Genomic DNA, 72,089 nt, shown 5'->3' with positions numbered 1-72,089 from the left:
CTCCCTTCCTCCTTTACTCCCCCGCCCTCCCTCTTCTCCTTCTTCCTCTCCCCCTCCCACTCTCTCCTATATAACAATAGTCCCCCATTTCTCCCCATGTACCGTCCCCCAACAAGCCCCCCAACAAGCCCCCGAGAGCTCTACTTCACCCCGGCTGGCACCACAGGCCCCAAAGAGTTGAGACCAACATACACGTATCTATCTAACCAAGGCCCTTTATCTAATACCCCTCCCCTCAACATGTACTAACTGGCTTTCATTTAGTCTTTGCTGTGGTTTACATGTAAAGGACAGCAATGTGCTACTTTTCACTCACAGCAAAGCACGCAGAGTGTAGGGTCCAAAAGACACTGTGAGTTTTCCCCAAGGCACAGGGGTACAAACAAGAGCTTTGCACACTGAGAGATTCCGGGAGCCTACCTTCCAGAGGGGCTAGGCCAAGGCACCAATGGCCGTGGCACTCATAGAAAATGCTGGTCCTTTTGTTCCCTCAGAGCTCCATAGACTTTAAAAAGGGGGGGTCGGGAGGGTGGCAAGGCCAAAGGCTAGGAGGCACACTGAGTAAAGACGACTGTGTCGTATTAATCCACTTGATTAATCCAGCATGCTAAGGAAGATTCTTTACAGAATCCAAACTTGTGTGGTTTTGATCCAAGGAGATTAGAAAACACGGTTGCTTTCATTTGCCAGTGTCTCCTTGGCTCTGTGCTAGAGTTGTATTCTGCAGAGTCCAGTAGGAACGAAGGAGAAAGTTCATTTATGTGAGGATGGGGGAGCACAGGCACTTGGACACACATCCTCCTTCCCCTCCGCTTCTGGGAGACGCTTCCTGAATTCCCAAAGAACTAAACCCCGGGTTTGTGTTTGCATCATTTCCCTCCAAAAGCCAAACAACTGGAAATTGTCCCCCTGCCCCCCAGTGCAGATTTCTGTCAACCCATGAAAAGTGGTTTTCACTGAGGCCTGGGTGGATGGCAGATCCCACCCCAAGCTCTTTGCAAGAAAGTAGCGAGAACAGCACAGAAGCATTTAAGGTTCCAATGGGAACCACCATTCCTTCACGAGGGTAAGTAACTTGAAAGAGTCCTGTCAGAATCCAAGAGTCTTCTCACAAGTTTTAGTGGGAAAGGAATGAGAGTCTTTGGAAATGGCAAAGAAAAGAGCAAGAAAGCCTCAGAGAAATAGGAAGTCATCCAGGCCCCATCAGGCTTCACCCGCCTTCAGTTGGCTGTAAGGTAATTGTGAAAACCGACATGAGGTATGTCTGAGCAAACTAAGATGTTTTGAAGCCATTTCATCTCTTCTAACTGTACCTGGGAGGAGCAAAGTGAGTCTCCTCCAGGAAGCCTCTGGGGTCTACACTCCAGGGGTCTCCGACCTTGGTGAGACTTTTCCAGCCAGTGTATTGTGCTGAGGCTGTGCCAGTGCCAGCAGAACTGTGGTGAGGGGTAGCAATCACGGAAACCTTCCCGGGGCACGTTTACGGACCGGGGAAGCAGTTGACTCTCAGTTCTAGAAAGAGAGAACTGTGGCTTGCAAGTGAAGTTGGGTGAGTGCAGGAGAACAAGATCCCAGCTCTCCCTCTTGCCTTCCAGGCCCATCTCATAGTTCTCCAGGCCATGATCCCTAACCCTACTGCAAAGACCGAGGTCGGCAGAGGGAGACCTCCCAAGGTGAATGCCAAGGTCACTGGGGCGCTCTCGGTCACTGCAGTTCATAAAGAAGCTGAAAGTTTACGAGGCCTTCCTGTTAGAAATAATTTGACACTCCCCTGACTTTTCTTACTGCTGTCCCCAGTCCTCAGTGCAGTGCTTGGTGCAGAGCTGGCATTTAATAAATATTTGTTGAACTGTGTCACAGAACTCATTACCTACCTTGTCCTTTGATAAATTTCCAATCCCTCTATGAACTTATAATATCTTTAAGGACAATCACATTGACAGATTTGTCTGTGTGTCCCCCCAATACCTAGAAGAACACCCAGAACATGGTAGGTTTTTAGCAAGTGGTGGGTGAATCTGCGGTCTGTGGCACCATCTGCTTATGTGCAGTCTTGTCATAGGGGCCTCTGGACAGCATGACTCGTGTTTGCGTGTGTATGTGGGTGTGCACATGTACATACACATATTCTTGTCTGCATTTACATCTGTACTGGTATATGTCTCTGGCTCTGAAAGGAACAGCACCGAGGAAAATGAGAAGTGGGAGGCCATAAATTTTGGCTGGTCATCAACCCTCCTATCTGAAAAAATAAAAAAAGAAAATCATTTCTATAACATTCTGCTGATTGACCCTCCAGGTTCTCATGGGTTGACTGAAAGATATTTAAAAATAGAGAATAGATCATCCAGTCTCCTCCTTCTCTTGCTTTATAGCTCAGGAGACTGATCCAGAGAGGTTAAGCAGCTTGTCTAAAGTCACACAGCAGATGATGGAGCCAGGGCCTCACATCCTCTTACCTCCTTGAGTCTCTGCAGCCTAGTTTGAGCTCTATGACTCTTGAAAAACTACTTTTGCTAATGTTACCAAATCATCCTAGTTGTTAAATCAAATGAGCATTCTTGTTTCTCTTTCTTATTTTGTCTTTCTTTACTATTTTATGCCAACGAGACTCTCCCTCCTTTTAAAACCCATGACCTCCTTTGAATGTTGCTAACAGGAATGCTAATGGCTATTGGCCATTTGATGGGGGACAGGCACCACTCCAAGAACTTTATTTTGTGACACTTATTCCCCACAATGAACTCTAGGAGTTAGACATGTGATTGTCCCCATTTTAACTTAGGAAAACGAAAAAGAAGAGAGGGTGAGTAGCTTGGCTAAGGTCACACCACTCGTCGATGGTTAGCTTGGAATTCAGACTCAAAAATCTGCCTGCAGACTGCGCACTTCTCACCACAGTTGTCAGCTCCTGCCTCTTTCTCCCCTTTCTAGTTCACGTGCCTTCTCAGTTTCCCTCCCTTTCATGCCCCTTAAATAGTATTCCTGGGACTTCCCTTATGGCGCAGTGGATAAGACTCCACACTCCCAATGCAGGGGGGCCGGGTTCAATCCCTGGTCACTGAACTGGATCCCACATGCATGCCACCACTAAGAGTTTGCGTGCCACAACTAATGAGCCCGCGAGCTTCAACTAAGGAGCCCACCTGTCACAACTAAGACCTGGTGCAACTAAATAAATAAATATTTTAAAAATACATATATATACCCATTAAAAAAATAGTTTTCCTTTGAGTTCCAGTCTCAACCCTCATTTCTCTTCTCCTCTCTTGCTCATCTCATCCACTCCCAAGACTTCCTTACAACCCCCGAATGACTCCATAACCTTTTCCTCAAGCTCAAACCTCTATTCTAAAACCTCTATTCTAAGTCACAAACAAATAAAACCTCTCTATACACACCCACTTCAATGTCTGTATCTGCTCAGGTCCATTGCACAGATGGTCTGCTTTGCTAACCTCTGCTCAGCTGATAAGAAATTTGGTTTAGCTTTATAATATTCCAGTTTCTCTTCTCCTCATGCCACTTGAGTTTGGTTTATTTAAAGCAAAAATAGCAAACTAATCCCTCCTTGTTAGTTTAACTAAAGGTATATTTGTTGCTTTTAACTGAAGGGTTAGGCATGTTGCAAGAGGAACATTTCACCTGTCTGCTGAAGGCAACAGCCCAGTTGCTCAGGTGGCCAGTCGAGACTCCAAAAGCTCCTTCTTTGACCACTGCCATCATACTGGGCCTGGCATCTGACCACATGATTATAGTCAGAAATGAAAAATCAAAGGCTGATGCTCCACTGATAATGGAGCAATATGGAGTCAATCATGACCAAAAACTCCAGCAAGTTTCTTTCTTTTGTGAATCAGCTTCAACCTCTTTCACTGGCCAGTTTGGCTAGGTGCTGTATTTATTCCACAATCCATTTGCAGATAAGATCAGGTGATCTTATCCATGGATTAAACTTAGACAGAAGTAAGTCTGAGATTGCTAACCACCCCTAAAATTTTGGATCATGGATCAGTTAGCTTTTGCTGTATAATAAACAATTCCAAAACTTACCGGCTTGCAAAAACGTATATTATTTCCCATGGTTCTGTGGGTCACCTGGGCAATTCTTCCAGACTGAGCCAGCTCAGCTCGAGCTGGATACTTTAAAATGACCGCACTCACATGTCTAACAATTGGCAGACTAGTTAGTCTAGAGGGGTCTCACTCACATGTCTGCTGTCAGCTGGCGTGACAATCTCATGTTTCTCATCATCCATTAGGATAGCCTGGGCTCATTCATAGCATGAAGAGTTTCTTGCAGTGAGAGAGGGCAAGCCCTATGCACGAGCACTTTTCCATTCTCTACTTACGTCATATTTTCTAATGTCCCAGTGGCCAAAACAAGTCATGTGGCCGAGCACAGATTCACGGAGTGGAGAAATAAACTCTACTTCTTGATAGGAGGATTGAAAATACACATTTCAAAGGGGTTACCTCCAAAGATGCAATGAATTATTGTGGCCATTTTTGCAATTTTATGGTATTTTTCTCAGTCAAGACATAAGAATAGAAACTAGAAAGATCCTAGGGATGTGAGATTGCTAGACTTATTCAAGAAACAGTGGGTCAAGAGGCAGCATTTGGGAGAAGCCATTTCAAGGATGAGAGCAACTGGTCTAGCCTGACCAAGATGGCAATCTTTAAAAGCTCCCAAGCTTTGTGACTGAGTCCATTGGGGAAATAGAGTCTTATTCTACTCTTGACTTTCCTCTCTGAAACCAGTCCTCTCTGAATAATTCCCCAACCCGCTAAATGGCAGTATCATCATCCAGTTGGTTCAAGCCCAAAACCAAGAATCATCCTGGATTCCTATCTTTCCCTTATCCCCATACAATAACCATTAGCAAGGCATATTGGTTTTATCCACCTAAAGTTTCTTTCTAACTTCCACCCACTCATTTCCGTCTTTACTGTCATTACTATCAGCCGGTTATTTTTCATCTTTCACTTGGACTATTCTGTAGTCTCTTAATTGGTCTCTCTGCTTCCTCACTTGTTCCCTCTACAATTAAGTATCCAAACGACAACACAGTGGTCCTTCATAAAAGTAAATCAGAAGATGGTATAGCACCACCTAAAACCTCTGATGGCCTCCCACTGCATTTAAGATAAAATCCAAACCTCTCTGTTGTGACCTAGAAGGCTCTCCATAATCTAGACCCTGCTTGCCTCTTAATCTCAATTCACACCACTCTCTTATTTATTAATGATATTCTGGCCACACTGGTCTACACATATGCAAAGGCATCTTCCCCGACCTCCATATCAAATAGCCTCCAACCCTCTGCCATCCCTGGATAACTCTCATCCATTAATCCATTATTTTTCTTGTCTTTTTCTTATTTTTAAAATTTTTGGATATAAGCTTTTTTAGTGTCAGGTTTATTGAGGTATAACTTATACTGAATAAAATGCAAGCTTTTTAGTGTCCAGCTATATGAGTTTTCTCAAACACATACAGATTTGCAACCACTATCACAATTGAGTATGTGACATTTTAGAAAAGGCAGAAATATAGAGGCATCAAACAAACCAGTGATTGTCCGGGGCTGGGGTGGAGGCGCAGCTGACGATGAAGGGGCACATGGCAATCCAGCCACATAGTTTCTCATAGGTTTTATTAAAATCCATAATAATCTGGTTTATTTCTTTCTTTGCTTATTAACTGTTGCCTCCCTCAAAAGGGACACCCCAAGAGAGCAGGAACCCTGTCTGTCTTGTTCACTTTTGTGTCTCCAGAGACTAGCCTAGTGCCAGTCACTAAATGGGTGCTCAAGCATCCTTCGTTGAATGACAGTGCAGCGGTCCCCAACCTTTTTGGAACCGGGGACTGGTTTCGTGGAAGACAATTTTTCCACGGACTTGGGGGGATGGCGGGGGGAGGGATGGTTCAGGCGGTAATGACAGTGATGGGGGTGGCAGATGAAGCTCCACGCTCTCGCCACTCACCTCCTGCTGAGCAGCCCGGTTCCTAACAGGCCGCGGACCGGTAGCAGTCCGCAGCCCGGGGACCCCTGACTTAGTGCACCCATGAATTCTCTTCAACTTGGCTCTCTCCCTCAGTCCTCACCTGTACCTCAGGACCACATCTTAGGGATGCTACCTCTCAACTACCTCCTTCCGCTCTCCTCTAACTCCTCTGCCATGTTTCCGCCCTTAATTGTTTTCTACTTCGATGTAATGGCCTCAAAAGTGGTTTCCCTATTAGCGGTCTTGCCCCCTCAGTCACTGTCTCTGACTGCTGCTAGGTACAAGTGAATTACATCGCTCCATAAATAAATAAATAAATAGGCAAGTGTTCCTGTTGCTTAGCAACCAAACCAAACTACCAAACTAGTGTCTAACCCTAGCCACCCCACTTCTTGCTACTGACAGGGCTCCGTTCCTATCCAGACATGACTCCCAGAACCAAAATGCTGCTGTTCCTCTGTCCTACCTACAGAAAGTGAGCCCCTCATCTCTGGACAGGCCCCGCTGCCTTCACATCCCCACACGTCCACGCCCCCTCAATCCCAGCACGCCTAAGGGCTTTGTGTTCCCAAGTTTAAGAAAAATATCCACATGACAAGGAATTTAGAGCTATCAGAGCAATCCACGTACTAATAAACCATGACACTTTTCAAAGTTAAACCCGCACTCTCACCTCTCAAGGCCCTGGTATACTGAATCTTGAAGCCATACATTTTACAGATGCTGATAGTGGCAATTATTTTCTCTGTTCCTCCATTGTAGTTTGAAAAGAATTAAGAGGTTGGCATTTACTTTTATTGAATTACATCAGTTGACTGGAACTAAGCCTAGATTACTCTTTTTCTATTAAACTGACAAAAGTGAACTGGGTCAAATTTTTAAACTATTTTTAGTAGGAGCATCCAAAGCTCTAAACTGTGAAATTCTACCTATTTCATTGATTCTTTTTGAGGAGTCACTAGTATCCATTAAAGGAAACTGGCTGGGACTTCCCCAGCGGTCCAGTGGTTAAGACTTCACCTTCCAAAGCAGGGGGTGAAGGTTCGATTCCTGGTGGGGGAGCTAGGAACCCACATGCCTTGTGGCCAAAAAATGAAAACATAAAATGGGGGGCTTCCCTGGTGGCGCAATGGTTAAGAATCCACCTGCCAATGCAGGGGACACGGGTTCAATCCCTGGTCCAGGAAGATCCCACATGCTGCAGAGCAACTAAGCCTGTGCGCCACAACTACTGAGTCTGCGCTCTAGGGCCCGCAAGCCACAACTACTGAAGCCCGCGTGCCTAGAGCCCATGCTCCGCAACAAAAGAAGCCACAGCAATGAGAAGCCCACGCACCGCAACGAAGAGTAGCCGTCGCTCGCCGCAATGAAAGTCCGTGTGCAGCAATGAAGACCCAATGCAGCCAAAAATAAATAAATTAAATAAATTAATTTAAAAAAGAACACAAAATGGAAGCAATATTGTAACAAATTCAATAAAGACTTTAAAAATGGTCCACATCAAAAAAAAAGTTCTCATCACACAGAAAAAATTTTAAAATAAATAAAGGAAACTGGCTAAATAAATTAAGCTATATCCATAAAATATATTACTCTGAACTCGTAAGAAAAATGAATGAGGAAGCTCTCCATGTAATGCTATGGTCAGAGCTCCAAGTCACGGCACTAAGTGAAGACGGCAAAGTGTGGAATGCTTCTGCTCACCTGCACATTTATATTCGTTCATATACATACTTGGATCTGCTCAGAAAAAATGTGGAAGCATTCCCACGAAACCAGAAAAAGTGCTTTCCTGTGGGAACAAGGGGAATGAGGCGGACTGGGGCAGAGGTGGGAACAAGACCTTCCACTGTATACCTCTTTACATTTTAGGGTTTTGAATCAGGTGAATGTATTACCCCCTCTTCGTTTCTTAATTTTTGTAAAGAAAGAAGAGTTTGAGTGGGTACCGCAATGTGGTTCTCAAAAAGCCGCATTAAAATTGCATTAACCCGGGGCTTTGAAACTATCATAAAACCAACATAACCTTTCAACGGTTCTGATATCTACATATGTGACAAGCTTTATTAAAATACAAGTAAATAAATAAATACATTCTAAAATAATAAATCATCCAAACAAAAGTGTAGTGGTTATCTGCTTTACCAATTATCCTAAAAACTTTATTTTCTCTTAGGTAGAAAATTAGACATTCATTTACCTTTTCAGGTCAGGGAAATTATCCGAGGTTGTCATCATAATCTATGGTGCCAGCATTGTATAAAATATAACTATTGCTACCACACATCATTTTGGCTTGACACAAGTGATACTTTTTGCTTGCTCTATATCAACTTGTTTTGGGAATCCATCCCTCCTATCCTCCCCCACCACATACACACACACACACACACACACACACAGATACACACGTACACACACAGATACACATATACACACACAAACAAATATTCTGTGAAATTTAAATGCAGCTGTCAGGGTTAAAGGCAGGGGTTGACTGGTATGCTTTGTTCTCCCAGACATCCTGATTGTTTCAGGAATGAACAGGAGACTCAGGTTTGGCCAGAGTAATAGGATAGGAGGTGGAGACTGTTACAAATGCAGAGCAAGAGAGGGTTTTTTTAACTTTGGCGATTACAAGGTCTAAAAATCATATAGCAGGGAATGCCCTGGCAGTCCAGTGGTTAGGACTCCGCACTTCCACTGCAGGGGGCCAGGGTTCAGGGGAACTAAGATCCCACAAGCCGTGCAGCATGGCCAAAAATAAATAAATAAAAATTTAAAAAAATCGTATAGCTCCCGGGATCCATCATTGCTATCCATTCTGAAAATAAGCCCCAAATGAGAATTAAGTCAACATGGAGATTTTTTTTTAAGACAAGAAAAAAAGAAAGAAACAAAGAAAGAAGAGCATAATAATGGTGAAGCCTGAATCCAGCCATGCTTTGAGCCAGTCCAGCCCTTGGATTTATCAACTTCATAAACCAATGGACTCTCTCTTTTGTTGCTATTTTGGAACACAGTTTAAGTGTTGTTTTAAAAGGTCTTTTTATGGCTGAGTAATATTCCATTGTATACAATATTCCATGGTATATTCCATGTACTCAGCCATAAAAAGACCTTTTAAAAGAACATTTAAACTGTGTTCCAAAATAGCAACAAAAGAGAGAGTCCATTGGTTTATGAAGTTGATAAATCCAAGGGGTGGACTGGCTCAAAGCATGGCTGGCTTCAGGCTTCACCATTATTATGCTCTTCTTTCTTTCTTTTTATTTTTTTTCTTGTCTTAAAAATGAAATTGAGTTATTTGTAGTGAAGTGGATGGACCTAGAGTCTGTCATACAGAGTGAAGTAAGTCAGAAAGAGAAAAACAAATGCCGTATGCAAACACATATATATGGAATCTAAGAAAAAAATGTCATGAAGAACCTATGGGTAAGACAGGAATAAAGACACAGACCTACTAGAGAATGGATTTGAGGATATGGGGAGGGGGAAGGGTAAGCTGTGACAAAGTGAGAGAGTGGCATGGACATATATACACTACCAAACGTAAAACAGATAGCTAGTGGGAAGCAGCCGCATAGCACAGGGAGATCAACTCGATGGTTTGTGACCACCTAGAGGGGTGGGATAGGGAGGGTGGGAGGGAGGGAGGCACAAGAGGGAAGAGATATGGGAACATATGTATATGTATAACTGATTCACTTTGTTATAAAGCAGAAACTAACACACCATTGTAAAGCAATTATACTCCAATAAAGATGTTAAAAAAAAAAAGGTCTTTATGCTTTTACCCATACATATTCCAGAGTTTCTCTAGAAACTCTGAACTTTCTTGGGATTATTTCTTAATTTACATAATCCATGCTACCTGCCATTCTCACTTCCCTAAATGAATGATATTTTAAAAGGGTTTTTTTTTGTTTGTTTCTTTATTCTTTAAATGAAATGATCCTGAAGACAACTGAATCGACTCCAGTTACCTATACATGTACATCATTCCCATATTTAAAGTGGCTAATTAACTTATCTGTTCAACAAATTTTTATTGAATTATATCACATGCCGGACATTCTTCTAGAAACTGGGGATACAATAGATGAAGTCTCTGGCCTCATGAAATTGACATTCTAGTAGCAGTGACAGAAAAATAAATAAACATATCTATAATATAGGAGATGGTGATTTTTCTATTGCTCAGTAGAAAAATAAGACAAGGTGATGGGAATGGAAAAATGTCGAGGATACTGTACTGATTTATATACAGAAGTAAGAGCTATCTCCTTGGACAGGGTGGCACTGAGGCAAAGACTCTAAAGCAGAGCGGGTGTAGCCATGTGATTTCTTGGGCGAGGATCACTCCAAGCACAGCTAGTGTGTCAGAGGGTGGGACCCAGGGCATAGGGAAGGGGAGGGGATCGGAAGATCGGGGAAGGGGGGGCTCTCACGTTGGGCTTTGTCACTCTGAAATAACCAAACCCAAAAATAAAGAGGAGAAAGAGATTAAAAGATACTAAAGACTTAATATGAAATAAGGTCATAAATACAGACAATCTGATCGATTTTATTTAAAAATAATTCATCAAACACGTAGTCAGGGGCTTCCCTGGTGGCGCAGTGGTTGAGAGTCTGCCTGCTGATGCAGGGGACACGGGTTCGTGCCCCGGTCTGGGAAGATCCCACATGCCGCGGAGCGGCTGGGCCCGTGAGCCATGGCCGCTGAGCCTGCGCGTCCGGAGCCTGTGCTCCGCAACGGGAGAGGCCACAACAGTGAGAGGCCCGCGTACCACAAAAAACAAAACAAAACAAAACATGTAGTCAGTACCAACTGTCCATTAGTGTTTGTGTGTAGCCCTTACTGCTGAGATATTATTGTTTAGATATTGGATATTATTGTATGTATAGTACTGTTTGGTGCATAAAGTATCACGTATTTAGGATGGTGTTCATCTGTTGGGTCTACAAGGGACCAAAGCACCCCTGCATGCAGGACAGGACCTTCCCTAAAGGGTAAGGTTTTCATCCTGTCATTCCCCACAGATGTATCATTCACCCAGCCCCAGCTGTTCCTAAGGCTTAAGAGGACATACATGTATCTCCTCAAAGGCAGGAAGAGAGCTGGGGACTGAATGACCCAAGCCCGCTGCACCAGTGACATGGGTGGGAGATCAGCTGAGGAAGGATCAGAAACCTGTACTTTATCTTCTCTGTTGACAGCGCTTTCTTTCTTTCTGTATTTGCTTCATCTTAAGAGACGTATTTTTGACAATCACCTTTTTTTTTTTTTTTTTGGCGGTATGTGGGCCTCTCACTGTTGTGGCCTCTCCCGTTGCGGAGCACAGGCTCCGGACGCGCAGGCTCAGCGGCCATGGCTCACGGGCCCAGCCACTCCACGGCATGTGGGATCTTCCCAGACCGGGGCACAAACCCGTGTCCCCTGCATCGGCAGGCGGACTCTCAACCACTGCACCACCAGGGAAGCCCAACAATCACCTTTTAAGAGCTGAGAGAAATGAAAGGAAGTGGCTTTCTACAATTGTAAGGGGTGAGTGGGAGCTCAGGAGCAGGACTGGGGCGGGGAAAGACCCTGAGAGAAAGTAAAGTGAGGGGGAAACTCTGTGTACCCCTCCCTGGATAGACCCTGGAAGTAATGGTTCAGAGCAGGGGCTGTAGACTCGCGAAGGCCCATGTGGAAATCTAATCTCCACTCCTCTCTATCTGTAAGAACTAAGGACAACCTACCCTCTCTCGTCCTCAGTTTCCACCTTTGCAAAATGGGGCTAATGCCACCTCACAACAACCAGTATCCCCATTTTACTGATGAAAAATTAACTTACCAAGACTGTATAAGTAGTCAGTGCTGAAGGCGGGTCTCAATGCACTCCTTCCCTCCAAAGCCCGCGTCCCTAACCCCACACCAGATGCTTCCCTGTCTTAGTCTTGATGCAACCCGCTCTCCAGACACCCAAACCAGAACCTGGAAGGTCACTCACTCTGGCCTCATCCCACACCCTTCGGCCCTAGATTCACTCATAGCCGAATCCTGTCAACCCCACCCTCTGAAGGTCCTCCAGACCAGTTCCCTCCTCTAGAGTCCTGCCTTAGCTTCTCCATCTGTCCCCTGCTGGCAGTTCACCTCCATGGAATTCTCTTTTCACATTCTCTTTATAAAACCTAACATAATAAATACACTAGTCAACATGGCACTCACTTTCTTAATAGTGTTCAATGGCTTCCCATCATTTAATCGATGATTCTCAAACTTTACTGTGCATAAAAATCACCTGGACAACAGGTTAAAATGCAGATTTTGATTCAAAGAGCTGGAGGTGGGGTGGGCAAGGAATGTGCATGATTAAGAAGCCTCACAGGAGCTTGATATGCGTAATAAGTAGATTCTTGTTATACAAAGCACGCCCATGGACCAGTATCATTAACATCACCTGGGGGCTTGTTTGATAAGGAGATTCTCTGGCTGGCCCTAGATAGACCTACTGAATCAGGATCTGGATTTTAACAAAATTCCCAGCGGATTTGTTTATACGTTAAAGATACAGAACACACGTTGATCTAAAGAATAAAATATAAAATCCTTTCTGTGCTATAGGAGGCTGGTCATGACCCATCATCTATTCATCCCTTCCGCCACCCCTGATATCACAGGGCTCTCTCTGTGATCTAAGTTTAACAAACTGGGGACACTGAGGCACCCAAAATCTAAAGAGGTAACCCCCGCCTTCTCCATCTTGGTTGCCCTGGAGTCTAGCTCAGTTCCTACAACATAAGACACATGTTGAGTCAAACTGAACTGGATCAATGTATCTTTTATAACACAAGTGTCTGAAATACAATATTACGCTCACATTGTATCTTTCAACCAGGTACGATCTAACTGGAATGAAAAAGAACGCACGGAGAAAAGGCTGGCAGTGTCATAAGCCAGATGCACCTTACTCCTTCAAACACAGAACATGGCGTGACGGGGCAGGGAACCGGGGTAAGCAGTCCTGCCTGTGAAGTCCTCGCTGCTCTAGGTTGATTTACTGCCTGAAGTCAAACCCGTGCTCTATGTATTAAAGCACAATCCCCACCTTTTTTTTTGTTTGTTTAAGAAGAGCAAACTTTCACCGCAAAGATACAAGAACAGTAAATATTGATCTTCTTGACGGATGGTGCACCTCACGCCACAGGCCACTCAAGCATCTGCTCGTTACCACCCAGCCCTCCCCTTTGTGGGGAAATAATGCCAAGTGGCCTCCTGTGCTAGCGACTGCAGATAGCAAATATTTAAAAGAAATAAATTTCTCTGAATGAAAGCACCTTTCTTTGTTCTCCAACCCCCTCTCCTCCCAAGTCATGTTGATTCTGGGGCTCTGCATACTGCCAGCACCTGGACTTTCAATTGTTTGCTTGCCAAGATCACTGTGGTTTTCTTGCTTGGTTTTAGGAACCATTATAAGTACAGTAGCCAATGAAGGTGTGTTTTCTTTCTCTCTTGGCAATTCGTAGGGGATGCATCAGCCTTAGGGCACCTACCAGCCACTGTTATTAGACGGCGTGAGAAGAGGGGGACAGAAATTAGAACTCCACTATCCGAGTACTTGTCTCCTAGGATGATGAGAAATGGACCACCGCAGACCAAAAGGAAAGGTTTGGATTTCCTCAACAGCCTTAGTATTTGGCAGAAAGTTTTAAACTTGGTTTTGCTGAAATCCAGACCATTCTTTAACTGAGCATGAAGACGTGCAATCAGAAATAAGAATGGGGTTTCAGCAAGCAGAAATTCGAATTGCGATTGAAAGTGGCCACTTAGAATAGTACCCCAAGGGTCTAAACGTAAATACTGAATAAAGCTATTATTTCTTCGACATGAAGTATCACCCACCATTTGATGGAGCAGCATGATGCCCTGTGGGATCTGCATCACTGCTCTTAATCACTCCCCACTGAGCCACGTGTCAATACAGCATTAGAGCAAAATAAACTGCAGACAGAAATTGTGATCTGGTCAGCGCTGATGACAAACTTGGTGTAGGGACAAATGGTCTGTGTAAAGCTTTAGCCCTTTCTCTTACTCGAAGCCGACTTCTCAAAGTGTTGCAGCCTCTATTACCACCACCGCTGGGGAGGGTATTTGCTACTTTTCCTTCCCTACATATCTCTATTCTACTTTCAGGAACAACTATTTGGGAATCCACATGACTCAAAATCCTGATCCATATGGTATAAGTGAGTGATTTCCCCAAACTGCAGGGATAAAGCAAATGTCCAGGTCTGACACATCAGCACATTAACATTCTATGGGCTGTAGGGATTGAAGTTCAGGACCAGTGGGATATAATGAGATTTCGCTGGGGCGTCCGGGATCAAGGTTTGACGGTGAGGATTGCAGAGTCTGGGGCTGCCGCAGCCATCGTACAAACACAAGGCAAGCCCCTGCTGGCTTTGAATTACTTTTCTGGTGAGACAGCTTGAGTTGGATGAGCTGTACTACTGTGCCAGTCCTGCCTGGTTCCCAGAGAGCTGTATTTGTGATATGAGGATTCAAAATGCAGTCTGTGGTCATGGAATGGTTCATCTCACTTTGGGTAAAACTGATCAGTTCGGATAAGGATGCTACTGGTGAGGATGCTGCCCACTTTGCCTTTAGTTGGCACCATTTCCTAACCAGCTGAGTCCTAGGTAATTTACTCATTCTAAAAATGAAAGGTATGATACTTTCTACAAACCCTTACAACTAAAATAAAGAGGTATTCTGGTCTTCTCAATGTATGTAGTGAGCCACAGAGTAAGGAACTGAAACCAGCCCCCCTTTTTGAGCTGGATTAGGATGATCTCCATGGCATTACAAGTGTTGTGAGTTACATGAAAATCATCAAGCCACCTTCAGTTTCTTGTAAAATCTCCACAAATTACAAGAAATGTCAGAGGGCCCATGAAAATACCGTTGTATGAATTTGAACTTAATACGAAATTCAGATTTACACAGAACGGATTTGTATGAAGAGTCAAATATTTTTAGGAAAATTGTTCTATAAAAATCATCAACTCTGGATGTACTAAAATTTACATTTCGAAATAATTTATCATAACTGTATCCCAATATTTCAGCCTCCATAAAATACTCAACAGGGCCTCCCTGGTGGCGCAGTGGTTGAGAGTCCGCCTGCCGATGCAGGGGATACGGGTTCGTGCCCTGGTCTGGGAGGATCCCATATGCTGCGGAGCGGCTGGGCCCGTGGGCCATGGCTGCTGAGCCTGCGCGTCCGGAGCCTGTGCTCCGCAACGGGAGAGGCCACAGCAGTGAGAGGCCCGCGTACCACAAAAAAAAAAAAAAAAAAAAAAAATACTCAACAGTTTTAACAACAGTTGCATCAGCAGACAGATTCTCCTGAAAATTAAACATCATCAAATATTATTTGCAATCTTGGCTATCCATTCATATTTAAGAGTAAGGCACTAAAAGGCTGACTGCAAACTCTGGACTCACTTGAAGTCTTGCTGACTACTGGGTTTCACTGTGGCATAAGGCAGTGAGCTTGCCCTTCCCATGAGGGAATGTCAGAAGGTGAGGGTTTTTCTCTGGTTTCTCCAGAGAAGACTCCTCCAAATACAAGCCTGGGAAATAGCTGCCTGGCTGATGGCGTTCTGGCAACAGAACAGGAAAAAGGGGCTATCTAAAATTTCAAGAAACCCCTGTTTGGAGATCCCACTTCATCTCGGAGCCCAGTGTCCCTGGGTGGGAGTCTCTCTAACTTAAATTTACTGGAGAATGAATCCCTGTCCTGACTCTACAGGGTGAGCCAAGGAAGAATGGAGCCCTGTATCCAGACTGTCACCAGCCCCTTGTTTTAGCCCCGTGCCTGTTCCCTGCTTTAGAAGAGATGTGAAACCTTCAATTCCAGGTTTCTTGGGGGTAGAGTGAATTGACTCACTTCTCCTTGTAGGACCCTTGTGTAGACTTGCATTGGGAAATCACTCCTTCTGCGATCACCTCATTGTAGCATCATTGTAAACCTGTTCTTTCTCCACCCACTGTTTTTAGGGAGATGATCTCAGCTAATGGGTGTCTAAAGAGATGTAATATAGAGCAATGGGAGAAGAGGCATTTTTGCTGACTATAAATCAGACTCTTTCAAATTAGCATGCAGGTAGTGTATGAGAGATAATGCATCTTCTTACATATTTTTTAGGTCAGTAGGTTTGCTCCATTTCAGCCAATAATTTTTTTTTTTTTTTTTTTTTTTTGTGGTACGCGGGGCTCTCACTATTGTGGCCCCTCCCGTTGCGGAACACAGGCTCCAGACGTGCAGGCTCAGCGGCCATGGCTCACGGGCCCAGCCGCTCCGCGGCATGTGGGATCCTCCCGGACCGGGGCACGAACCTGTGTCCCCTGCATCGGCAGGCGGACTCTCAACCACTGCGCCACCTGGGAAGCCCTGCGATCACTTTTTAACCAGCTTTACAGCTTTCAAAAGAATGGCTGAAATTGCTTGCTTGATATTGTCTCTTCTCTTTGTCTTTGTTTTTTATCCTTGTGGGGGACTGCACTTGTTTTAAAGCAGTGCTCCCAATTGTTTTAAAAATCACGAGAGACAAAAAACATACAGCATTTATAGGAAACACTGGAGTAAATGGATGAGGCTATTCAAGGCCAAGGGCAACTTATCTGACCTTTACCAGCTCTCCCAGCCCCCGCACCACCACCAAGAAAACTAAATAGATTAATATCTCTGCTTACCTGCAGCCCAATTGCAGCATACCATTTGGGAGGCTCTGTTCTACTGCTAATTCTGAGAAAGGGTTGGGGAGAGGGAGAGGAGGTAAATGTGGTCAAGTCTACCATGTTTAACCAGCTACCCCTCACTGCTCACTCGTCTGTATTGTCCAGGTTAGATGATTTTCCCCACCATGGACATCCATCTCATGGTCCTGGAGTATCCATTCCGCTCTTCTAAATGGCATCTTCTTGAGGGTCTTACCAAGAGCACCATACACCCAAGGCAAATACCTCTCTCCATAATGAGTCACTTAAGTCACAGGAGCCTGAACCCAAGACACATTCAGCCTGGTCCCTGGTGACTTAAGAAAGAGGGGCATCTACCCCAGCCAATGAAACAGAACCTCTGTGAAGACAGAGGGAGTAATCTGAAAGAAGCTGACGTACGCTTTGGTGGGACAGCGTAACACAGTACTCAAGACCATAATACCTGACTTGGAATCCTGCCTCCATGATTTACTGCATCTGTGATCCTAGGAAAACTATTCTGTGTCTCTAAGCTTCAATATCCTCATCTGGACAACAGGATTTAAGAATAATTCCTGTTGCTATGAATGTTTAAGTGAGAAAGTAAATGCAAAGTGCCTAGCACAAAGGTGATGAGGGAATGGGTGCTGCAAATATTGGTGAAGGGTTAAAATGAAAAAGATAATATTCACAAAGAAAAAAAGATAGGGTCTTAGAAAAAAATGTTATACAGAGAATAAAAGGGATCAGGGCCACAGTTGACAAACACATAGATACTTAGGGCTCCACTATCCACATAAAATCAGAAGAGACAGATAGATAGGTAGATAGATAGACAGATATAGATTATATAATATGTAAAACAGGATATATGTATAAATACATATCAAATATATAAAAAACAGAATATATAAATATATACATTTGTCAGTAGCATCTGATGTCCTTATATGTGACAGGGGTTCTAGGAATTAGCTTGTTTCCAGGAGAGGAACAAAGTTACTTTCTCCACTTAGTTTATTAATTAGTCCTTCAAATGAGGTCAGGCATCCTCCTCTATTGTTAGCCCTCTTTTTACAAGACTATAAATAAAAATACAACCAATCTCCCATCTTATCATCTGCCTCACTCAGACACCAGCCCACACATTATTCTGTGTGGCAAAAAAACCCCAATGTGAATATTTAAGATTGATGCGTTGAGGGATGTATATGTGTGCAGAGCCCGACAATTACACACTTGTAACTATGTACCCCAGTGTGTCAAAGGAAAAAAATTACAAAAGGGGAGAAAATAAATAAAAGATCAATGCCTTCTTGACAGCTATGGGAACATATGTTATTAAACCTATAAACGCTGCTTCTCAAGAAAATATAAAGTTCCTTCCAGGTTCTCCTTAGTGTTGGAGTTTAGATGGTACTTGGACAAAGGAATCATAATTCAATTACCCAATGATTTATTACAAAACACTTTGCCCACACTGACTATTTTGATGTGTAAACATCAGAGTATTACATTCCCTCTATCCCAGGCTTCGCATTTCAGATTTCATTAGCCAATAAAGCCAGGTTTATTTATAATAAAATTAAGCCCTTCAAACCACTGACCATGGAAACCAGATTTTGAAATAATTCAGATTTGTGTTTCTGTTCTTTCTAATTAAGGGTAATATCGGGAAGCACAGACAGTGGGTAGCATTGTTCGAGCACCATGGATTTAAGCAAGAAAATCTGATTATCAGCTCATGTCAGAAGCCAAGCGATACTGCAGCTTTGCATTCGTTTGGGTTTCTTCTTTGGCCAAAGATAATTACCGTTCATGAGGCCTTACGTAAGTGTATCTAATATCTAAGGCCCTAAAATTTATGAATAGCAAAAGCACACAATAAGCAAAGAAGAATTACTGTATTTATTATTTCTATGGCTTGTTCTACCATGATAATTTCATTCTCTAGCAGTCGAACCTCTAAAATCAAAGTATAATTTCTTAAAGGACAAGAAGTTAAATATGCTGGCACGGTTTTCTGCCCAGTTTCCTCTGGTGAAAGTTGTTTCTACCAACTTAGAAGTAGAAGAGGCAGAATTTTAATAGGAAATTTACCAAAGGGGATTCAGAGTTACCTACTGAGGTCATTGAACAAACAGATGCTAAGCTTCTGCAGAGAGATTTCTTTTTCATAAAGTGTAATTTCTTAAACCTGTGCTGTTGATAATAAATGCAATGCTTCCTACCAGACAACACCAGAAAATGTGAAAGTTGAAAAACACTTTTTGGCAAAGATGATGGTGTCAGAGTGAGTATTGCCGTGATACGAGCAACCTGAGTTATGTATCACACAGAATAAATTCTGGGAACCCAGAGGCAAAAAAATTATTGGAACTAGGGATTAGAAGGTTGATAAAACCAGATCTAATTATGAGGTTGAAAAAAAATCAAGTTGTAAAATTGCCAAAATAAGAATGCTGAGATCTTTCAAAATATAAAGAAGCAACTGCTTTTGGAAGAGAAAGATAGCATGATTGTCCTTAACTGTAGTATTGTTTTTTTTTTTTTAGGAATAACTTTTATTATTTATCTACTACTCATTATATGCCAGCAGTAACTAACACTTTACTGAGTATCTACTACAGTGTTCTAAACAATTTAGATATGCTTAACTCCTCAAATCTTCCTAGTAACCCTGTGAAATCATTACTTTATTCTCTTCATTTTACAGAGAAGGAAATTAGTCACAGACAGATTAAATAACTTGCTCAGCTGGCTCCCACTACTCTAAACTTTATATAAAACTTTCTGTTGTTGGGCTTCCCTGGTGGCGCAGTGGTTAAGAATCCGCCTGCCAATATAGGGGACACGGATTCAAGCCCCCGTCTGGGAAGATCCCACATGCCACGGAGCAACTAAGCCTGTGCACCACAACTACTGAGCCCACGTGCCACAACTACTGAGCCCGTGAGCCACAACTACTGAGCCCGTGAGCCACAACTACTGAAGCCCGCATGCCTAGAGCCCATGCTCTGCAACAAGAGAAGCCACCACAATGAGAAGCCCGCACACTACAACAAAGAGTAGCCCCAGCTCACCACAACTAGAGAAAGCCCGCATGCAGCAACGAAGACCCAATGCAGCCAAAAATAAAATACACCAAATTTCTGTTGGTTATATCCATCCTCATAATTAGATTTGGTTTTACCATATATCAAACTTCTAAACTCTAGTTCAAATAACTTTTTCCCCTTCAAGTTCCCAGAATCTATTCTGTGTGATATATACTGAGGCTGCTTGTTTTACAGCAATGCTCACTCTGACACCAGCCTGAAGCCAAAGGAAATGGCGTATCAGGACCCATCAGAGTAGTTCCACTGCTGGCTCAGGCACCAATACCAGCTCTCCAACCTTGGGCAAATCACCCAACTCTCTGTTGAAAGAAAGTCAGATGGGATCAATGTTCCCTTCCTTGGCCATTTCCCATGGTCCTTGAGAGAGGATGGGGAGTCACCGAACTTTGAGAAGTGTGAAGAGCACACTGACAGGACAATGCCACTGGCAAAGGCTGGAAACAGAGGGTGAAAGGTCAAAAGCAAAAATCTTAGAGTCTGAATCTAGAACATTCTCCTCACTCCCCCACTCTGCTCCTAAGCTCTTTCTTGCAAGTTAGGTTTATTTGAGGGAGGGGAAAGAAAGGGGAAAGGTGACAATGACAACAAGTACAACAATCATAAAGAGAAGTGCTCACTGGGATAAAGAAGCAATACATGCAGCGGTTCACAGCACAGACCCTGGAGCCCGACTGCCCAAGCTGGATCCTGGGTCTATCACTTGCACTCCCTTTCTTTGCCTTGGTTTTCTCACCTGTAAAATGAGAATAACAGTAGTTCCCATCTGATAAGGTATTTATGACAATTCAATGACAATATTCTTAGAGAATTAAGAACAGCCAGCTGGAGAGCCACCACTATGTATCTATACACATTGGAGAGTTGTGAGCAGTAACATAACTAATTGTTCAGTGACAGGTGCCATCAATTCATTGATTATTGTACCAGGAAGTTAAAAGATAGAATCATGACTTTTCTTTGTTTCTACTTTTTATCCTGATGAAAAATTAATGATTTTTTCCATCTTAGCCAGAGAACTAGAACAGGAACTTGGGTTTCACAATTTATATGGCTGATTTCATCTACTTCTGTTTTTACATTTTAGTAACAAAATGTTCTCTTGAGCACTGTAGAATCATCTTAGACTATTGAGACTTCGGGATTTCATGAGGACCGTTTATGGTGTTTATGGAGACGCTAAGGCAGAAGTAGCAGAGGCAAAATAATCAAGTCAGTAGCAGGCACAAATCAGTGGGAAAAAAGCCACAGATGAGCAGTGGGTCTCCTGCCCCCAAATCCCTGGCCATAGCACCTCTGCCCTTCCTCTGACCCTAATGAGATATACTAAGGGAAAAGAACAAATATAGCAGAAGTGGACCTAAACCCCCATGGCCCTGAGATAGGTGTTTACACCAAATCACTGAATCCTCACTACAGTGCTATGAAATAAAGTGCACTGTGCCCATTTTACAGGTGCAGGAATCATGGCTGAGAGTAGGTGACTAAATTTGCCAAAGGTCAGTCAACTATGAAGGAGTTGGGGGAAGGCACAGGGAGAAACCACCTACATGTGAAAAGGGAGCCCAGAGTTCCATGCTGCTGGTGGTTCAGCTTTGCATATAACGGTTGAGTAGCAAGTGGATGAGAAACCTGTAACACTTTTTGTAGTGTTTTCCCATATTTTTAAGACTGAATATTGAGCAACTGAAGACCCAAATTAGATATTTTCTGCTAACAGAATGTCAACGTCAATTAAAACAAAGTGAGCTATCAACATTACCCTGATAACAAAGCCAGACAAAGACACTACAAGATATTACAGACCAATATCACTAATAAACACTGATGCAAAAAGCCTCAAAAAATACTAGCAAACAGAATTCAACAGCACATTAAAAGGATTATGCAACACAACCAAGTGGGATTTATTCCTGCAATGAAAAGATGATCCAACATATGAAAATCAATGTAATAGGCCACATTAACAAAATAAAGAAAAAATTCACATGATCATCTCAATTGATGAAGAAAAAGTATCTGACAAGATTCAATCAACTTTCATGATAAAAAACACTCAACAGACTAGAAATAGAAAGAAATTGTCTCAACAAAATAAAGGTCATATATGAAAACCACAGCTAACACTATACTCAAGGATGAAAGACTGGAAGCTTTTTCACTAAGAGCAGGAACAAAACAAGGATGCTTGGGCTTCCCTGGTGGCACAGTGGTTGAGAGTCCGCCTGCCGATGCAGGGGACACAGGTTCGTGCCTCGGTCCGCGAAGATCCCACATGCCACGGAGCGGCTGGGCCCGTGAGCCATGGCCGCTGAGCCTGCGCGTCCGGAGCCTGTGCTCCGCAACGGGAGAAGCCACAAGAGTGAGAGGCCCACGTACCGCAAAAAAAAAAAAAAGAAAAGAAAAGAAAAAGTAGAATGGTGGTTACTAGGAACCAGGGAGAGGGGGAAATTGGGAGTTGTTGGTTAATGGGTACAGAGTTTCACTTTCGCAAGATGAGTAAGCCTGGAGATCTGGTACACAACAATGCAAATATAGGTAACACTACTGAACAGTATCACTCGAAGGGGTTAGGATGGTAAATTGTATGTTACATATTTTTACCACAATTAATAAATTAAAAATGAATAAATAAAAGCCACTATGGGGCGGGGAGGGGATTGAGCTGTCCAGAATGGATCCTGTGGCTATGCATGGGTGCATGGGATAGAAAAGTAGATGAGAGGCTGACTCTGACTCAATGATGGCAGAAACAGAGGACCAAGATCAATGCCCAGGCACAGTCCCTTCAGGCTCCTGCTAGAGGCTTCACTGATGTACCAATAAGGAGGCACTGGTGCTTCAGGGCAAATTAACCTGTAGTTCTTATCTTTTATGTTTGCTTGGATTACTGTTTGATCGATTCCCCATGCTTTAACTTTCCTCTTGCATTTTTCTTGTTTTTATCATTTTGCTTCGAACTCTAGGAGATTTTCCACAACTTTTTCTTGCAATCTTCTATTAAATTATTTACTTTCAGCAGGCATATATTTGATTCCACGAACTCTTTCTGTTTGCTGATTTTTCAAGGACACAGATGTTCTTATTTTATGGATTTTCTCAGAATTTTCCAGAGGACACTAATTAGATATCTTTTTAGAGCGAAATTTTTTTTCTGGTTTCTGAATTATGCCTGTTTCCTCTAATGCCAGTTTTTCTGTTGGATCTTCTTGGTCCTTTTGCGCAACTGGTTTTCTTAAAATCTGGCAGTCCTTGATATGATGACTGAAAGTCCAGTAAATGGGTTTCCTCTCTCTTTGTGCAGATGTTATTTTCTTATTAGAAGTTTCAGGCTTCCCCTCAATAACCGTGATCTTGGTAGACATGGTCAAGGCATCTGAACTGACTGGCTTCTCTTTCAGTGTGGGTGGCTGGCTGGAGCTCTTCCAAATGTCAGAAAGAGAGGGCTTTATTCTAAGACACCAATTCCCATACTAAGAGTCCCGGTCCTCCCCCTAGAAAACCTCACCTTCTTTCCAAAAGCTACTCTCCAATTCTGTTTTGTCCTGAAGAGAAAACCCTGCCTGCAAATCACTCCTGGCTTCTCATCATCCTCTGGAGGTGGAACACCTCGCCTGACTGGAGAGTGTAGAGGAAAGATCTGAGCATCTTCGGCTCAACGAACTCTCCTCCTTTGTCTTTGGGGTCCACGGAAAGCAAGTGGCTCCCCTGTGCCTTTTAGACATGAGGTTAGCTTATCAGGAAACATCTGCTGTCCCCCATCCCAGAGGGGAATTCTGCCATTTCCAAGTGCTGCCACGGTGGCTCAGGCAAGCCGGTCATTCTGGAGGTCAGAAGAGAAAGCCCATTTTTGCCACACACTTAAATCATATTCCTACCCGACCTGGTGCTTTGACCTCTTTCAGCAAATATCCCTCTCTCTCTCACTGGTTCAAAATTCATGCAAAGAAAAAAAGAGTGATATGTATTGATTCCTTAGACCCCCCCAATAGGAAAATTTTTCTGGGTTTTGTTTGGTTTGGGATTTTTTGCTTGTTTGTTTTATTTCATCTGGTTTTATTTTCATTTTTGTTTTCTGGCCTATTCAGCATCAAACCAATTCTTTGCTTTGTGGGGAGGAAATTCCCCACTTGGATGCAGTAGAAATCGAAGAGGCAGACAGACAGACCACCCCCCCCCCCCCAGTGTCTCTCCAACCCTTGGCATCAGGCAAATCTCTTTGTCCCTTAACCTATGGGGATACCTTAGTTGCTGTTTTCCAAACCCAGCTCGCTACACTCACTCAGACGCAGTTTGAAAAGGAAAGGCCCTCCCTGATATACTCCCTAGATTTATTGTGAGGAATTAAACCACGCAGTGACTTAACTCTGATCTGCCCTTTGGTCTGTGCACTGTTGCCTTTCCAAGGGGCTTAGTGCAATTATCTAAACTTGTTAGGCAATAGAAGCAGTTTTCTCCATAATCTTGCATTTTTAAAGCCTTTTGAGGCAAGAAACATAACTGCTGTTTGGGACAGTTCTTCCACTTAAGAAAAATATCGTTATTCAATTTATGAGAAAGACAAACTGTATCACTAAAATATATCTATTTTTTTAAAAAAACTATAAAAATAATAAATGCTCACTCTAAAAATCTTAAAACAGTATAGAAGAGCATGCTGATTTCACCACTCTCAAGAGGCAAGTAACATTACAAAAATGTTCTGGGGTTGCTTCCAGAAAGTTGTGATGCATATACAGTGCCATTATACACACACCTTTTTTTTCTTTTTTAACACAAGTGAGATCACAATGCAACCCAGATAAAGCTGTTTCCTCATGGTCCACTTCAGCGTGGGTGCCACAAGAAAGCAAGCCCAAACCCTACTTCCAAAAACTGGTTGGAAAGCAAGTAAAATCTTTACATCAAAAAAAAATATATACAAATATTGCCTTGCATGGCAAATGGCAACATGTTCTGAAATTCCTCCTCACCTCTTCCCCCTTCTCTGCAAAGTCTCCAGAGTCATAGCACTGCACGGGAACCTCTCTCTCACTCTCTCTCTTCCCTTCTGTTTCTCACCCGCTTACTTCTCCTTATCAGAAAACACCTCAAAACTCAATCCAAGCTATGCCTACTCTTTGTGCCCGTCTTCCTGCCTCTCCTGTATATTCTTTTATCCCTTAGTAGCTTCTGTCCATCCTAACATCACTCGTCTTCCTGGGATCCTTTCCATTCTTTTCTATACTCATTGCTGGTTTAGCCCAACAAAGGTCAGATGTGACAGGCAGACCCAAGCAACAAATGAACTTTTCTCTTCCAAGGCCAGTGGATGGGTCAAGATTATGCATACATACATGTACTTTGTCCTTGTCACAATATGATACTCACTGTCTTCAATTTGCTTCTTTTACTTGTAAATTCATCACGGGCATATCTGCTCATCAGTATATAGTATCCTGACTCATTCTTTTTAAAAGGACATAGGATTCTATAGTATTAAGAACGCATGTAACCAGTCCCTGCTGATAAATATGTAGGTTGTTTCTGGCTTTTTGCTATCACAAGAATGCTGCAATGAATAAGCCATGTAAACGCATCTCTTTCCCATGAGGAAGTGTGGATGTGCTCTTGACAGCCATGGATTTGTGTCTCTCTGGCTTAGCTTTATATAATATACAATAATAATGACAAATGCACATTTTTAAAATCTGAATGAATGAAAGAAAAAGTCAGCAAATGACTGAGAGTGTGATAATAAACCACAATCAAGGTAAATGATGTAGTAGTTGGGCTTGTGTTACAGGATTTAACTTCTACTTAGCCACTCCTGAAATCAACTTTCCTCACCTGTAAAATGGGGAAATAGTTCAAAAACCTGTTGAAGGATTAGACGAGATAGTATCGAAAAGGTGCCTAACCCAGGGGAAAGTGAGCTATTATTGGACTAAAATCATACATGCATGTATATCTTTTAAATGAGGAGAGTGTGGGTGCTGTGAACTTTTTGAGGACAGAGAAAGTCACCAGCAGTATTTGAGAGCCACAGTGCAGAAGAGGGTCTTAAACCCTGGAGGGGGTCTTCACAACTCCAGTATTTTGCATAGTATTCATAGCACCATTGTGGGCATCCTTATCTGCCTTGACCTTCCAATGACAATTAGTTAATTTTGCAAGTACATATTTTCTTGTTCCTAAAAAACCCTACAATGACAGCTACATAAGCCCTCTAAGCCTTAGAGACTTTATACGCCATCCTAAGCAAAAGGTACTTTTAAACAATTGCTTACACACTAGGTGAGATCCAAAGAAAGCCAGTGTGTTCCTGACCCTGGGATGTACCAAGAGGGGTAACTAAATATAGTAGAAAGATCTTTGGAAACACATAGCCCTGAGTTTAAAGCCCAGCATTCATTCATTCATTCAACACAATTTAAGGGGTTTGAATGCCAAGCACTGTGTTAAACTGTGGGTGAATAAATCTCCCACTTTGTCACTTAAGAGACATTGAAACCTTATCAAATGATTTAGCTTCTCTTTGTCTAGGGTACAATGCCACCTTATAAGCTTTTCATAAAGGTAACAAATGTAAAGTGCACAGCAGTATTTAGTAAATGTTGTTTTCTTCCCACTTGTTCCTGACTAAGGGCTGAAGATTCACGACAAGCCACAAACATATTAACACACGCACAGAATGTAATGAAGAAAGCATTCACCCAAAGGAGAACACAGAGCAGAATAGCTACATCAGAATCAAGTCAGGGAATTTCAGAGATCCTGGGGCCTAGAACAGGCACAGAATAGATACTCCAAAAGTGTCTATTGAGTGGATATATTAATCAAGAATTGAAATAATGAGAGTCCTGCATTTGACCAGAGGCAACATAACACACTGGGAGGAGTCCAGTCACAAAAAATGAGGAGACTCGGGTTCGAGTCTACAAATTCTGGTCCATCAGCCATGTTTTCTTGGGCAAATCATGATTTTCTCCGACCTGAGTCTTCTCATCTGGGAAGCTAGAAGGTTGCGCTACATCCTTTCTAAGGTAACAATAATTCCAGGTAAAAATACTTGTTAAAGCTTCAGGTCACCACTTTGTAGTTTATTGGCCCAGTCTTGAACTGCATGTAGTTTCCTCCAGTCTTCCATCATCTTCCAGAGACGGTTTGAAAGGTCTAGTTACATGGACTTATCAACATAGCTCTGTTGTATTTTCTACTCGAAAGTATTATAACATATAGACTAGCAAGTTAAGAAATACATATCACTGCCCCCAAAAAATCCATTTTAAAATCTAAAGACTAAAAATTAACCAGTCACTTCATGTTTTTAGCAAACACACTTACCATTGTGTGGGGCTTTATCTTCCCCCCTGGTGAATAGAAGCCTTTAAAAATGTATAAGCCTAGAACTGAATACCGTGTCAAATCTATTGGCACTGCATGTTTAAACACCTGCATCTCATCATCAGCCCTTCATAATATTGTTAAACAATAATTATACTTATGATGAGTAATGAATCCAAATATATTCTTCCTTGAGATGTACTCGTTCTTGTGTTATAAGTAACCCATTAGTAGAATATGAAAGCTACTCAGGTAAAACTGGATTTGTAAATAAATCCACGTAATGCTCAATAAAGTTTTTAAGTGATTAAAATAAGCTGTAATGATGTCACCTTCTTTACTAGAGAATTCTGGCCTTATTTTTCTGAGGATAATGGATTTCATCATTTTTGTTTACCAGAGTTCTAAATTTCACTTGCCTAATCAGATTTAAACCAAAAAAAAAAAAAAAAAAAAACAGTTTTACTTTGAAAATTGACCAAGTTTAGCTTGATTTTTTTCATATCTGAAGTGAAAATGACAACTTGAGATAAATGCTAACCTTGACTTTGTTTAAAACCAACAACACTTGTTGATGGATTTAGAGAGAACCTCAGAGGCAATAATTCACCTACTTCTGAAACCAGAAAGATGACAGCATGACAATCACTGTGATCAAAAAGGACCAGCCTCGGTCTTCCCTGGTGGCGCAGTGGTTGAGAGTCCGCCTGCCGATGCAGGGGACACGGGTTCGTGCCCCGGTCTGGGAAGATCCCACATGCCACGGAGCGGCTGGGGCCGTGAGCCATGGCCGCTGAGCCTGCGCGTCCGGAGCCTGTGCTCCGCAACCGGAGAGGCCACAACAGTGAGGGGCCCGCGTACCGCAAAAAAAAAAAAAAAAAGGACCAGCCTCGCGAAAAAGAGAGATTCAAATATAAAGTGCATTTGCCAGAAGAAATGTTAGTAAAAGCTAATGTATGTAGCAGGCTTTCCATGCATGCCAGGCACAGTGCTAGGCATTTGACATTGAACTCACTTAATTCCCACAATAACCTTATGAGGTTGGTGCTATTATTTCCCCATCTTGCAGATGAGGAAGCTGAGGCATAGAAAGATGAGACGTATCTCCCAAAGTCACAGGCCAAAAAGCAGCAAAGCCAAGATTTGAACTCAGGATGTCTGCCCCCAGGGTCTGTCTGTATAATCACTGTCCTTAAGCGTTTATTCAGTTTGCCACCCACTCAAGCCATAGCCATCTGAAAGCAGGTACCAGGATCCTCAGCATCACATTTCTAAGTAACCTGGAATACAGTCAAGAATTTGGTGGTAATTCCAAACTCTTCTCTAGAACTGAAGTGATCTCTTGGAACTCCATCTTGTCCTGAGCCCAGGTTATCTCTGGCTTATTGACATGGACTTACCCATCCTTTCTCAATACTCTAAGCCCTGAAACTCATCTGATCAATGTCACATCCACCATAGAAAAGGAGTCTACTCAAACCCTGGCTAAGTGCTCAAAGTCCCTGCCACTTACAACCTTCCTGAACTTGTCATGAATGTGAGCCTTTGATCCTTAGGCATAAAGTTTATCACAAAAGAGGGTTAGCGTGATCCAAAATATAGCAACCACTCCTGCAGCGTGGAGTTGCTTAACAGACACAGAATAGGCTGAAGTCACACCTACTCTTTTCAGCTGTTTTTGCTTCAGCTGTCATGAAGTGAACCACCTTTGAAGTGGGTTGAACATCCACACACATGCTGGAGTTTTGAGCGAGCCTCCAGGTGTTAGATCCGGGAGGGAGTCCCAAGAAACAGGCTGGGCTGCCCAGGTACCCCTCCTACAGAACCCTGATCTCCTGGGGGAAATCTTCACCTGCTAGCTCTTCTTTCACCTCCAAGAAGTCAGCTGGAATGGTCCTGGTAAACTTAAGTCACATCCAGCCACTCACAGCCCTCCAGTGGCTCCGCATCTCATTCAGAGTACCCTCCTCAAGGGCTTCCTGGTAGACTGAACAGGGTCTGGGACCGCCCCCCATAACTGCTTTGACCAATTCAGGACATTTTTGAGCATGAAAGGGGAGCCTACTAATAATTCTTCTGGAACCACAACAGTGTAAATCTGGACTGTCCTAGGCAAACAGGGATGTCCTTATTCCCTCTCGTACTTCATCTACTACTCACTCTACTCCAGCCCCTCTGCTACTCCTTTAATATTCCAGGCCTGTTATTGTCTCAGGACCTTTGCACTTGCTGTTCCCTTTGCCTGGAACATGCTTGCTCTAATATCTTCACGACTTGGTCCTTCATCTCCTTCACCTCTTTACTAAATACTACTTTTAGCATCCCAGGACCACCATATTTTAAAAGTGACCTCCCTTGACTCCGCAAACACACAACTTTATCCCACTTGGGTTCTTTACCATACATCAAACTATCATAAAGTCTCTTTATTTATTGTGTTGTCTATCCTCCCCAGGGTCTCCACAGACAATTGTGCAGGTTGGCCTCAAGCTCAAATTACTTGAGAAGCATTACTTGTCAAGCCTTACATAAGGGCTTGGGTTCATCAGCCTGGAGAAAGCATACACTTCCACGCACAGTGGGCACCATTTTCTGATATATACAAAGGCTCCACATATCCTAGCAGTGGCCCTGGTCTCTCCCCACTTACAGAAGAGATTGTACTCACCTTCGCACCTCCAGACAAAAAACCCCACAGCCCTGAACTGTACAGCACAGCACAATGGATGGGTTAGGGGGTGGGGGACAGAATTAAGAAGCAGGGTTGGGAAGACTACTGCAGATTGCCTTTTCCCTCTGTGTTCCGGAGTGGAGATTCGGCTGTATGTGAAATATCATATCAGTGTCACATCCACCACGACTGTTCTGCATCCCAAGATGTATCTTCTCAGGATCTACCTGCTCCTGAGGAGGAAGCCCAGAGGAGAGAAGAGAATGGATCTCTCACTTCTAAAAGTCCCAAGTGAATTCCTGTTTTATATTCTCTTTCCTACATACTTCTTTTTGAGGGCTTGGAAGCATTTGATGTCTTGCTTCTGAACTTTCTTAACTTAATTGCCCAGGGACCTGTTTACCAGCTCCATCCTTTCTCTTTCAAGGAATGAAAAATGAGAAGCAAGACGAACTACAATCCTGCAGCCTGTGGAACAAAAACCACATTCACAGAAAGACAGACAAGATGAAAAGGCAGAGGGCTATGTACCAGATGAAGGAACAAGATAAAACCTCAGAAAAACAACTAAATGAAGTGGAGATAAGCAACCTTCCAGAAAAAGAATTGAGAATAATGATAGTGAAGATGATCCAGGACCTCAGAAAAAGAATGGAGGCAAAGATCGAGAATATCCAAGAAATGTTTAACAAAGACCTAGAAGAATTAAACAATAAACAAACAGAGATGAATAATACAATAACTGAAATGAAAAACATACTAGAAGGAATCAATAGCAGAATAACTGGGGCAGAAGAACAGAGAAGTGACCTGGAAGACAGAATGGAGGAATTCACTGCTGTGGAACAGAATAAAGAAAAAAGAATGAAAAGAAATGAAGACAGCCTAAGAGACCTCTGGGACAACATTAAATGCAACAACATTCACATTATAGGGGTCCCAAAAGGAGAAGAGAGAGAGAAAGGACTGGAAAAATATTTGAAGAGATTATAGTCAAAAACTTCCCTAACATGGGAAAGGAAATAGCCACCCAAGTCCAGGAAGTGCAGAGAGTCCCATACAGGATAAACGCAAGGAGAAACATACCGAGACACATAGTAATCAAATTGGCAAAAGTTAAAGACAAAGAAAGACAAAGAAAAATTATTGAAAGCAGGAAGGGAAAAACGACAAATAACATACAAGGGAACTCCCATAAAGTGAACAGCTGATTTCTCAGCAGGAACTCTACAAGCTAGAAGGGAGTGGCAGGATATATTTAAAGTGATGAAAAGGAGGAAACTACAACCAAGATTACTCTACCTGGCAGGGATCTCATTCATATTTGATGGAGAAATCAAAAGCTTTACAGACAAGCAAAAGCTAAGAGAATTCAGCACCACCAAACCAGCTCTACAACAAATGCTAAAGGAACTTCTCCAAGCAGGAAACACAAGAGAAGAAAAGGACCTATAAATACAAACCCAAAACAATTAACAAAATGGTAATAGGAACATATATAGAGATAATTACCTTAAACGTGAATGGATTAAATGCTCCAACCAAAAGACACAGGCTTGCTGAATGGATACAAAAACAAGACCCATATATATGCTGTCTACAAGAGACCCACTTCACACCTAGGGACACATACAGACTGAAACTGAGGGGATGGAAAAAGATATTCCATTTAAATGGAAATCAAAGGAAAGCTGGAGTAGCAATACTCATATCAGATAAAATAGACTTTAAAATAAAGAATGTTACAAGAGACAAGGAAGGACACTACATAATGATCAAGGGATCAATCCAAGAAGATACAACAATTATAAATATATATGCACCCAACATAGGAGCACCCCAATACATAAGGCAACTGCTAACAGCTATAAAAGAGGAAATCGACAGTAACACAATAATAGTGGGGGACTTTGACACCTCACTTACACCAATGGACAGATCATCCAAACAGAAAATTAATAAGGAAACACAAGCTTTAAATGACACAATAGACCAGATAGATTTAATTGATATTTATAGGAAATTCTATCCAAAAACAGCAGATTACACTTTCTTCTCAAGTGTGCATGGAACATTCTCCAGGATAGATCACATCTTGGTTCACACATCAAGCCTCAGTAAATTGAAGAAAATTGAAATCATATCAAGCATCTTTTCTGACCACAACACTATGAGATTAGAAATTAATTACAGGGAAAAAATGTAAGAAACACAAACACATGGAAGCTAAACAATGCATTACTAAATAACTAAGAGATCACTGAGGAAATCAAAAATTACCTAGAGACAAATGACAACGAAAACACAACAATCCAAAAACTATGGGATGCAGCAAAAGCAGTTCTAAGAGGGAAGTTTATAGCAATACAGTCCTACCTCAAGAAACAAGAAACATCTCAAATAAACAATCTAACCTTACACCTAAAGGAACTAGAGAAAGAAGAACAAACAAAACTCAAAGTTAGTAGAAGGAAAGAAATCATAAAGATCAGAGCAGAAATAACTGAAATAGAAATGAAGAAAACAATAGCAAAGATCAATAAAACTAAAAGCTGGTTCTTTGAGAAGATAAACAAAATTGATAAACCATTAGCCAAACTCATCACGAAAAAGAGGGAGAGGACTCAAATCAATAAAATTAGAAATGAAAAAGGAGAAGTTACAACAGACACTGCAGAAATACAAAGCATCCTAAGAGACTACTACAAACAACTCTATGCCAGTAAAATGGACAACCTGGAAGAAATGGAAAAATTCTTAGAAATGTATAACCTTCCAAGACTGAACCAGGAAGAAATAGGAAATATGAACAGACCAATCACAAGTAATGAAATTGAAACTGTGATTAAAAATCTCCCAACAGGGCTTCCCTGGTGGCTCAGTGGTTGAGAGTCCGCCTGCCGATGCAGGGGACACAGGTTCATGCTCCGGTGCAGGAAGATCCCACATGCCACGGAGTGGCTAGGCCCGTGAGCCATGGCTGCTGAGCCTGCGCGTCAGGAGCCTGTGCTCCGCAACGGGAGAGGCCACAACAGTGAGAGGCCCGTGTACTGCAAAAAAAAAAAAAAAAAAAATCTCCCAACAAACAAAAGTGCAGGACCAGATGGCTTCACAGGTGAATTCTATCAAACATTTAGAGAAGAGCTAACACCCATCCTTCTCAAACTCTTCCAAAACATTGCAGAGGAAGGAACACTCCCAAACTCATTCTATGAGGCCACCATCACCCTGATACCAAAACCAGACAAAGATACTACAAAAAAAGAAAATTACAGACCAATATCACTCATGAATATAGATGCAAAATCCTCAACAAAATACTGGCAAACAGAAAACAACAATACATTAAAAGGATGATACACCATGATCAAGTGGGATTTATCCCAGGAATGCAAGCATTCTTCAATATATGCAAATCAATCAATTTGATACATATTAACAAATTGAAGAAGTAAAACCATATGATCACCTCAATAGATGCAGAAAAAGCTTTTGACAAAATTCAACACCGATTTATGATAAAAACTCTCCAGAAAGTGGGCATAGAGGGAACCTACCTCAACATAACAAAGGCCATATATGAAAAACCCACAGCAAACATCATTCTCAATGGTGAAAAAGTGAAAGCATTTCCCCTAAGATCAGGAACAAGACAAGGATGTCCATTCTCACCACTATTATTCAACACAGTTTTGGAAGTCCTAGCCACAGCAATCAGAAGAAAAAGAAATAAAAGGAATACAAATTGGAAAAGAAGAAGTAAAACTGTCACTGTTTGCAGATGACATGATACTATACATAGAGAATCCCAAAAATGCCACCAGAAAACTACTGGGGCTAATCAATAAATTTGGCAAAGTTGCAGAATACAAAATTAATGCACAGAAATCTCTTGCATTCCTATCCACTAATGATGAAAAATCTGAAAGAGAAATTAAGGAAACACTCCCATTTACCATTGTGACAAAAAGAATAAAATACCTAGGAATAAACCTACCTAAGGAGACAAAAGACCTGTATGCAGAAAACTATAAGACACTGATGAAAGAAATTAAAGATGATACAAACAGAAGGAAAGATATACCATGTTCTTGGACCGGAAGAATCAATATTGTGAAAATGACTATACTACCCAAAGCAATCTACAGATTCAGTGCAATCCCTATCAAATTACCAATGGCATTTTTTACAGAACTAGAACAAAAAATCTTAAAATTTGTGTGGAGACACAAAAGATCCCAAATAGCCAAAGCAGACTTGAGGGAAAAAAACGGAGCTGGAGGAATCAGACTCCCTGACCTCAGACTATACTACAAAGCTACAGTATTCAAGACAATATGGTACTGGCAGAAAACCAGAAATACAGATCAGTGGAACAGGATAGAAAGCCCAGAGGTAAACCAACGCACCTATGGTCAACTATCTATGACAAAGGAGGCAAGGGTATACAATGGAGAAAAGACAGTCTCTTCAATAAGTGGTGCTGGGAAAACTGAACAGCTACATGTAAAAGAATGAAATTAGAACACTTCCTAACACCATACACAAAAATAAACTCATAATGGATTAGAGACCTAAATGTAACACCAGACACTATAAAACTTTTAGAGGAAAACATAGGACGAACACACTTTGACATAAATCACAGCAAGATCTTTTTTGATCCACCTCCTAGAGTAATGGAAATAAAAACAAAAATAAACAAATGGGACCTAATGAAACTTAAAAGTTTTTGCGCAGCAAAGGAAACTACAAACAAGATGAAAAGACAACCCTCAGAGAAAATATTTGCAAACGAATCAACGGACAAAGGATTAATCTCCAAAATATATAAACAGCTCATGCAGTTCAATATTAAAAAAACAAACAACCCAATCCCAAAATGGGCAGAAGACCTAAATAGACTTTTCTTCAAAGAAGACATACAGATGGCCAAGAAGCACATGAAAAGCTGCTCAACATCACTAATTATTAGAGAAATGCAAATCAAAACTACAATGAGGTATCACCTCACACCAGTTAGAATGGGCCTCATCAGAAAATCTACAAACAACAAATGCTGGAGAGGGTGTGGAGAAAGGGGAACCCTCTTGCATTGTTCGTGGGAATGTAAATTGGTACAGCCGCTATGGAGAACAGTATGGAGGTTCCTTGAAAAACTAAAAATAGAATTACCATATGATCCAGCAATCCCACTACTGGGCATATACCCAGAGAAAACCATAATTCAAAAAGGCACATGCATCCCAGTGTTCATTGCAGCACTATTTACAATAGCCAGGACATGGAAGCAACCTAAATGCCCATCGACAGATGAATGGATAAAGCAGATGTGGTACATATATACAATGGAATATTACTCAGCCATAAAAAGGAATGAAATTGGGCCATTTGTAGAGATGTGGATGGATCTAGAGATTGTCATACAGAATGAAGTAAGTCAGAAAGTGAAAAACAAATATTGTATATTAACGCATATATGTGGAACCTAGAAAATGGTACAGATGAACCGGTTTGCAGGGCAGAAGTTGAGACACAGATGTAGAGAACAAACGTATGGACACGAAGGGGGAAAAGTGGCGGCTGGGTGGGTGGTGTGATAAATTGGGAGATTGGGATTGACATGTATACACTAATATGTATAAAATGGATGACTAATAAAAAAAAAGGAATGAAATACACAGACCTTCTCTTGAGTGCCCTCATCTTTCTACCCAATATTCATGTATTCATTCAACAAGCCATCCTATCAGTTTCTAACCTTGGGGCCACAGAAGAGGTTGACCTCAGGATAAGAAGGCACAGAGGCAGTTAATTTGCTGAGGAATCCATTGTCCATGAAGATATGAGGCCCAGAGAGGTCGTGAGGCTCAGTCTAAACTTGGGCAGCACATGTGGACCTCAGCTGAACTCCCAGCTGCTCTGTTTTCACACCTTCTCACATCTCAGGTCTCTCTGGGGTCATACTGCTCCTTCTTGAAACACAGTTTTAGAAATTCCTTTCATCATGGTCTGTTGGTGAAATCTCTGTTTTCACTTAAAATATCTTTATTTCATCCCCATCCTTGAAAGATCATTTTGCTAGTGACACAAGGCTAATTTACTCTCAGCACATTAAAGATGTTATTTCAATGCCTTTGGCCTCCAGCATTGCTGCTGGAAACTCCACTGCCAGTCTGATTTTCATTCCTCTGTATGTCTTTTCTCTTCACTCTCTTACAATTGCATCCCCAGTATCTGGCACAAAATATTAATAGCTACCATTTACAGAGCCCTTACTATGTTCCAGGCACAGTTCTAAGTGCTTTACACCATTTCATCTTTATTTTTTATAATTTTAAATTATACAAAACAGGAAATTTTACTATTTTAAGCATCTTTGAGTATAGAATTCAGTGTCATTAAGTATATTCACAATGTTGTGCAGTAACAATCACCACTATTCCCAGAAATTTTTCATCATCTCAAACAGAAACTTTGTATCCATTAAGTGATAACTCCCCTTTAGCTCCTTCCCTCAGGTTCCCTGGCAACCTCTACTTTCTGTCTCTCTGAATTTGCTTTTTCTAGAGACCACATATAAATGGAATCATACACTATTTTTTATCTAGAATAATGTTTCCAAGGTCCATTCATGTTGTAGCAAATATCAAAACTTCATTCCTTTTTATAGCTGAATAATATTCTAGTGTATGGATATACCACATTATGATTATCCAGTCATCTATTAATGACACCGTGTTGTTTCTACACTTTGGCTGTTGTGAATAGTGCTGCTATGAATACTGGCATACTCATATCTGTTTGAGTCTCTGTTTTGAGTTCTTTGGGGCCCATATCCCACAGTGGCTACAACATTTTATACTCCCACTAGCAATGCACCAGGGTTCCAATTTCCCCACATCCTTGCCAACACATGTTATTTTCTGTTTTTTTAAAATAATAGCCATCCTAATGAGTGTGAAGAAATATCTTATTGTGGTTTTAATTTGCATTTCCCTAGTGGCTAATGGTGTTGAATAACTTTCCATATGCTTATTGGCCATTTGTATATATTCTTTGGAGAAATGTCCATTCAAGTCATTTGATCATTTTTTAATCCAATTATTTGTTTTTTGGGTTGAGTTATAAGAGTACTTCATATACTACTTCATATAGCCAGCCATAAAAAAGAATGAAATAATGCCATTTGCAGCAACATGAATGCAACTAGAGATTATCGTACTAAGTGAAGTTAGAAGGAGAAAGACAAATACCATGGTATCACTTACATGTGGAATCTAAAATATGACACAAATGAACCTATCTATGAAACAAAAACAGAATCACAGGCACAGAGAATAGACTGGTGATTGCCAAGTGCAGGGTGGGGTTGGGAAGGGATGGAGTGGGAGGATGGGGTTAGCAGATGTAAGCTATTATATGTAGAAAGGATAAATAACAAGGTCCTACTGTATAGCACAGAGAACTATATTCAATATCCTATGATAAACCATAATGGAAAAGAATATTAAAAAGAGAATGTATATGTATGTATGACTGAATCACTTTGCTGTGCAGCAGAAATGAACACAACATTGTAAATCAACTATACTTCAATTTAAAAAAAGAGTTCTTAATATATTCTGGATAATTAACCTCTTATCAGATATGATTGGCAAATATGTTCTCCCATTCTGTGGGTTGTCTTTTCACTCCTTGATAGTGTCCTTTGATGTACAAAAGTGTTTAATTTTGGTGAAGTCCTTATTCTCTCTTTTGTTGCCTATGTTTTGGTGTCAAATTTAAGAAATCACTGCCAAATCTATGGCAATGGCTGAAGATTTTTCCATGTGAAGAATTTTCCCTGCTTTTCTGCTAAGACTTTTATAGTTTTAGCTCTTACATTTAGGTCTTTGATCCACACTGAGTTAATTTTATATATTGTGTAAGGTCCAATTTCATCATTTTGCATCTGATTATCCAGTTCTCTCAACAGAATTTATTGAAAAGACTGTCCTTTCTCCATTGAATGATCTTAGCACCCTTGTCAAAATCAATTGACCATATGTGTGAGGGTTTATTTTTGGGCTTTCAGTTCTATTCCTCTGGTCTATTTGTTAATCCTTATGACAGTACCACACTGTTTAGATTACTGTAGCTTTGTAGCAAATTTTGACATCAGGAAGTGTGAGCCTTCCAAATTTGTACTTCTTTCCCAAGATTGTTTTGGCTATTTGGGGTCCCTTGACATTCCATATGAATTTAGGATGAATTTTTTTTTTTTTTTTTTTTTTTTTGGCCACACCACATGGCCTGTAGGATCTTAGTTCCCTGGCCAGAGATCAAACTTGGGCCCCTGAAGTGAAAGTGCTGGGTCCTAACCACGGGACTGCCAGGGAACTCCCAGGATGAATTTTTCTATTTTTTAAAAGTTGGGATTTTGATAGGGATTGCATTGAATTTGCAGATCACTTTAGGTAGTAATATCATCTTATCATTAATGCCAAGTCTTTCAATCTGTGAACACAAGATGTCTTTGCATTTATTTAGGTCTTTAATTTCCTTCAGCACTGTTTAATAGTTTTCAACATACAAATCCTTCACTTCCTTGGTTAAATTCATTCGTAAGTATTTTATTCTTTTTTTATGCTATTATAAATAGAATTATTTTCTTAATTTCCCTTCCAGAGTGTTCATTGCTAGTGTATAGAAATACAACTGAGTTTTGCATGTTGATTTTGTATCCTACAACTTTGCTGAATTTGTTTATTAGTGCTAACTCGTTTAACCTTGAACTCAAATCTGTGGATACTGTCAATGCCCAGGCACTGGCATCCGCAGCCAGACTCCTGAACCAGTAACATGTGAGAAAAAGGCAGGAAGCTCTTTCTCTTTCTGCCAGTAGAAGAAACTGCAAGTCTGAGTCCCTGGCACAGAAGTAGCAGCAGCATAAGCTACAGCATCTCATTCTCAGTGGTGGAGGTGGAAGCAGGTGGTAGCAGGGATCAGATCAGTTCTGCAAGGTCCTCTGAGACACTGTTCTAAGAAGCCTACCTTTGGATCTGGTTCCCTAACACTCCCGATGATCCTGTGAACCACCCAATTTTAACCCCTTTACTGATCAATCAACCAGAGTCAGCTTCTGTTGTTTGCAAACAAGAATCCTACTGATGTACTATCCACAGTGGCACATGCCCCCATTCTCTTATCCAACATTTTCTCTATAGTGTTTACTGCTATCTGACCCATCTGTTCCTTAACTAGTTCTGACACTGGAATGGAAACTCCATGAGGACAGAGTCTTTCATTTTGTTCACTAATTATGACTAAAACAATGCCTGCTGTGTATATATTTCACTTAATACAATCTGTTGAGTGAATGAAACATCTAACACTTGTTAACTCATTTAACCCTAACAACAATCCAGGTCTGTTCAAAGCGAAAACCTGTGATGTTTATTCACAGCTCTATATGTGTGATTCCGCTTCTGAAACATAACCCTTTCCAGCTCTGTGCTCTATGCTTCTAGGCAGAGCAACATGCTGGAGATCAGCAGGGTCCCCAGTGGGCCCACCTCCAGGGACGCAGATATGCGCTTGTTATCATTTCTGTAGGACCCTGACTTGCCAGCTATCGTCTGGGACAATTAATATTTGCTTTTCCAAAGTAAGTGGACATTCCTCTCTTTTTCTTTCAGACTTTCATATTGGATATTAGAAAAGCCAAACTTAAATGTCTGCAGAAACACTTAGTTGAATACAAAAGATGTCCCCAGACCATCTCAGCCACAGCAGGATTAATCCACTTCTGAAATCATACAGGAAATAGAGAATGAGCTCTCTACCTGGCATGCTGAGATGAAGACACTCCACTTTCCAAATTACTCACTCATAAAAGGTCTGAAAATGCCCTCCTGTCCAAATCTAGCTCACTTACACCTGCTGAGAAAATAATGCTCTTTTCTAGAACACAAGTTTCAGGACCTGCCTTACATTTACCTACCTCTTACAGCCCTCAGCTCACCCAGCTGCCTCCAGTTCATTCTTTCAAATATCCATTTTAACACTTGTGTGGAACGGATGCGTGCAAGGGTTACTGACCTGTTTATGACCAACTCCTGTATCTTTCTCCATGTGAAACCACCACAGCTTGTATATGAGCCTTGAATGGCATGTAACTTTAGAATATGTGTTTAATACACAATTATTGATTTGACTGTGATCTGAAATGCAGCCAATTGAAAGCATACTTTCCAGAAAGCAACATATTTTTTTCCACAAATACTAAGAAGTGTTTCCTAGCAAAGCTACCTGGAAAGGCTCTAGAAGAGCAAAAGGAAAGCAAGCACTGGAGGGGTGGAGTGAGTACACAGCTCATTGTGAGGTCCAGATGAAAGCCCAGCAATGGAGGCTGACTCCAAATCGGGGCAGAGAAAATTCCATCCAGTGTGGGGCTGGGTGCAGGGAAACAAGGCTGGCGGGGGCAGTGGTACAGATGTGGGAGCTTCAGGAGCAAAGCAAGGTCATTCCGGGAACAACAGCTAAACACAGCAATAGGAAAGTGGGGTCAGAGGCTCACCTGGGTCTCCCCAGCACCTGCAGGGCACTCGGCTCATTCACTCATTTATTCAACAAATACTAAGCTGATATTCAACAGATAACAAGCATCTACCATGCACCACGCATCCTGCCCGGAGCTGAGGATCTAACCAAAGTAAACCAAACAGCCTGGCCCCTACGCTTAGGGAGCTTACATTTAGCACACAGCAGTAACTGAATCAGTATTTGATGAATTAATCAACTGAGAAAATGGCTGAGTCAACACTTCTCTTTTTTCTAGTATGATAACTTCATGTACCACACTACAAGGTAAAAAAATGATGATCTCAAAGAAGCTGTCAAGAAGTTGGTCAAGATATTTGAAATTTAGTAAGAAAACTTCTCAAGCTTCTCAAGACTTTATATATATGAAGACTACATATATAAAGACTTTATATCCACTCTTACTAACAATAACCCTTGTGCACAATGTTTCTTGACATTATTTAAAGACAGTATGAAATCATCATCATTAGACATGAAAAAATAATGTTTACTTGTCTCATTTATTTTTAAATTTGATGGGATATGTATTTATAATATATTTATAATGTATAAATACATTAGAACATAGTTTATAACACTAACGAATGGAGTACTACATATACATAAATAAATGTAAGTAGATTGGAGATAGGCACTCAATCTTTTTTTCATTGTTAGGAGTTTGCAGTTAAAATTTGGACACCATTGTTTTAGATCCTTGAGCACAGACTAGCTGGTGAGTAATTCTAAATCAATTTACTTAGGAGAGCTCCAATCCTGCATGTCCCATCCAACTAGGTTTCTCTAGTTCTGAGGCAAGTGGGGCTGAGATCTGGAAGAAGGGAGGGAGCAAGGTGCATTCTAGGACCTTGCACTAGAACACTAGAACAGTAAGTGAAAAGGGGGCTTGGAGAGCTGGACTAGAGACAGGCTGGAGAGAAAGGGATGAGTGACGAGGCCAAGAAGGAAGTGGGACTCTGATGGTGCAGGGTCTTAGAGCCATAATAAAGACTCTGAATTTTATTGGGAGTTAAATCAAAGCACATTGTAGGTTTGTGAGCAGGAGAATGATATAATATGTTCATATTTTTGGAAACATTACTAAGTCCTTCAATCCACGTTTGATATGGAGTATATTTTTACCACCAACTATCTGATTTGTCTGTCTCAAATGACTCTAAACTGGGAAAAGAAAGCAAAGGCATGTAGATTTATCTGGCCTAAACGACAATATCTATCACATTGAACACATAATTATTTCTGTGATGTGATTTATCCATACATCAGTTATTGAGATTTATCCTTGATGGTATGTGTAGCTTTAACTCATTCCTTTAAACTATTTGCAATTCCTTTAAACCACAATGGTATAATACTATACCATTATATAAATATGTCACCATGTATTTATCCATTCTCCTGTTAATGGTCAGGTATGTCTTTTCAGTTTGTCATTATCGAAAATTAGTGCAACAAAAAACATTCTTTTATATGTATCCTTGAGTACATATAGTCTCTAAATTCACACCTGGTGGGAAATTGTTTGGACAAAGGTGTCTGCATTCTATAATTGTGTTAGATGGTGAAAATGCTCTCCAAAGTGATTCTACAGCAGTGTGTACAAGACTTCTCATTTCTCTGCACATTTGCCAACAATTGTTATCATAAGATTTTTTAAAGTTATGTCCACTGATGGATATAAGTAAGCCTAAACATCAATTAGCACATTTATTAGATATTCAGCTTTGCTCTTTGTGAATTGTCCATTCCTATCCTTTGTTCCTCTTTCTACCACGTTACTTATCTTTTTCTTACCAATTGGTATGAATTCTCTGTAAATTCAAGATACCAACCCCTTGTTAATATTTACTTTCCAGATATTTATTGTTAACTCGTCTTTTCACTTTTGTTATAAACCTCAGTCAACAAAATGTTCTAATTTTAATGTAGTAAAATTTATCAACATACTTTTAAAGTTTGTGATTTACATTCTTTGCTGAAGAAAACTTTCCTAGACATTTAATGTCACAAAAATATTTTTTATTCTTTTCTAAAAGTTATTCCTTTTACACATAGGGCTTAAAATCACCCAAAATTTACTTTTCTGCATGCTATAAAGTAGGCATACATTTTCGCCTTTTTTCTGTAGGGATTGCCAGTTGTTTCAGGCACCGTTCGTTAAAGAATTCTTCCTTTCCCCATCAGTATCTAATGTACCTTCTGTATATAATGAGATTTATATAATATTTATATAAGAATTTATATAAGAACCAGTCAGAATGGCAATCATCAAAAAATCTACAAACAAAAAATGCTGGAGAGGGTGTGGAGAAAAGGGAACCCTCTTGCACTGTTGGTGGGAATGTAAATTGATACAGCCACTATGGAGAACAGTACGGAGGTTCCTTAAGAAACTAAAAATAGAACTACCATATTACCCACCAATCCCACTACTGGGCATATACCCTGAGAAAAACATAATTCAAAAAGAGTCACGTACCACAATGTTCACTGCAGCTCTATTTACAACAGCCAGCACATGGAAGCAACCTAAGTGTCCATCGACAGATGAATGGATAAAGAAGATGTGGCACATATATACAATGGAATGTTACTCAGCCATTAAAAATAAATGAAATTGAGTTATTTGTAGTGAGGTGGATGGACCTAGACTCTGTCATACAGAGTGAAGTAAGTCAGAAACTGAAAAACAAATACCATATGCTAACACAAATATATGGAATCTAAAAAAAAAATGGTTCTGAAGAACCTAGGGGCAGGGCAGGAATAAAGACACAGATGTAGAGGATGGATTTAAGGACACGGGGAGGGGGGAAGGGTAAGCTGCAACAAAGTGAGAGAGTGGCATGGACATATATACACTACCAAATGTAAAACAGTTAGCTAGTGGGCAGCAGCCGCATAGCACAGGGAGATCAGCTCAGGTGCTTTGTGACCACCTAGAGGGGTGGGATAGGGAGGGTGCGAGGGAGATGCAAGAGGGAGGGGATATGGGGATATAAGTATACGTATAGCTGATTCACTTTGTTATACAGCAGAAACTAACACAACAATGTAAAGCAATTATACTCCAATAAAAATGTTAAAAAAAAGAATTTATATAAGAATATATAAGATTTATATATTCTATTCTGCTCCATTGGCCTATACTTGAGCCAATAGCTCATTTTCTTATTATTATATCTTTATGAAGGTCTTGGTAGCTGATACAAGTTCCCATATTTTGTTCTTCATAACTCTTATTTATACTTAGTCCTTGATCTTCCAGACAACTTGTAGGATCTGCTCTTTAACTTCATCAAAAACATTGTGATTATCTCTCATTCCTTAGCATAGTGTCTCTTCCTTTATTCAGGTCCTTCTTTATGTCATTCAGTAACATTCTGTACTTTTATCCATATGTGTTTTACAAATATTTTGTTAGATTTATTACAAGCTGACTTTAGTCTTGGTTTTAATAATTCATGTTTTAATAATTTGGAGATAATTTTCAAGGCATATAATCAATATTGTCCTTTTTTTCCCAATTCTTGTAACTTCTTAAAATATATATTTCATTGCTTTGTCCCCCCAGGACATTGCTGAATAGACACAATAATAGCAGACATTCTGGTTTCCCTTACTTTAATAGAAATGCATCCAAAGGCCCGCTATTAAGTCTGATTATCTTTCCTGTAGGCTTTTTATGGATTATTTTTCAGGTTAAGGAAGTTCCTTAATATTCCCGGTTTTCTAAATGTTCCTTTTTTCCCATAAATTAATGCTGAAGTGTCGTTGGGATGGCTATATGATTTTACTCCCTTAATCTGTTCATGTATATTTCATGAATTGATTTTTTTGATGTTAAACTCTTTTTGCATCTCTAGAATAAACACTACCTGGTTATGATTTATTTTATTGTCTACATTGCTGAATTTCATTTTGCTCATAGTTAATTTAATATTTTTTTATAAATGACATTGATCCATAGTTTGTCCCATTTTATTTTCAAAGCTTTACTAACTTCAAAAAATGACTGAGGTGACTTTTTCTCTTTCTCTATATAAGGATTATCTGACATTTAAAGTTTTAATAAAGCTCAGTTACAATACCCTCTGGGCATGCTTTTTTTGAGGGAATGAAAACTTCTGAATATTGATTTAATAGTGTTTTCAACTTGTTCACATAAGTTATTTATAGTATTGATTCTTGATCTTCTAAGTTTCCACTGCATTTGTAGGTACATTTCCCTTTTCATTCATAATACTGTTTCTCCTTTTTTTCCCGAAACTTCTATCAGTCTTGCTAGGCTTGTCTATTTTATTCACTCCTTCCAATAACAAAGCTTTTAGCTTTGGTGATTTTCTCTAATTGTATTTTTGTTTCCTATTTTGGTGATTTCTTGTCCTACTTTAATTCCTTCTTTTTGCTTCCTCTGAATTTTTTTTTAATAATATGCCCTTAATTTGAATGCCTAGTTCTTTAATTTTCAACTTTTATTTTTCTCTAATATGAGACTTAGGCATAAATCCACCACCAGGAACCACATTAAGTGCATCCCACATTTATTCTTATTATTATTATATCATTTAATTCTGAAAACTTTTTCCTTTTCATCATTATTTCTTCTTTGATCCATTAGTCATGTTGAAGTAATTTTTTGGCAGCCATACTTTGGGTAATATTTTTACTATTGATTTCTGTGGCATACACTGTTGGTCAACTATCCCAATATCCATTCTATTTTCATTCTTGGTAACAGAACCCTGAGTTTGAGGTCACAATGTGCTCAGTTAATGGACATTTCCCAGCCTCTCCTGCAGCTAGATCTGACCATGAGACTAAGTTCTGATCAATGAGCTGTGAACTACTAAGCATATCACACTTAACATTCTCTGAACACAACTATTGATGATCAATCACTACCAAACATCTATTCCCAAAATCCCCACCACCTGCACCATCTTCCACCCCAGGTTTTTGGGCCAAAAACCCCAAAGTCCTTCTTGATTACACTTTTCTCCATACCCCACATCCAATCCATTACAGTGTCTTATCAGCTCCATTTCCAACTGCTATGAACCTAGTCCTAGCCACCATCTTCCCTCACTGGAATATTCTAATAACTTCCTCCTGGGACTCGAGGTCTCTTATTTCCCAAAAACTTCATCCTGCATAAGCAGCCAGTGAAACTCTTAAAGAGTAAATCAGATCGTTGCATCCCCTGCCGTAAAATAAACTCTCATGTGCCTTCTGCCCTGCAATCCGAACAGAAGACAAACTCCTTTCACTGGCCACAATTCATCACATGATGCCCTGTGTGACCTGGCCCCTGCCCACTGCTCCAACCGCTTCAAGCTACACTGACATTCTGTCAGCTCTTAGATGTGCTAAGCGCAGCCCACCTCAGGATGCTCTTTTTGCTTGGAGCAGCCTGCCTCGGGGCACTTCCTGCCAGCCAGAACTTTACCTGGGTGCCTCCCCTGCCACTTCACTTCACCCTCAACCTATTACCCCAATTTACCTGCTTTACAGCACTGCAGTTTTCACTACCAGCAATTACTTTCTTTATTTTGCTCATTTTCCATTATTTATGTTCCTCACTATATGATAGGCTCCTAGAAGGCAAAGATTTTTTTCTTTACTGTTGCATTTAGAACAGCCCACTGACCACCACTGGTGTCAGCAAATACAATATATCATGTATAATATTGGAACACACACACCATATAGTTATTTGAGGTATTATATATGGTAGTATATTATATATGATGTCTAACGTGTTATATAAAATATGTTCTATATAATATACAATGTTCCATGCATAATATACAATGTATAATATATACTATGTAATAAAGTATATAGTAGTCAATCTACTATAAACGATGACAATAGGAAAGTCTTCTAAAGACATACATCTTAAAATTTTTTAGTCCCACTTCTATAATTCCTCCAAAGTCACACAAACACACAGAGAAAGAGAAAGAAAAGGAGCAGAAAGATGCTTGGGGATAAAACAATTTGAAAGAGGATCCAGCTGATGCCAAGCCCCTGAGTTCACAGAGGACTGCACTTGCTTCCTTGTCCTCACCTTGAGGAAAGGAGTGGCAGGTGGTACCCAGGTGGCATCTGTCTGTGAGCCTGAGAGGTACTGTATGGCTGTGGCATAAGCTAATTAGCAACATACGGTTCTCACTGTCACCTGCTTCACTCTTTGCCAAGTGAGTGGACCTGTGGTCCCCACTCATGAAGCCTTGACCTCTCAGGGCTTGTGTATGAATGGTGGAGTGGTAGCAATAAGGGTACTTCACTGGAGTCCATTTTCTCCACAACACAGTCCATGCTGGGAGTCATGGAATCCATTAATTGCGAGGATTCTTAAGAAATCAATTACTCCAAGTCCAAATGGAAAAATAACTAATGAGACAGCATCTTGTAAATGCCTTATTTCGCTATATTTCTGGGTTTTAGCGCTTAGAAAACCAGGTCACATTTTTCAACCAGGTCATGGTTTGCATCTTCCCACAGTTGGCCTTTTTCTTTCATCTTAAAGTGTGATTTTCTACATCTCTTGATTTCTACTCTTGAATTCTATTTCCAGTCACCATATGTTTCTTTTCAGCAAGCAGTAACTTGGAGCAATTTTGCCCACAAGTTTTGGAAAGTAGAGACTATGGAAGATAAAACTAGAATCGCCCCCTCCCCATGGGCTTGGGACTTTCTGATTTCATCAGTGTCACTGAGCTCTCTGGTCCTCTCTAAAGGACATTGCCATTCTCTTCATGGTAAATAGGAAGGAAATGAAGGCAATTAGAGCCCTTAGGTGTTGGCCGAAAGGTTCTTTTTTTTCCCAATCCTGCTTTTGTAAACAAGCTCTGGTGGGACTAAACCTGGAAAGCTACCACAGCTCCATGAAAACTGGACAGGCCAGCCATAGCGACCATCTCCACGTGCACATCACAGCCATTTACAGACATGCATAGGCACACTGCAGGATAAACATTCACTTCTGCTCTCCCCAAGAGGGGATTATCAGCAACCAGTGAGTACAAGGTGGGCTGGGGAAGAATACTACTAACACGTCAGCCTTTTGCTTAATGAACTCAGTTGTTTCTTCTTATTGATTATACTAAGATGAAATCATTGTCCTCTTTTCTGTATGCTGTACCACATATAAGCACTGCCTTTCTATACTTGCTCATCAGATTAATGATACATTTTTTTTTCTCAGTGTACATATCTGTGTGTAAAGGAGAAAGGGGTAGAATGATTCTCAAACAGGGATCCAAAGTTCTATGGGAAATGTCTTGTAGCATTCTCCTTATTTTGAAATCAAAAAATAAATCTTTCACCAGTTATACATTTTTTAATGAAGGAACAAATCTTATGTATCAAGCAACTGAACCCCAAATGATGACACAATGGACACAGCCCTGCACAAGAGCACTCCACTTACTCACGTTTGCATGAGATATCCTTCTCTCCCACAGGGTTGCACTTCTCACAATGGAAATACAGCAGGAGGATTTCTGAAAGATTTGAAACAAGGCATTTAGAATCACTCCAATGATTCTCACAAAGATATATTTCCATTCCTGAGTTGATCTGGGGGCAGATCAGAAGCTATTCTTTTTTATGGAATACTACTCAGCCATGAAAAAGAACAAAATTCTGCCATCTGCAGCAATGTGGATACACCTAGAGAATATTATGCTTAGTGAAATAAGTCAGACAGAGAAAGACAAATACTATACATTACTTATATGTAGAGTCTAAAAAATAATACAAATGAATGTATATGTAAAACAGAAACAGACTCATAGATATAGAAAACTAGTGGTTACCGACGGAGAGAGGGATGGGGGAGGGGCAAATTAGGGGTATAGGATTAAGGGATACAAACTACTATGTATGAAATAGATAAGCAACAGGGATATAGCACAGGGAATTACAGCCATTATCTTGTAATAACTTTCAGTGGAGTACAATCTGTAAAGATATTGAATCCTTATGCTGTATACCTGAAATTAATAGTGTAAATCAATTATTCTTCAATAAAACAAATTCAAACAATGGCTGTTCAGTCACTGAGAGCCTGATATTGTCCATTATGCTGTCCAGGGTTCTAGGGGAACAATGGTGAGGCCAGACAGATACAATTCCTACCATCAAGAGTTCAGAGGAAGACTTGGGTAGTAACTATAGAATTATACAAATAAATGTAAAATTTCAACTGTGACAAATGTAATGAATGAGAGAGATAAAGAACTGTAAGAACACTGTGATGTATTAGGATGAAATGGAATTAAACATTTACACCCTTTGCCATGTGACTTTGAAGTACTTCCCACTTGAGTAAATGAAATATGCTTCCTTGTCCCACTGATGCTGAGCCAGTCCCCATGACTTGCTTTGGCCAATGACATGTTCACAAGCTTGACAGGAGCAGAGGTTTTAAATGTGCATGCAGGGTTTGGCTTGGCCTCTTGCATTTCTGTTTTAGTAAGAAAAACAAAACAAAACAAAAAAATTGCCCCAGGCAGCTATTGGTCCCAGATAGGAGGAGACAAATGTAATAGATTCAAACCTAACCCACAGCCTCAAGCCAATGCCAGCTGAGGCTAGCAGAGCCTTAGCCAACTCACAGATCTGCAAACATGAATAAAAAATGGATGCTGCTGATGAAAAGCTACTGATTTTGGAATTGTTATGCAGAATTATCATAGCAGAAACCTGACTGAAACAAATATACAATAGATACAGTAGGTTCATTCAGGGAGGTCGGGAAAGGCACCCTTGAGGATATGACAATGGTAGGGAGGCCTTGTAATTTTACTTAAAATACTAAACCTTAAAAATACCACATCAGGATTTATTTTCACATTTCTACTTTTCAATTTGATGCTTTTTGTTTGCTTGGTTAGTCACAGTCCTCAAGGTCCTTGACTTTTTGTTGGTCAACATTTGCTAATATAGTGCCTCAGCCTTTTATTGGCCTGGATAGCCTGGTGTCAAGAAGGAGGGACCCCAAGAGAGCTATGACCAGGTCATAAGCATATACCTACATACCAAAGAAACCAACGGTGAGTCCACCACTTCCTCTCCTCAAGGTGATTAGAGTCCAAAGCAGGAGATAGTAAACAGAGAATCACACAAATAAAGGCAAATTTGCAATGATACTAAATGTTATAAAGGAGAGATACGTGAGATCCAGGCATCTGGGGAGCCAAGGAGTATGGATTACAGAGACTTGGACAAAACTGGAAGAAGAGACAGTGGCATCTCTGAGATCAAAGTGCCAAGAATGAAGGAATATGACAAGCAGAAGGATGTTCCAGGTGAAAGAAGAAAGGTAAAATGACTGGAGGAAACCACTGCGGGGAGGGGCCTAAAAAGCTTTCATAGCAGTGAAATTGAGTGGTACTGTAAACATACCACATTGGCAGGTACAGCTGTGCACGTGTGAGCCACACTCATCTGTCTTCCCATGAGGTCAGGAAATGTGTCTTTTACACAGTAAAGGAAGAATCTAATTTTACAAAGTAAAAGAAGAATCAGGGATTGGAGCTACCTGATCCCTGATATCAACTTTGTACCGGGGTACTAGGTAAGCCTCCAATCAGTGTGTTTAAAGAATACTGGTAGGGCTTCCCTGGTGGCGCAGTGGTTCAGAGTCCGCCTGCCGATGCAGGGGACGTGGGTTCGTGCCTCGGTCCGGGAAGATCCCACATGCCGCGGAGCAGCTGGGCCCGTGAGCCATGGCCGCTGAGCCTGCGTGTCCGGAGCCTGTCCTCCGCAACAGGAGAGGCCGCAGCAGTGAGAGGTCCGCGTACCACAAAACAAACAAACAAACAAAAAAAGAATCATCAGATGGAGAGTCAGGCCCATCAGATGGAGACGGAGGCCACAGCAGTGAGAGGCCCGCGTACCGCAAAAAAAAAAAAAGAATACAGGTGGATTCTCCCATGATCCTAAAAGGAGTCACAGAGTATAAGAACTGAAAGGGATCCTAAATCACCAACATTCTCATTGAATAGATGAGGAAAATGCTCAAGACCACACAAACATGCAGTGACAAGCCAGTGATCAAATTTCACAGTCTGGACTCCCAGGTCCACTCCATAATCCTATATTCAGGTATGAGCCCACATGGTCTTCAAAGTCCAACTATCAGGTTTGATTGAGAAAGCAACCCCATGTCTTCAGGGAAGAAAAGGAATCTCATTCACAAAGCAAGAATCATCAGATGGGGCTTCCCTGGTGGTGTAGTGGTTGAGAATCCGACTGCTGATACAGGGGACACGGGTTCGTGCCCTGGTCCAGGAAGATCTCACATGCCGCGGAGCGGCTGGGCCCGTGAGCCATGGCCGCTGAGCCTGCGCGCCCAGAACCTGTGCTCCGCAACAGGAGAGGCCGCAGCAGTGAGAGGTCCGCGTACCACAAAACAAACAAACAAACAAAAAAAGAATCATCAGATGGAGAGTCAGGCCCAGTTCCATAAAATGCATCTCAGTCCTCCTCCTCAGTGGACTTCCTGCCATGCACTCCAACCATATTGCTTCACACATCTGCTTTTGTTCTGAGTAGGTAACCCTTGCCCAGGGTGGTCAGCACCAAGCACTGAATGCTATCCCAAACCACACTGCTCTGACATGTTTCTTAAATCAATGGAGATTTCTCAGCACCACTGCTCAGAGCTCTGCAGGTTGTAGATGGAACAACTGAGTGCTATCATTCACAGAGTGTGCAATGCAAACAATGCCCCCCTGAGGTTGTTCAGTGCACCACCTGAACATATGTACACAGCAGTCCTGAGATTTCTGCTCTGCAAACAATAAGCCATCATGGTAGCCAACAGTCTGAGGAGATCTTGTGCATTCTGTTTCATTCTAATAGTAGACTCTTTCTAAAGGGTAAAGGCAGCTGCAAGAAGAAAGAAGAATCAGGGATGGGGTTATCTGATACCTTAGAAAAGCTCCATCTTAAACTTTTAAGCAAGCCTAGAATGAAGGTAGAATTTTTTGGTAAACAAAAAAGCTATTGTAATCAACAAGCAAAAAAAAAAAAGACTTGAAAGAATAAAGTAACTGGGATATTCATTGCCAGTCATTAACCTGATTTTCTAATGAATATGGCATTAGGCATTCATTAACAATCATTTGTGTTTATGTTGAAGAGTGGATGTATAATGAAGGTTGGTAAATGAAAGCAAAATTAAACCAGGGAATTTTGGACACTTATAAAGCAATTAACTTGTTTGGCAGTAATTACACATTGAAAGCTAAATCAAGTGCATTTAGAAAGCCACAAGAGTTGCCACATAAACCAGAGGTGCTTTGCTCTAAAATAATAGAAGAACCTCTCTTTCTTTCAAAATGAAAGAGAAAGGCAAAAGTATGGTGTAAATGATAAATAAGGCCCAGGTCTAATGAAAAGAAATACGGTTACAGCCCATATGTTAGAGAAGAGGCAAGTTACTGAAAAAATAGGACAGCTTAGCTAATTAAAAAAAGAAAGAATGAAAAAAAACCCTTTTGTAACCACAATGGTGTGAAAACAGGTGGTCTGTGGCAGAGAGTTCAAGTTTTTGTTCTGTTTGTGCACATGGGCATGCACACACATGCACAGGCACACAGACTCTACATTCTTGAACTACCTGTTAGATGTGTGAAGCATAAAAACTGAATCCTTAGTCAGGTCCTTGGCCAGCCCCTGCATCTCAGTATGTAGTTACCAGGTCTCTGTCACTCGCAATTCTGTAACTTGAGTTTCCAAAACAGTGCTTGACTATAGCTTTTTTACTCGAGTTAGCACGTGGCATGAAAGGTCAGCCATTACATGCATTTAGGGGCTACTTTTAAAAAGAAGGAGAGAAGGGTGGTGGTAGGGAAAATAAAGGTGATCCCCAGGGAAAAACCATCCTGGAACTGGTTAGAGAGCAGGAAGGAGACACAAAATTCCATGTGGTCCCAGCATTCATAAACAGAAACTTTGCTCCAAAAATGCACTCACAATTCAAAACAAGAGTTGCATATCTTCAGAATGTTCGATCCTACAACAGTCATACAAGAAATATTACAGAGGTGCTGGTTGGGTTTACTTATTTATTTTTTTGCTTTCCTCAGGTTGTAATAGGATGGTTGTACCGGAGTCTTCAGATGAACCCGGAGGTCTGAGCAGGGGACAAAGTTTTCCTAACAGGGGTCTTGAGCATCCTCCACAAAAAGAGCTGAAGATTCATGAGCCCTCCCCATCTGACAAATACTTTGCAAATAGGGGTTATAGGCACTTGAGGGTTGGTAACCAAAAGAACGGTTCCCAGGGGGATCCTTAAAGGGCAGATGGCTCTGTGGAAACATTTGCAAAGTGCTTGGGTATCCACTATGGTAAAAACAAATACTTGCTTTGCCTCCGGATTGGAAAAGAAAACGGAAACCAGGAGATAGCTTCTGAAATCCTTACATAGGTCATTTAACTGCTACCAATTAAAAAAAAAAAAGTGTTTGCCATGACGGGGTGTGTGCATTTCTTTCAAGACATGTGGTCTCACTTTAAAAAGATAAACATTTTATTTCCAGGCAGAGAATCAAGACATTAAACCGAAAAACTCATTTCTCACTTGTTTACAACCATTTGAAATATTTAGATCATCTACCTAGTTCTAACCTAATATGGAGTGTTTCATTTGAGATTTTCTTGGTCAGAAAATTACTTCCTAATTTTGACCAAGACTTCATCAATATTTCATTCTCTTTTCAACAGTCCCAATACCATTTCCTAAGTCTTCATAAAGAAATATATCAGGAAATTCAGGGAATACACTATCCTTAAGGCACCTACTACTAATCTAGTGCTTCTTACATTTTATAGTGCATTCGAATCACCTAAGAAACTAGTTAAAATGCAGATCCTGATTCAGAAGATCCAGAGTGGGCCTGAGATTCTGCTTTTATATCAATATAACAAGCTCCCAGGCAATGCTGATTTCCATACAGCAAGGTAGTTATGTACTGATCCTTGTAGTAGGTAGCTGGTTTTAAAAGGCTGTAAGATCAGGACTAGAGGTAACTGAAGCCTTGGAAGTAGATCAGTTCCTCTCCAAGAAGAAACCTGGAAAGTGTGATGGGCCAGAAATTAAGCAATAAAAGAATGAATACCCATTAGAAATGAAAGACACAAGTTAAGGGGTTTAGTCACCACTCCTCCTTAATACACACCTCCCAGCTGCCATAGCTTGTTGGTCCACTTCTCCAGTTGTTGACATCCAGACAATTCAGTTTACCAAATAATTACTGATATGCCATGTGCTCTGTGAGGTACTGAGGATGTAAAAATAAATGAGTCGTAATCTCCACAGTGCTCCCCCAGTAGGGTTACCACACAGCAGGATAAGAGCTCTGATAAAAGGATGCACAGGGTACCGGGGGAGCTCCTGACCCAGAGCTAAAGAGAAGAATGTTTAAACAAATTAAAAGTTATCAGGAAACACTTCTTGGAAGAGATGTCAGCTGAGCTGAATACTGAAGCAGGAGCAAAACATTATCTACCTGAGGAAGAGGAAGTAAGAACGTCCTTAGCAGAGGATCAGCAGGGAAAAATGTCTAGACCGGGAGAGCATTCGGACCCCAAATAAAATAGCAGGTGTGTCCTTACAATAACTCCCTGAATATGAAACTGAGCAGAACCTTATGGGGCCCTCCTGGATACAAAAGCCTTTCTGTGTCCCCCGTTTCTTGTCTGTAGAAAAAGATTTCAGCTTCCTAGACCTTCCCTGAGTTCCAAAGGGCAGATTCAAATAGTTACTAATTAGAGGAGTGAGGGAATGCATAGACAAAGAAAAGCCGGGAGGGAGGGAGATGCATGAGGGAAGGGATGTGGGAACAGATGTATATGTATGACTGATTCACTTTGTTATAAAGCAGAAACTAATAAAAATAAAAAAAGTCAAAAAAAAAAAAAAAAAAAGAAACAGTAGTGCAGCCATGGGGCAGGGTCCCGGTTCCTCCTCAAGGGATTTACATAACAATCCGATACACATCTCTACAGGACCTAAGGCCCCCGCCCAGGGGGAGGATGGGAACTAACACATGAAACTCAGACTGGGTGGAACCAGAAGGTTGATGATTGAGATCCCTGGAACACCATCGTGTTACCTCCCCACCAACCAATCAGAGGAAGGTCATATATCTTGCAGACCTCCCCACAGATTTTGCCCATAAAAACTTCCCCAAAAATCATCGGAGAGTTCGGGTCTGTTGAGCACGAGCTACCCCATTCTCCTTGCTTGGCCCTGTAATAAACCTTTCTCCACTGCAAAATCTTGACCTTTGGGTTTGTTTGGCCTCACTGTGTGTCAGGCACACAAACTTGGGCTCGACAACAATTTCTCCACCAAAGGACTACTGAGAGGTGAGACTATTTTTATCATGATTTTGTAGATAAGAAATCTGAAGCCCAGGGAATTTAGTGACAGCTCAAGGCAAAATCACTAAGGATGTGGTGGAGCTGAGATTCCAACATGAACCTGCTTAGTAGCCAAGCCTGTGTTAGTTCACTATGTTCTGGGGTCTCTCGTGAGTGTTTCAGTGTGACTGGGCTGTGGGGTATGAGGCAGACAGTGATCTGGTGAGAGGTTGACATTACATTTTCCATAAGGATTCCAGCCTTGAATTTTCCTTCCCTCAATTAGCATTTTGCTCAATAAACAGAAAACATAATTCATCCCAATCGCATGGTAATTTAAGATTTTAACTGCCTTAGGCTGACACAGGTTGGTAAAGAACTGTGGACTCTTAAAAAATGAATGATTTCCCTCTTGACCACATGCTTATTTATTATCTTTTAAAAGGTCTAGATTTTGAAGAATAAGATCAGGCAGCAAAGGCTGAGACTGGACCAAGGAAATTGTTGACAAAGCCACAGCTAGCCCTATGGAGCTTTCGGGCAAAGTACAAAACAAAACAAAACAAAACCGCCCCCCTCCGGACAGACACAGCCCCAAGACCGTACATGGTTTCACCAGCAAATGGGCCTGAATTTCAGCCTCCACTTATCCCCTTGGCCTGGAGCCCTTGTGTAGGGTACACCCTTCTAGCCCTTACATGGTGGCCCTGATGTTGGCGACTTCAGCTGGGATACACAGTACATGGCCCAGGGGTGAAGGTAAAAACTAGATTCCAGAAAGATAGTGAAGCAGACGCAAGAGCCGTAAGTGCAGTACACACTCCTCTTAGGAGTTTAACCGTGAATAGAAAACAAGAGATGAGACAGAAACCAGACAGGGTAACAGGGTCAAGTGTTGACTTTCCCCCCTAAATAATTAGAGAGACCTGGGAAAGCTTAGAAATAGAGGAAGGGGTGTGGAGGTGAGGAAGCAGGCTTAACACGCAATAGTCAACTTTAAATTCAAAAGCATCAATTCCTTATTCTAATCCTCTCTTCAAGGAAAAAAAAATCATCTCAGGATTAAAAGATTCTTTGAATGTAAGAAGATGTAAACCTAATTCCTCCTAAAATAAGCACTAAGACTCAAACTTGAATAAAATAACCTATTCTTTCCATATGTCATAATTATAAAATTGATTCCTCAGTTTCTAATGGTTAGCTGCTGATTTCAGAAGCCCAAGAATAACAATGGGAAAATGGATTTCTAACCCACATATTTATGTAATTATTGATTTTTATTAAAGTATAACTTACAGACAAGCTTCTTATTCAACAATTAATATGCATAATAATAAACTGTTCATAACCAAAAATTGTGTATTCTTCATCAACACCTGTTGTAACAGTTTCCTAACATATAGCACTAAAAATTCATCTGCTTCCAGTTCTCTTCCTCTGGTGACCAGAGAATCCAGGAGATGGACAACTTATATTTTGTGTGGTCAAATATTAGTAGCCTCATTATAAATCTATGATCATAATTTTTATTTGAGTACAAATAAATATAGTAGACTCTTAAAATATTAGCCTTAACAATAACTATCAGGAATAAGAAAAGTTAGGGTTTTAGTTAGTCATACGTTTCCTCTTTTATTGTGGGTACCATTTCAGAAGGCTCATTGAATTTTTAGGAACCTGCCAGTCTAGTCAAAAGAAATCACAAATCCTTAACTAACATATGCTAACTTTTCTTTGAGGAACAAAAGAAGCATCTTTGTTTGTTCCTCACCAGCAAACACCAAGCCATCTAAAAGGAGTCCTTTCAGTGGCAATGTTAGCAGGGAAATTCAATTGTATTTAATTAAGTTCTTCCCCCCAAAACTGCACACAGAAGCACCAAAGAGGTTATCAGAGGTCAGATGCCTGTCATGACTTTCTGACCCTCCCAAAATGCAAAATAAAAGATAGTGGTATCCCTGCTGGTAAGATGGCCTTCCACATTTGTGTCTCTCCCTTTCTGCTTTAATTTAATAGCAATCAGCACAATATGTCTGCTTTTTTCTGAACAATAGGACAGGCAGAAGTTAGATTTACAGCGCTGAAGGGGAAGGTAGGAGACAAGAGAGGCTTACTATGGCTTTTAAGGTTCAATAAGAACATCACTTTGATACCCATAAAAAAAAGAAAACCTGAAAATCTACTTAACATGCATTGTTGTCAGAAGTGGACGGATGTGCACTGTTGAAATTTCGTATTGTAGAATTATCTTAAATTGTCAACTTTCTTATAGATCCTTTTTAAAAAGGATATTCAGGTGAATAAGATTTCTTTCCTACTGAAAAAAAAAAATAGACACGCTATCTGGTCATGCATTTAGGAGTGCCTTGACTTTGTAAAATATTAGGTATTTATGTAGTGATCCTTATTTTCCAAATTTCATAATTTCCACAAGTCTACTAATAACCTTATAATGAGCAAATGTACTGACATGGTCAGAAGCACTAAATGTGTTTTATGAAACCAGACAAAACTTAATTGACCGAAATGTCATTTAGGGTCTTGAATGTCTAATTACAAATGAGTCCCAGACATGGAACTTACTTCCTGAGACATTTGATGTTTAGGAAATTGCATTCTTGAGTGACATTGTAAGGAGAATCTCAGAATCAGGGGCCCAGAAGACATCTTAAAGACGACATAATCCAACATCCCAGTTGATGTTTGCATGTCCTCATAACACCCTCACCCCACTGTCATACAGTCTGTAGTGGGATAATTCCATGAAGACTTCAAACTCACTGTTTCCTGCAGCCTCCCGTTTCCAGGGAGACTACACTTTCATAAGCAAAAATCGAAAACTTAGACTAAAAGGAGCCTTAATTTTGAGGTCAAGAGCCCCAAATTTTAGTCCTGGTTCTGAAACCAATTTAAGATCTTGAGTAACGTTTAATCTCTCTGTGCTAGTGTAAAAAGGAAGGTAAAAATATGTGTGTGATCATCTTTGAGTCAAGATCTTTGTGTGCAAATTTGTGTGCTGTAAATTTTCTTCCTGTAGGGCTGTTGGGTCAGGACAGAGAATTGGCTTCAACTTGAACACCAACTCAGATCCATTGGTAGTGGCTACCTGGACGTGACATTAAGGAGGACGCTGAAACCTTCCAGCTTTCATGGGAAAGAGCACGTGTCTCAGGGTGGATGGGGAACATGTGTCCATACTGACCATCGTTCCTCTGAGTAGTGCCTAGGACAGAGCTAGAAGGACACCTGGGATGGTAACTTTGCTCCAGCAAAAACAGCTGGGAGGTTGGGGCAGGTGAGAACACAGGAGTTACTTCTGGAGTGATTCCAATCTTGGGGATCAGAGAAACCTGACCTGTGTACTTTCAGATCAGCAAATCAGGTTAAAGGAGGAAGACTCTGTACGTTTAGGTCCATTCATTGTCTTGAAAGTTAAGCAAGCACAAGGGTCAGGAGGAAGAAGCGTCAGCAGTTACTGAGCACATCACAACAGCTCTGGAGAGAGGTTGTAGGGTCTCCATTCAGATTAGAAAACTGCCCGGAAGACTACATGACAGGCCCAAGGACCTCAGCTACTAAACAAGGGGGATTTGAATTAAGATCTGTCCCCAAAATGCCTCCAAATATGGTCCAATAACTTTCACTATTCTTGTGATAGTAAAATAGTACTTTTTACTCCCTTCAGAACAGGAGTAAAGAAAAAAAGACTCTGCTGCAGTGGTTTCCATCCTCTCCCATCCCTTCTAGCACAATGCACACCTGCAGATTCATTTGTCAGCTTTATCCATTGTATCAAGCTAAGAGGCAACTATTTAATTTGCTATATATATATATATCTAAAAAAACCATTAATCTTTTATTGTAATAACACCATTCTAATAGGGTTATATACTTAACCCTATTAACCTTTCTTAATATGCAAAAGTTTTAAAAGAAGTAATGATCAAGGAGGACTTCCTGTCAATTTTATTATGCAAAACTATAACAACCTACACTTTCCAGAACTCTCTATTTCCACTGGATATGGTATCATTGGGTATTATAAAATATAATTATTATCCAAAAGTAAAACCACTGAAAGAAAATTTGTAACATGGACAATTAGAGAGAGAGAGACTTAAAATGGATTACTTGAATTTCACACCCCATTACCACTCTAAATATAAGTCATAAGGAGTCCAGTACTGTTTCCCTGGTAACAGGCTGAGTGACGGATGCAGGGAGCACTGGCAACTAACTCCAGTGCTCTGAGTTTGTAGGCGTAATTAAGTAGACTCCACATACACACAGGTGCCACATCTGGACTGGTTACCAAGGCAACACAACACCATCCGATACCCCAGCATTAAGCATATGTCCTGGAAGTCATCCTGCTAGCTAACATTTTCACCGGGTCCAAAGTTTTAACCTTTGAATCAGCACAAGTGAAATGTCAGATTTTGGAATCAAAATGAGAAGAAATACGTTGAACAGTGGGTCCTTTCTTACTGAACAGCCTTTCAAATAAACACTAAGATTATTATACCTCCACTCAACAGCAATAACCAAACAGTATTATAATACAAACACGTTACAGTGTTCACTCCTTGAACGCTGGTCCACAAATCAGTTAATACAGCCTCTGCCACGTGATAAGCATTTAGTACATGTAGCTCTTTGCTCTTTCATTTTTAAGACGGCTGCTGAATACTCTGCAAAATATCACGACAGTCTGTGACTCAGGCTTTACAGCAACATATGCTTTCGGAGGTTCATTTGGCTTTGAACAGAATTAAATGTGCTAAAAATCAGACTGCAAGATATTCATAATGAGGGAAGAACACAATAGTCACCTTACACGAAGAGCAATTATTTAACATGAATCCACGGATTGCTGGATGGTGTTTTCTTGTGGAGACAGGCGCAGCTGCTACGCTGAGGAAGTGCCAAATTTCATTCATTTTTTCCTGTTTCCAGGAAGAGAAAACCCCTCTGCCTTCTTCTGCAAGTCTCTGCCTTCTTCTGAGAGGGGTCCACATGATCTAGCAGTGATGACTGAGGCCCCTTCGCCTTTGTCTCAAAGTGTTTCTTATTGGCCTTTTTGCAACTGAGTGTGCGTGCACACGTGTGGTGGGGTGTCATTTCGGTTGCTTGTCTTTATTATAATTAAAGTATATGTTATTCAATAGGGGTATGCACATTTATATAAAATAATACAGAAGTTGATATAGACGAATGGTAGAAAAAAAGAGTTTCGACTCCCGGAGCTTTTCAGTTGATCTGAAGAGCTGAAGCCCTCAGAATCTGACAGCATCCTCTGAACCAAAAGGTTTACTGCATTATAGAGGACAGGGAGGGGTTGGCGGCGTGCAGCAATGGGCCCAGCTAAACATCCTGGGGAAACAGGCACATTTTCTCGGGAGGCTGGAAACCCAGGGGTAGCCAGAGAATACTTCTGCAATGAAGTTTTAGGTTGGTTGCTTGCTTTTTAACAAGGCTCTGCAGGAATGATAAATTGGTAGGGAAAAGACATTCTCTTGAAACTGAAGAAAGCATTACAGCAGCCCACTCCCAAAAAAGAAGGGCATGTATTCATATCTGTGCCCTGTTTACTACTGTATGCAGGCAGCTGAAACAGAATTTGCTTCAGAGAGAGCAAAAATATTTTGTCCCTTAATTAACAACTTTACAAACACTCTATCTACCCTGTAGAAAAGAATCTACTGTTCCATACTCTGCATGATTCTGACTTTGTTTTCATTGAAATTGGTGACCTTGAGAACTGAATTAGAATTCTTCACCTCTGTTCTAGCCTTCCATATCCCAAGCATTGGTTTCAAAGCAAGCTACATCACTAATGAGTCAAATATTTGTTTTCACAATAGTTACACAAAAGATACCACAACCAGTATGTGTAGGACAAAGGGTTGGTTTCTAATGTTGATGTTATTTTACTAAGAGAAGGGGCCTCTCTTTCCCCCACTCTCAAACTTGGACTTTGATAATTGTATCTTTCCCCTAAGCCTTCATATGTTACTACAACAAAAGCTACCTGAATGTTCCAGATCAAGAACAGCTCTTTTCAACGTACAAATCACCCTCCTGAACATTTAGGAGGAAGTCAACATTGAACATAAGCCAAAAAGAGTAACATAAACATAACTTCTCTCTTGTATCGCTGAAATACGACCAGTACCTGAGTACTTATAATGGGAAAGTCCCTTAACTTAACTGTGGCACAGTCCATGTGCTGCAAGCGACCCAAATCAGAGTAAACCTAATTATCTTGAAGCACTAACCGGTCTCTCTGTCTCTTATCTCTCTCCTCCAATCCATCTCCCAAATTGACCTGGATTGATCTTCCTAAAGAATAGTTAACCTTCATGTTATTTTCCCTGCTCAGAAATCACCCAGGGTTCTCCACACTCCTTTGTCTGGCATTTAAGACCTTCTGCTCCTTTATCCAAACCGCCTTTCCAGCCACGGCCACCACTCGCCCCTGGACACACTCACTCCCCTTATACAAACCTCAGGGTCCCCAGCATGCTTCACACTCTCCCAGCTGCGTGGCAGCATCACACTCTGTCTTCTTCCTTGGCGCTCTCCTCTTCTTACCTGTATCCGGGTCTCAATTTTAATGCTCTAAGAGGGCATTAACATTGACGCACTTTGAGAAGAGAGACTGTCTTGCTTATTTTTGAATCTCCTCAGTAACTAAGAATGCCTTATCCTGGGTAGATGCTTATGCAAGTTTTACTGGGTAGATAAATGGATGGATGCAGAAATAGGCGGGAGAAGAAACAGTTGGATTGATGGGTGGATGGGAAGATGAGGAATGAGTACATAAGTGGATAAATGGATGCATGATTCAACGGTTGGATGAACGAACTAATGGTGTATCTTATTACATGAGATTCAAGTAGAAAAACAGTAAGAATACAGTCAGTTGACAGTAAAAAATTTCTGGAAAAGAACATCAATCGAACTCCGATTCTAGTCTAATCCAACTCTGTTCACAAAGACATTTTTTAAAGATAACTTTGGGACTCTGCCCTACAGCCAAGTGCTATTTAGAATAGCTGTTTATTTCTATAGCTAGCATGGGAATGGTATTTAAATTAATCTCAACCCAGATCTATTTCTAAAGTACCACCTAATCAAATCCTCCTTTCACTGACTGGGAAAATATTTTGTTTTCTCAATACAATAATCTTCACCTCTGAAAAATTCAGGTTTCTGGATCCATCAACATCTAGACACAGGCCTCTGAGATATCAAAACAAGGACAGGAAAAGCCTGATACCAGCAGCCATGGGCTTCTCTTAGAAGTGTGCAGTCTTCATTTAAAGCCTACAGACTTTTATATAACACACAATGCTACCAAGATAACCTGATTTCCAACAAGCAGCAGATTGCAAGCAGCTACTTGGATACAGCAAGAAGGTCTGGCATAGACCAGTGTATTTACTGCAGTAAAAACTAACAATTTGTAGACAATTGCTAAGCAGAGTGCACGAAAACGGTTTTTAAAACCTTTTTTTTTTTTTTTTTTTTGCGGTACGCGGGCCTCTCACTGTTGTGGCCTCTCCCGTTGCGGAGCACAGGCTCCGGACACGCAGGCTCAGCGGCCATGGCTCACGGGCCCAGCCGCTCCGCGGCATGTGGGATCTTCCCGGGCCGGGGCACGAACCCGTGTCCCCTGCATCGGCAGGCGGACCCCCAATCACTGCGCCACCAGGGAAGCCCTAAACGCTTATTTTTTATATGCAACAGTCCATTAAGTTTTTTGTTGTCTTCTGTCATTGGGTGGGGAAGGGGGATTTTTTTTGGTAGCCATATTGTACAGCTTCCTTATATTGTCTCTACTGGTGACAAAATTCTGGCATTCTTTGCACATGTGCTTCTGGTTCTCTGAGCCCATCAGCGAAACAGAGAATTAAACAGGTGAGTCCCAAACAGCCACACTAGAGGAGGGCCATCCAAGCCAGTCCTGGGATATCAAGAAAGTGCCATCCAAACTCAGCCCTGAATGGAGGATGAGCAGGAGGGCCGCACACACAACAGATAGAAAGATGAGGGCACCTTCAGAGCACCAGAAAGATGAGGGCACCTTCAGAGCACCACGAGCAGTTCAGAGAGATGGCAGCAGAGAGAAGAAAGGAGTTCAGTGGCAGATAAAAGCTGGAGAGGAAGCTGGGTTTAGATGGCAAAGGACCTCGCACATCTGTAAAGGCGTTTGGAATTTATTCTGGAGGCAATGGAGAAGGAGGCGTTAGAATGTTTTAAGCCAAGGTGTGACTTTTTAAGCAAAGATACATTTTAGAAGGGTCACCTTGGCCCCAGGTTGGAGGTTGTGTGGGTTAAAACAGACCAGAGGCAGAGTGATGACAGGGGACCCCGCCATCGAAGACTGTAGGATCCCAGGAGAGCCCGAATGGCCCCTGCCAAGAATCCTCCAGGCTGGACTCCCAAATTCTCCAGTTCTGCTTAGTATACACGCCAGCCAGTCCTTTGGGCCTGTTTATGTCCATTCGTTTAACTGAACTTGGCTTCTCCAGCTTGGCCTTTACATTTTCAGAGAAGCTGAGCTGGGAATCAGCCTTCGGTTCCTTCCGTTCCTGGACCCTTGGGAGACACCTTGCCATGCTTCCTGGAACCCGAACCCACCATCTATTCCCTCCAGCGTGCCCTGCACAGAGGGTTCTCACCACAAAGCTGAACTTGTACACAGAGTTTTCTGCAACAAAAATTCCCATAATTATTATTAATTGTACAAAATTTTATATAGATATATGTATATTTTATGTAATATTGCCTTTTTTAAATCTAAAGGAAATATTATATATCACACACACACATTTTGCAGGGTTGTTATCATCATAAACATAGAAGCACGGGGGGAAAATCCACTGAGACTACTAAAAAATGAGAAAAAGAGAGAAGGGAGAAAGAGAATGTAGAGGGAAGTAAAGAGGCAATGAGAAGATTAAGACCAAATAAATGTAAACTCAAAACTACTTTAGAAAATAAAGTGTACTCATACCAACACAATCTATCGGACAGAAGTAGCAGAAAAACTAACTAACTAAAACTTGACGGAACTAATATTCCGGTGCAGTAGCACTGTCTCAACACTGCTGCAAAACAACTGTTCCAATACATACCCCTGGCTCTAATTCCCTCTAGTAACCGAAGGATGCAGGGCCGCCTGAAGTCTACACCAGTGTTTCTGCAAAAGGTACAAATTAATTGCTAAAACTGTCAGGATAAGAGCCTTCCAGAGGAGTGACTAATCGCAAAACCCTCAGTCCCATTCTCTGGCCCTAGACACCTGGTCCATTCACCTTCCAAAAAAGAAAATAAGATGGTCAGAAATGATGCCATTTGTATCTGAAATACATGCGTTGGAGCCAGAGGGAGAAATTTATGTATAATGAAGTACTGCCCTTGATTAGATTTGGTGTTGAATTATTAAATCATTTCTTAAATTAAAAAAGAAAAAAAGAGGTGTTGCTCCGAAGGGCAAGAATGGGATACGTCCGAGTGAAAGCTCTATTTTTGAACAATCCCTTGTCCTATTCAAACCTCTTTAAATTGACTGAAATGAATTTGAGGCCTGTAAAGGTCATGACTCAAAAAAGAAAAACCCAAAATTGATTTAAAGGGGCTAATCAAGGAGGAGGTTTGCAGTACTTTCAAGAAACAACCTTCTGAAAATGGTAGAGAATTGGCCAACAATTCCATTTTACTGAGCCACATGTTAATATAACAGCCAATTATTGTTCAACAAAAGCCATATCCCAATTCATTCTTGTTCATAAGGTAACGACTCTGGTCTGTGAGTTGAGAAAATAAAATGATGGACTAGACACACGCCACAGAGGAAAAATGTGGGGTAGGATTTGGGGCTTTTTACTGGAGGCAGTACATTTCATTCGAGGTCCAGAGTCTCCCACTGGGCTCTTATTTCTAAGCCTTTTGTGTGGAATTTTCCTTTTAAAATGATACCTCAATGCAAACGTCCACACTAGTGTAAGAAAGCACTTAGCACACGCCTAAGAAACCTGTAGAATGGTCATGGAAAGCACAGAAATGTTTTCAAGCAAAAATAAAGGGAATAAAATGGAATATTTTAGGCTGTGCTAGCAGGTGGGTATTTGGTGGTTATAAAACGGGCTCCAAAACAAGTAGGACTGTAACTGTAGCAAGAGAAAAGACACTTGTGTTCCAATAATCCTGACAAAACTAAATTGCAGACCAGGGAACATTAAAAAAAAAAAAAAAAACCCTTCAAAAGAAAAATAAAACAATGCCCCCAAAATAGGCCCTATTATGTGGGTCACTGCCTACTGTGTATTTCCCCTGTAGCATTTTATCATGGTTACTGTTGCCAGGGGACACTTGATGTTCTCATTATATATGTTTGTCTTTCACATCAGAGCCAGGCTTTTCCTTTGGATGCTCCCAGAACTGTAACAAAAATAAAAATAAGGAATGGACCCCATTATTACACAAATACCTACAAAGCAGAGGGAGTGACCCCCGTGGGTCACCGTGTTGTCCCTGGAAGCATTGATGCCCTTGCCCCGGGGGCCCCCAGCCTTTTGTTACAGGGTCAAAGCCAGGACCTCGGCTGAGTATCCTCTGTGAAGAATTAACAAGTGTGACAATTTGTGGGTCCTCCCCCCTCGGCCCCCAGTCCAGCCTGCCTGAACGCTGTAAATAGAGACATCTGGATAGAGCCCTTTCACTGCAGTAATTGAAAATGAACACGGATCAAGTTCTGGCCTGTTGTATTCATAAATCTTGAGGCTTAATTACATTAAAGGGAAATCTAGGGCCCAGCACTATGGAAACTGCAGATTCTATCAAGCGCTTGAATCATGAATCTTTAAGATAAGTGGGTTTTCTCTCCCCACCCCGCCCCCGACTCTTTAGTAGGGCTGAATGGGAAATTTCCAAATCAAACCCTCCAGTATTAATGCACCAGGAAACTTCTGGGAAGATTTTGGGCTCCACTATTTGTACATGTGCTTCCATTGCACACTCACTGGGTGACATGTGTGGCATTCCTCCCAGCAGATCGCATTTTGAGGCTCACAATTAGGCACATTTCTATGAGTAACGACGACGGACTTGACAGATATTTAAACTATGCTTTTCCTCCAAGTGGAGCAGAAAGAGTGTGCATCTAGTTAAAATTTAATGAGTTTCAAAAAAAGAATTAAGGCAAATGAAAATTCCGAATGAAGTCAAAGCTCTCAGTAGCCCTTCTAAAGATAACAAGTTGAAAATTATATTCCTGGGTAATCCTACAAAGTATACATATATATATTTATATATGTATATATGAAATTTTTTATTTTCTTCATATAAAAATCCACTCAACTTTGTTAACTGAAGATGGATTTAAAAGGAAGAGCAAGGCACTGGTGGTTTGTTCAGTTTATGTTTTTGTGATAATTTTATGTATTGTATGACATTTGGGCCACTTTGGCAAATGCATGAATGGAAAGCATTCGCACTTAACTTACTAGAAACACATCTATACCAATCCCCATGCAGAAGTGAAGCCCTCTGAGGTCAGGTCCCCTGTAAACAGGGCCTTTTCCAGTTTCTCCCCCACCATGGGCACAAAATACATATTGTGGGGACGAGCTTATAAATGAATCCACAAACTGGATCTGTTTCTCTGAGGTCAGCGGTAATAATGTAATGTGTTACTAAGCTCCCTGTGTCTTCATTCCTTTGCTGTAACTATCTAGCATCAAATAAGAAAGAACATTGAGTATAAAAACATGTGAAGGATGGTGAGGAGACTGGAATAGTAGTTATTATTTATCTAGAATCTGATCTTTCAGACAGTGTGCTGAGGTCTTTATATACAGCCTCTCAAAGGCTCACAACAAGCCATCAGGTCACATATCATTATTTCCATCTTCTAGGTTGGGAAACTGTGGCTCAGAGGAACTAGGAATCCAAGACCACACAGTGAGGAGTGATGGAGTTAAAAATTAAATAAAGGCCATTTTGACCCTAGAGTCCATGCCATTTCCACCAAACTGCATTAATATCTAACCTTTTATGGAGAGCTACCATTTATAAACCACTTTCCTCAATATCACAGGCGGCATAATACTGTGGTAAAACCATGAGCTGTGGGTTCAAATCCTACATCCTACACTTAGTTGTTATGGCAGCCCAGACAAGGTGACCTCTCTTACCTCTCAAGTTCCTCTCCCTTAAAGGAGGCAACCGTCATAATAGTAGTAACAACAGCCAAATTTGAAGGTCATTTTTAAGATGAAATAAGATAACACATATAAGCTACTTAGTCTGATCCACAGTAAGTGCTCAAGAAGCAATAGCTGTATTATTCTGTCTTTCACACAAGCTTTCAATGAATGTCTTCTATTATGACTTAACTTTCTAGAAACTTCTTACTAGAAACTTACTAGAACTATGTTGGGAATGTATGAAGTATAATAGAAGGTCCCTGCTCCCTAAAGAAGCTCGCAGCTAGTGAGAGAGAAAATGCATTAAATACTCAGCCTTACATTATGTTATGGGCTGAACTGTGTCTCCCCAAATTCATATGTTGAATGAATTACCAGTATCTCAGAATGTGACTGTACTTGGTGATAACCCCTTTAAAGATATACTTAAGGTTAAATTAGGTCATATTGGTGGATCCTAATCCAATATTATTATTGTCTTCATAAGAACAGATTAGGGCTCCCCTGGTGGCGCAGTGGTTGGGAATCCACCTGTCAATGCAGGGGATACAGGTTCGAGCCCTGGTCCGGGAAGATCCCACATGCCGCAGAACAACTAAGCCCGTGTGCCACAACTACTGAGCCTGCGCTCTAGAGCCCGCGAGCCACAACTACTGAAGCCCACGCGCCTAGAGCCCACGCTCCGCAACAAGAGAAGCCACTGCAATGAGAAGCCCGCACACCGCAACGAAGAGTAGCCCCCGCTCACCGCGACTAGCGCAGCAACGAAGACTAGCAAGCCTGCACGCAGCAACGAAGACCCAACGCAGCCAAAATAAATAAATAAAACAAATAAATTTTTAAAAAAAGAACAGATTAGGACGCAGATAGCTACAGAGGGAAGACCATGTGAGGACACAGCAAAAAGGTGCCCATTTGCAAGCCAAGAAGAGAGGTCTCAGACAAAAAAAAAAAAAAAAAAAACCCTGCTGACACCTTATTTTGTTATGGCAGCCCTAACAAATTAATACACTATATAACAAAGATTAAAAGCAATAATACAAGACCCAGTAATCCCAAGCGCAGAAGGACTCCCATAGTACAATGTACTTTATAATACCTCACACAATATGGCAATTATTTACTCATCTGCATTACTGGGTCTGTAAGCTGCCTAACAGTAGGGTCCAGATATGTTTACTGTTGTGTCTCCAACACCTAACACTGTTCCTGGTACCCAATAGATACTCATTAAATAAGTAAAACCATGAGAAATGCTTATCCTTCCTTTCCTGTGGTCCAGGGTAACCAAATAGTTGATGTAAGAAAGTTCTTCTTTATATGAATATTATAGCTAATAAATGCAAAAGAAATGATAAAATTAGGCAACTGCCATCTTGTTACACTTACAGCAAAAATGGATCTATACTGATTGCTTTTATACCTAATACTAAAATGATTAAAAATGGATGTTAAAATTATTATTGAATGATTGATGGGGAATTTACAACGAAAGGATCATGTTGACACCATCTGTATTCACTGATGAATCTTAAGATATCTAAAAAGGGGGTGACTAGATAGTACGCCTCGCGATGTGATACAACAAGGAGGACATAGCACCATCTCTGAAGTATCTTCCCTAAGAAATTGTTCCAGTGTCTAACTGAACCTCTAGATCTAACTAGCTGTTTACAAAAATATAGGGGTTGGAAAAACAAGTTAAAAGGCACATCAATGAAGGATTCAGCAAAATCCAGGATGTGAGACAGTTTCCAGAGAAATGACCTATTTTCTCTAACAAAACCGTGGCATGGGTTGGAGGGAAGAGGAAAGGTAGAGTGTCACAAAATTAAAGTGAACATAAAAGATATAACAACATATTCAGAGTGTGAAATTTGCTTGAATCTTGATTCAATCCTATCAAATGTAAAATGACATCTTTTGAGACAATCTGGGAAAAAGAAATGTGGACTAACATTTCACTGTGTTGATGAATTATTGTTAATTTTTGTTATGTATAATCATAGCATGGTCTATATGTACAAATGTAGAGAGATGTAAATTTAGGTATAGATATGGACATCCTTATCAATTAATGATGCACACTGAAGAATTTGTGGATGCAGTAGCATGATGTTTGAGAATTTCAGTAAGAGTTTTAAAACTAACTTGATTCTCAAATGCTCCACAAAAGAGGGTAGATTTAGTTGTTGTTGTTGTTTAAGATGAAAACATTGAAAACACAATTTTCTTGGTTAAGAGGTTTGCCAAGGTTACTCAGTCAGGAAGTAGCAGGACCTGCTTCTTCCAAGTCCTACTCTGGTGCACGTGGGTGTTTCGCTATAGGCCCCTAACTACAAAATTAAGGATAAAGGCATAAATTTTAAATTAACATTTATTCTTATGCAATATCCCTGCTGGGTGTTTTATATGCATTATTTCATTGATATTCACCACAAAACCATTTAAACATGTGCTATTAGATACATCTTGCAGATGAACCAGAGCTCAAAGAGGTTATGTGATTTGCCCAGAGTGGCACAGGATTCCAACCCAGATCTGTCTGACTCCATATCAAAGGAGGAATTTGGCCAGCGGGTCTTTGGCCAGGGGGCCAAATCAGCGTGGCAATCGTCACATGCCGCAGCTTCCTTCTTGGTGAGTTGCAATGTATATTGGCTTAGCCAAAGTTCCCAAACTTTGAACATAGAACCTTTTTTTACTTTAAACATCTATTAACCTCACGTATTCCCACAGAGCACGCCTTGAGGAATGCTTCATTGTTCCATGTTATCAATGGGTGAAATCTTACTATACTGCTATCATTTTTTAATTTGAGAATATGAATGCATACCATTAAATGGGAATAAATCCATTTCTTTAGCAAGAAAACAGTGGATGATAAGTGACCAGCATCATTTTTCATTGATAAGCAACTATCTTTACTCTGTCAAGAACAGTATTATTTCCTTCCCAAGTATTTAGTCTCCTAAGTATTATACTTTCCAAAGAGCCCATGAGGTCTAGGATCCCTTCCCCAACCCAAGCTCATTGGAAAGTTTATTTCCTAGAATAGTGAACAGAAAAGGGGGAGGAAATTTCCATTTTTCAAGATGTCCTCACATCTTGATGTCACTGTTACTACTAATACAAACTGAAGGTTTTTGGCTAAATTGTACAAAAATGAGTTAAATTTTTTTTCTTCAGATGTGAAGACTTTTAACTAAAACTCGATCATGAAAAGAAAAAGTCAGGCAACAATTTCAAACTGAGCTGCTTTAAGAAATGCTTTCCACACATAACCAAAAACTTATCACCTCTTCCTCTTCCGCCCGTTCGTCCCCAGTTTTCTTACATCTTGGGACTCAGACATCTATGTGGACCTGCCACCCAGGAGCAACAGCCTCTGAGGATGTGAGCAGCTTCATTTGGGTATGAATGATTGAAGCTCATCACGGAAGAGTCTTCAGAAGGAATAGCAGTGGGCTGAGAGCTGGGCGCTATGTCAAGCAAACCCCATCTTCAGGATGTACACAGCAGCATCCTTTATCTTTCAGGTCTAGTACAACTTTTAGATGGGCAATTGTGAAACCAGGAAATGTCTTCTCTAAAGAAAACCAGAACCTTCTGTTGAGAAAGGGAGAAATGTCATTCCACTTCAAAGGAAATCCAATCATTAAAGACAAATTCTTCTCTCTTAAAAATCAAGAATCTGTTTCGTAACCTTTAAAACTTCCACTCAAATTTTCACATGCTCATTTTCCTCCATTTTTACAACTCTCCTCTAACCTCCATTCCATATTATAAAATCTGGTGTACATATTTTTCCCTAGATTTTTAAAGAAGATAATGCCACCCACTATCTGCAACAAATGTGCACACACACTGCCATTTCTTCACAAAAGCAAGGAGAGGTGCGACTGATGATCTCATACCTGCTTTTCAGGTCTCACAATCACAAGGGGACGACAACTCTGTGAGCTATGACATTTGCAAGCACTGGACAGCACAGACAGGCAAGTCAACAGATTGCTGGTTTGGGCACCCAAGACCTTTAGCAGACTGAAGACGAGGAGGTTCTCCTTGGAAAACCTTATCACTGACATTCCAATCCAGCAAATGGAACCCTAGACTGGTCCATTCTGGCTCCTTTCTGCTGAAATCTATCAGCCCTCCATTCTGTACCCACATTTCCTGGTGCAAACTTTTTATACCCATCCTGATATACACTGAATTTTCATTTTTTAACAAATCATCAAATCACAGTGCTTAGAACAATGTAGATCAGTTTCTTGAATAAACAAATAAATTAAACACCTTCTATGTGTCAGATACTGTCCTATATGCTTTCCAAGTGTGACAAATTATATTTTGAAAAGAGAAAGAAAAAAGAAATGAATTAAAGAATCATGGATATATTAAAGAGTAAAAAACAATTTTTCATATCATTCAAAATGGAAACTGCCTTGCAAGTTATATGTATGCTATTTCTCTCTATTTTTTATATTTATATAATTATATATTTAAATTATATATAACATAACTATTAGATACATTAATTATATTTTATATTTAATGTATAATTTTATATTTTATTTTGTATAATTATAGGTAATGTTTAATTATATATTATAATTATATATTATAATTATCTATCTATATATAATTATCTCCTTCTCTCATATAATCATTCATTCAACAAATATATACTTAGCTCCTATTAGGTGTGTGTGTCGCCCTCAGTGCTAAGAATAGAGAAATAATCAGGGCAGCTGTTAAACCTGCCTGAAAGGAGTTTACAGTCGAATGGAGAGAGCTGCCAAGTGAAGATGGGGAGGCTGTAAAAAGAACCTTAAGTTTTGAGTTTGTTTGCAGGCTAGAGAGGAGGTGCTGGCTAGCATCTTCTGTACTTTAGAACGTACTGACATCAAACAGCACAAAGTTCATTTTTCAAACACCTAAGCAGAGGATGTTAGTTATCACTGAATTTTCTGTCAAGATAATTGTATTGCTCACCTTGTTTCTATGACTAAATGACAGGGGTC

This window comes from Hyperoodon ampullatus, assembly GCF_949752795.1.
Source record: "Hyperoodon ampullatus genome assembly, chromosome: 11".
NCBI classification, from domain to species: domain Eukaryota; kingdom Metazoa; phylum Chordata; class Mammalia; order Artiodactyla; family Ziphiidae; genus Hyperoodon; species Hyperoodon ampullatus.
Note: the sequence above shows the minus strand (reverse complement) of the source record.